Below are 72,089 nucleotides of genomic sequence, written 5' to 3' on the forward strand. Positions count from 1 at the left end.
TAATTCGATTGACGCGTTTAATTGATTACAGCCTATCCTCGATGTAATGAATTTTTATTCATGTTTTCGTTGAGAGTATCTTTTAAACAAAATTTCACCAGTATTTAACTATAATTTACTTTTTTAAATAATATATTTGAACAAGTTCATTTCTTTAATCAGAATTCTATGTTTTATGGAAATTTGTTTTGAAATTGAGCAATCATTAGCTGTTAATTAATTTTGATTTCTTGTATCTAGATTTGAGAATCTTGAAAATTTACATCTTTCAGAAACTAAACTTCTAAACTCAGCAATGCTTTTTCAATTTTTTCCATGGTTGAACAATGGGCGAATTGCTTGGTATGTGTGTGTTTGCGCGCTTGTGTGTGTATATTTTAAAATAACGTTGAAAAAAACTTGAAAATCGTTCATTAAAAAAAAAAAATGCTCGAATTTTTTGTTTAATACGTAGGTCACGGTTTTTGGAATGGTTTTTGCATTGAAAAAATTTATCACACTTGCAAATTATTTGGTTTTGTATTACTTTTCATGCAGTAATTTGGAAATGTCTTCAAAATTAATTAGTTTTGTTCTAAACAAACCTCAAAGAATCAAAATAACTTATTCCAATTGTGCTTAAAAGTTGAAAGATGTTAAACTCCCTTTTATCATTTAAAATTCTCAATTATTTTTTTTAATTTCCCACCATTTGATATTGTTCTATAATTGTTTCTTTCCACCTATTATTAATGACACTTATGTTTTTAATTTTTCATCAACTTTACGATTTATTTCGATAATCCTAGTTATTCTTGAACGAATTTGAGCGCTGATGTATATTTATAGCTATTCACAATTTCTCTATATATATATATTTGGATAAATATGTAAAATAGGTTAAAAATGAAAAAGATTTATATGTATTTATTTATTATTAATTAAGCTACTATTTGTAGCTCCACTCATTTCTACTTTGTTGTTTTATTATATTATATTTTTTCTAGATTTACGATATGATTATGAAGTAATTAAGGTTAAAAATATAATACATTTTAAGTATTAATAAATAAATCGACTGGATTTGAGCTTCGGTATATTTTTTAATTGAACTGCCTTAAAAATAATAAAATAATTCTACAGCTTAAATTCAAAGTTTGAGATCTCGATTTCTCAAAAAAAAAATTGATGAAGATTATTGAATATATTTTCATAGAAATGACATTTCTATCTTTATCGGTACGTTTTGAGATATTTTCAGAACTAAAGACAGTCCTGAAAACGTTATACTGGACCAATTTACATGGGTTTGTACCAAAACAAAGGTTAGAGGCACTGTCTGCTGTACTTGGTCAGTCTAAAATGATTGAAATGGTTAGTATATTGTCTTTAAACTGAAAGCATAGCACAAGAATATAAAATATTCTCTTGATTTTATAATAAATGTTCATAATTGAGATGTGATACCGGTCGTTCATTACTGTACATTTCTTTGAAGAGTACGGTACAAACGCTTTTGAAACTGCGCTGAGTTGGAAAAGGTTAGAGCTATCTGCTTTGTCTAATGACAGACAAGGATAGCAACACCAATGTTAGTCAGGTGCTGACTATATAACGTCAATCTCAATATGAATATTTTGATGAGGAACGTCCGTTGCTTACACTTTACAACTATTGCACGGTATGAGAAGACATTACCGTAGGTAACACAAAAAGACCATGATAGGTAAAAGAAATTTAATGAATAAGTGGCATAAAAGAAATTGAATAAATTTATCACACATCATTTGATGGGTTGTCTACAAATTTCGTTGTTTCCGATTCAAACATCAATAGCTCCAATATTCAGCATTTATCAGTACCTACCGTAGGTAGTTTATTTATCATTGATTCTGTTATAATAGTTGAAAATTTTGAAGCCTTCTCTAATAGTTTTGATGACTTGGGTTAAAATTGTAGACATTGTTCATTGATTTTTATAACCCTCCAATTTGCGGGATTAGAATTTTGTAAATAGTTATTGAAAAATTCCAGGCAAAAGTAGCGTACCGGTACTTTTGATGCATACAAGTGGCATAAGAATCAGATAATTTTTATTTATAATCATTCGTTCATTTACAGTCAGTAATATTGACCAAATCAGACTATTTAGAATTTATTTACAAATCTATTTCTCTCGCTCTCCATATATATTCAACAAATTTTGATAGTTTTGAGTTCGAAAAAATTTGAAAATAATCTGAATCTGACACATTTTTTAAATATTCCCGCCAGTCATGGTAGATGAATCATGATATTTATGACAAACAAAATGATAATATTATATCAAACTAATTCGATAATATATTACATGAGAGTCAAAAATTTTTTGAATATTATTCATAATTGAATAATATTCAATATTCTAATGGTTATTTTTCATAAAATTCAGCACTTTTGTCAATCGATTGAATGGAAATTTTCATTGGCAAAGTAGGCAACACTGAATGTACTGTCAAAATTCAGTTCGGTCGGTGTTTGTTCTCTAAAATTTTTTTGAAATCAATTAATATTCCGCAGTATTTTTCAAATTTATTGTTAAACCTTGTCTCTTATTGATGATGAAGTAGTCTCAATTTGGAAATTACTAGTACAACTAGAGAAATGACTTTGAATGGACGTAAAATCAGTTCATAAATGTGTTTGAGGTTATGTTGATAGACAGACGTTCTAAAACTAAAACAAATTAGGCCTATATCTCAGTAAATTACAAGTTTTCAGCTTCCTAAGGTATAAATAACTGCCAAAATGAACGTGATATTTGCAGTAAAATCCTATATTACCAAAATGGCTGAGGAGAGTGGACCAGGGATGAAAGTACTACTAATGGACAAACAGACGGTAAGATGTTTTTGCAGATTTCAAACCAAATTTCCTGTTTTCATCTATAAAATTTTATTCTATACATGTTGTAGAAGTCAAATGAAATTTCAAGGTAGGTTATCACACATAAATAATGTTTTCTGAGCAAACAAACGTTGAAAAACGTGTGGTCCAATAGTCCAGTTCAAAGTTTAATAGGAATCTCTCTACTCCATTTTGTTTCTCCACATTTTGTTTCTCATCTGCACGCTTGGTAATGCATAGCCAAGCGTGCACTTGCACATATATACGCATTTAATGTGATTGCACCCTTATATTCTTTTCATGTTTGCCTCTATGTATGCCATAGCCCAGTACCTCTCTCAACTCAAATTAGGAATTAATGAATCAAAATCCCATTTTTTACTATTTAAACATAGAAATATCTCCAGGATAGATCAACTTATTAATGTACAGATAAATGAAAAAAATGTTACTTTACTTTATCCGGCTCTACAGTCCTGGGTGGACTTTGTCCTCCTCAACATAGCGCCTCCATTCGTCTCTATCCTGAGCACTCCGTCGCCAGTTTGCCACGCCCAGCACCCGGAGGTCTCCAATCACGTCGTTCAGCCATCTTGTCCGTGGTCGACCTCTCTTTCTCGTCCCAAGCATTCTTTCTTCCAGGAGTCTTGATGGTACCCTCTCGTCACTCATTCTGGCTAAATGTCCAAGCCATTCAATCCTTCTGGCCTTTATGAAACGCACCATATTTCCTGCCTATCTCAACATTGAATCTGGCTCTCCACACTCCTCCGTCACATATTGGTCCCCAGATTCTTCTGTACATTTTTCTTTCAAATGACCTTAATGCTTTTTGATCTTTGTTCAAGATAGTCCATGTTTCGGCCCCATAGGTTACAACTGGTCTCACTAGCGTCATGAACATTTTCACCTTTGTTTTTCTGGAAAAAAATGTTAACCAGCCTCATTTCGTGAAACTCCAAGGTGTTGCTCTGGATCAGCATCTCTCTTGGAATTTCTATACTGATCAGCTCTGTGGGAGGATTGCATCTGGAGTCTTTGCACTCCGACAAATAAGAAGATTGAATGATACCAAACTCACAATGGCAGTCTACCACTCACTTATAATGTCACATGCCATTATTGTGTGGCGTGGGTCGTGCCAGAATTTGGAGAGGGTGTTCAAGCTCCAAAAAAAGCTGTTAGAGCGATCAAAGGTATTATGCCTTTAGAGTCCTGTAGGAACCACTTTAAAGAATTAGGCATACTAACCGTTCCCTCTATTTATATCTATGAGGTGATTATGCATGTTAGAAGAAAGACAATGACTAGAAATGCTGATTCGCATGGATACAATACTAGAAATAGAGGAGACTATGCTTCACTGTATCACAGAACAGCTCTTTTTGAGAAGAAACCTACATATATGGGCCTTAAATTTATTAGAAAGCTTCCTACTCACTTGAAAAATTGTGAAGATGTCAATGTTTTTGAGAAGGAATTGAAAAGTTTTTTGATGCTTGGAGTATTCTATACCACAGAAGAGTTTGTATGTAGAGAGGGTTCCTTTGTGTGATTCTTTTCTTCTTTTTTTTGTAATACTGTATGTATTATAAATTTTTGACAATTCCTATACTCTGATTAGAGTCTTTGGGAAGCTTTAAAAACAAACAAACAAACTATAGTTAGCCACAGTTGACGCATAATATGATTATATTTTGATTGAATGTTAATATCATTATTGACTCAGTTATTTATTTGCAGACAAGTATTGTCAGCATAGTCTACAGCCAATCAGAAATACTCCAGAAAGAAGTGTTTTTGTTTGAGAGAATTGAGTCGGGAGCCAACTTGGAGACAATGAAACATTTGAAGTGCATTGCTTTTCTAAGACCCACCAAAGAAAATGTTGCCTTGATGTCCAAAGAACTCAGGAACCCCAAGTACGGTGTGTACTACATCTACTTCAGTAACATCATTTCAAAGGCTGACATTAAGGTGAGTATTGAATCAAATCTAGTTTTATTTAATTATATAATATTAGAAACATAAAAAATTGCATTACACAGTTTATACCAGTAGTTTTGTGAACAGTAGACCTTGCGCTCAGTAAGTTACATTGACCTTCTGTTATGTTTTTTCAAAGAAATAATAAATAATTCATCAATTTAAAATGTCTAGAAAAAATCCTAAATAAACATAGAGCTTTCTGTCCTATCGTACCGTGACGTGTCGTCCCGGAATGTGAGTGTGAGCGCTGTTATCAGGTCTGATTGATTGAGTACTTTATTTATGTAGATTACAATATATACTGGCTTATACACTTATATACAATAGCTTACAATACAGCAAAATTATAGATGAATTTACATATTATAGACTAAGAAAATAATTATTGAACTGTATATGATATGAAGAAGCAATTTGTAATATGATAACTATAGATAATAATCATATTGTTATGCATCTACATAAATTGGAGGAGCTTTGGACATATAAATGTCCATTCTTCGGAAAGAATATTAAAAATATCCTCCCCGCTAACTCTCTACCAAATACGAAGACGGAGAGGTCCGATGCTCTATCCTCCACTAATCACTCCCACTACCTAGCAGCATTCTCCTTCTTTTGTGTCTGAGTGAGAGAGCTTTGTAACGCGACGCGTCAACACTCCCCTCCATCTATTGCAGGTATATTGGTTTGTGTATGTTAGAGATGTTTTCATCACAAGAACATGAAGCAAAATGACATGGCGCATCCAATTGTGCGCAGGATGTCCGTCTGTGTCTACGCTACAAACTGTGGAGGGAGAAATGGGTTTCTCCTCTTCATGTTAAAAGTAATTTATCTCGCACTTTAGTAGTTTTGTGAACAGTAGACCTCGCGCTCAGTAAGTTACTTTGACCTGTTGTTATGTTTTTTCAAAGAAATAATGAATAATTTATCAATTTAAAATGTCTAGAAAAAATCCTAAATAAACATAGAGCTTTCTGTCCTATCGTACCGTGACGTGTCGTCCCGGAATGTGAGTGTGAGCGCTGTTATCAGTTCTGGCTGCAACTGTCTACTAAAGTTGATGGAAAGATACATTTTCAAGATGTTCGATGTTTTTGAACGGGTAGTATTATAGTCAACTGTCTACTAACGTTGATGGAAAGATACAATTTTCGAGATGTTCGATGTTTTTGAACGGGTAGTATTATAGTCCACTAAACAGCTGATTTATGATGAATAATTCTATAGTCTGATTTTTACGGTAATATTGGCGTATGAAGGAGGCTCCTTTTTCCTTTAATATTATCCTTGAAATGCAAAATTTCCAAAAACCTTGTATATACGTCGACGCGCAATTTAAAAAGGAACATACGGTACCTGTCAAGTTTTATGAAAATCTACTTACTATGATATTTTACTTACTAGTAGTTCTGTGAACATAGATCTCACGCAGTATTCTCATCCACAAGTACCTGATTGAAACCAAAGACCTTAAAGATACATAGACTCACATGCAGCGCTAGTGTCGTACATGGAATTGAAATCGGCCATTGAGGGGGCACAGTAGATGTGAACAGTAGATCTCACGCAGTATTCTCATCCACAAGTACCTGATTGAAACCAGAGACCTTAAAGATACATAGACTCACATGCAGCGCTAGTGTCGTACATGGAATTGAAATCGGCCATTGAGGGGGCAACCTATAAGATTATTACATACCAATGCCTTTGTAATCTACAGTAATACAAATATAATAGATATAATATCTCGTGCTAAAATACCCCAATGGCGGCCTTCAATTTCAAGTAAGAGCTATCATTGGGAAGGCATAGGCATTGTGGGTCTATATCTCTTCAAGGTCTTTGATAGAGACTATAGACCTTATGGAAATACAGCAATAGACTGGCTTCTCCACACATCTGTGTAATCACTTGTCAGCTGATTTATGATGAATAATTCTGTAGTCTCATTTTCAGTCTAATATTGGCGTATGAAGGAGGCTCCTTTTTCCTTTAATATTATCCTTGAAATGCAAAGTTTCCAAAAAAACCTTGTATATACGTCGACGCGCAATTTAAAAAGGAACATACCTGTCAAATTTCATGAAAATCTATTACCGCGTTTCACCGTAAATGCGCAACATTTAAACATAAAGAGAAATGCCAAACCGTCGACTTGAATCTTAGACCTCACTTCGCTCGGTCAATTACAGGTCATTGAATACAATAGTGTCTGCTAGTCTGCTTAAGAAACTTCTTGTCTAAACAGGGGTGTCAATTTTAGTTCAATTTTATAGCACATTACCTCCTCCTCCTCCTCATCCTCTCTTCTTCATCCTCCTCCTCCTCTTAATCCTCCTCTTCATCCTCCACCTCCTCTTCATCCTCCTCCTACTCCTCCTCCTCTTCATCCTCCTCTTCCTTCTCCTTTTCCTCTTCATCCTCCTCCACTTAATCCTCCTTTTCATCCTCCACCTCCTCCTTTTCCTTCTTCTCTTCATCCTCCTACTAATCCTCCTCCTCTTCATCCTCCTCTTCCTTCTCCTTTTCCTCTTCATCTTCCTCTTCCTTCTCCTTCTCCTCCTCCTCCTCCTCCTCTCCTCCTCCTCCTCCCCTCCTCCTCCTCCTCTTCATCCTCATCTCCTTTTCCTCAATAATCTTCTCATAAATAACATTTTCACAATATTTTTTCGTCTGTCTCCATTCCAGGTTCTAGCCGAATCCGACGAGCTAGAAGTGGTAAGAGAGGTGCAAGAGTTTTACGGCGACTACCTGGCGGTGAGCGCTCATCTGTTCAGTTTGAATTTGGCGCCTTGCGCAGAAGCTGTGCGCAGTGGTAGCAGTGGTGCCAACCTGCGTCACTCGGACGCGCTGCAGTGGCTGCCCGATCAGCTGACTCGCACCGTACAGGGTGTGGTGGCAGTACTGTTGTCGTTGAAGAAGAATCCTTTCATCAGGTGAGCAGGAACTACATTATAATGACAATATTTGATTAACATTGGTGTTGCTATCCTTGTCTATCATTCCACAAAGCAGATAGCTCTATCCTGTTTTGTATCAAATTATGGTGTCGTGTATCAAGTTGAGATGATACTGTATCATATTGTGTTGTCGAACACTAATTGCTATAGTGAGGTCCACGTTATAAAGGCAGTATTTGATCAACATTGGTGTTGCTATCCTTGTCTATCATTCCACAAAGCAGATAGCGCTATCCTTTTCTAGCTCCTCAATGAAGCGCTATCCTTTTCTAGCTCCGGATTGTTTAAGTTAGGCATAACTCACACTTAGGCGACTGAGGTGGAGAAGAGACTGGACTCTAGTGGAGAGCATGTGTTTTGAAATGGTGACGTCGCGGAGACTAGAATCGACTGGTCTGAGTGTCACCATTTGGAAACACATGCTCTCCACTAGAGTCCAGTCTCTTCTCCACCTGAGTCGCGTAAGTGTGAGTTGAGCCTGAAACCTTAGTTCAACCTCAACCTCAGTTTAAGTTGAACCTTAGTTCGACCTTGGTTTAATTTAAACCTTAGTTCAAACTCAGTTTAATCAGAAACCTCGTTCAAACTCCACCTCGAAAACTTGTTCAACTTCAACGGTCATATTTGCCATTCATTTCTGAGATTTATTCCAGTAAAAAGTAAATTCGTATGGCTTTTGTTGGTGGGGAAGGTCCCACCGCCTGAATATATAATTTAAGCCGCCAATGGGCCCTACGACTGTCATACTTTCATACTTCAGCCGGGACCGACAGTTTAACGTGCCCATCCGATAGCATGGGAGTGATCTGGTTAAAAAACTTTTGGTAATGAGAGGGTTTGAACCCGCGATCTCTATGCTGCTAAGCAAGCACTCTATCCACTAGACCACGGATCACTCCTAAATAAATAGATTATTCCAGTAATAACTTAGTGAATGATTTCAGGTACCAAGGTTCGTCAGACCTGGCCAAAAAGCTGGCAGAGAAAGTGAGAGAGGTGCTGTCTAAAGAAGAGTCCTTGTTTAACTTTCGCCAACAAGAGGCTTCAATGCTTCTCATCTTGGATAGGAGGGATGATCCCATCACACCACTACTTAGTCAGGTAGGTTTTTAAAATAAATAAATGTTTATTTCCCAAAAAAACAAAAACTACTAAATCAATTGATAGAGAAAATAAAATAAATAAACTACAGAAAATATTAGATAGTTTACAATAATTACATACAATAGTTAGTTTCAGAAATTTCTTATAATTTGTTTTCTATATGTTTAGTGTTTGTTTTCTGTGTGGAAATTGTCCTACTCCTCTATGGCCTACCATGTTCTAGAGTAGGTAGAGTAGTGTTCTATATTAGGTTTTTAAAAGTGCCATGGTACAGTCCGAATCCTGTAGCTTTGCCTATCGGCGGAGGGCCATTAGTCTACAATACTACCCAAACAAAAACATCCATCATTTTTGGAAATCACTTTTTGTGTAGTTGAGAAGTTGATATTGTGGTAATTATTATTTGTGGATTTTTCTTAGTCTTTTTCATTCAATTTTTGGAAATGAAACTTTCCATAAGCAACAAATGCTCTTTTGTATCTTCTCAAAAGCAACGTGTTGCATCCGAAAAGGAGCTTTAATGTATCTTTCCATAAGCAACAGATGATCTTTTGTATCTTCTCAAAAGCAACGTGTTGCATCCGTAAAGACACACAAGGAGCTTTAGGGCCGGTTTCCGAGCTCGAGATTTAGCTAAGTCCTAGACTTTAAACAGCTGGAGTCAGAAAATTGGCTTTCCGAAACGGGGTGTAGTCGCAGTCATTGTCATAGTCACGGTAACTTTCCATAAGCAACAGATTCTCTTTAGTATCTTCTCAAACGCAACGTGTTGCATCCAAAAAGATACACAAGGAGCTTTAATGTATCTTTCCATAAGCAACAGATGCTCTTTTGTATCTGCTCAAAAGCAACGTGATGCATCTGAAAAGGAGCTTTATGTATCTTTCCATTGGCAACAAATGATCTTTTGTATCTTCTCAAAAGCAACATGTTGCATCCGAAAAGGAGCTTTAATGTATCTTTCCATAAGAAACAGATGCTCTTTTGTATCTTCTCAAAAGCAACATCTTGCATCCGAAAAGGAGCTTTAATGTATCTTTCCATAAGAAACAGATGCTCTTTTGTATCTTCTCAGAAGCAACGTGTTGCATCCGAAAAGGAGCTTTAATGTATCTTTCCATAAGCAACAGATAATCGTTTGTATCTTCTCAGGAGCAAAATGTTGCATCTTAAAAGATACACAAGGAGCTTTAATGTATCTTTCCACAAGCAACAGATGCACTTTTGTATCTTCTCAAAAGCAACGTGTTGCATCTGAAAAGATACTTAAGAAGCTTCAATGTATATTACCATAAGCAACAGATGCTCTTTTGTATCTTCTCAAAAGCAACGTGTTGCATCCGAAAAGATACACAAGGAGCTTTAATGTATCTTTCCATAAGCAACAGATGCTCTTTCGAATCTCCTCAAAAGCAACGTGTTGCATCCGAAAAGATACACAAGGAGCTTTTTTGAATGATGTCCTTTTAGCACAACACAGCCTATCAGCTGACATTCGTTCAACATGCTGTTTCCATTGTTGGTGATACGTTGCAACTCTCTCATTCATGAAGAATCTCTGTGTGTAGGGAGCTTCCTCCATCTAGGGATCTAGGGTCTCTGAAGCCTGTTGTTTTTGCAAAGCCTTGAATATTACCGTGGTAAACATACCTTGCCTATATGCCGTTTCAAAGTCATGGACGTAAAGCTAAGGGATGCATACTGTTCATGCAATAGTTGTAAAAGTCGCTCAACGTGGAAGCACAGCTCGCCGTATTATGATATTCCAAATTTCCAGAATGAAAGCTAGGCTACTAGGCTTAACTCCTGAATTAATCGTTTCTTTTTCTACTTTCCTTGCCCTATTACCATAGGTAAGGAAAAGATTGCTTTCCGAAAAAAATTAAGGTACCTCAGTTTCTAAATTTCCATACGTTTCAAGGTCCCCTGAGTCCAAATATAGTATATTTCGCACCTAGGGCCGAAAATGAGACTTTTCCGGCTCGAAATCGGTTATCAAGTCCGAGGACTAGAAAAGATTGAGAGCCCGAAAAACATTTTTGCCCATGGTGCGAACGCTATTTTCGCCGCATAGAGAAATACACAATATATATATATGAGAATAGTTGTTTACTAAGCACTTCCAAAAGCAAAAGTGGAAGGTGATAGCTCTAGCAAATCTGAGGTAATCTGAATATCAGGAAAATTGTCCAAGTATTTCTATTCTGATTTGTCTAAATAACCTAAAAGATGATGTTCAATTATGTGGGAGGTTGAGTTTATACTTTTTTATTTTTTCAAATGACAATAAGATGATATTATTATAAATGTAATTATTGAATAATGAACACAAATAATGAAAAGTTTTTTGATCAGCTGTTTTTTGATCACCTTTCTTAGTTCCATGTTAGCGGCTGGAAAGGGTACTCTTTCCGGCCTAGGCCGGAAAGAAACCTGTTCTAACGTCAGACGAGAGTCGTCTGCAAACAATGTCTTTCAGATCTACGTAGGGACTGGAAAACAGCTGCTTTCTGTTCAGTGTGGCGAAAAAGTGGTTTTTGGGTATTGGTCTGTGTGTATGAGTGTATGTGCGTCTGTGTACACGATATCTCATCTCCCAATTAACGGAATGACTTAAAATTTGGAACTTAAGGGTCCTTACAATATAAGGATCCGACACGAACAATTTCGATCAAATGCAATTCAAGAGTGGTAAAATGTTGTCAAAAACAGGGGTTTTCGCGATTTTCTCGAAAACGGCTCCAACAACGATTTTGATCAAATTCATACCTGAAATAGTCATTGATAAGCTCTATCAATTGCAACAAGTCCTATATCTGTAAAAATTTCAGGAGCTTCACCCCATCTATCTAGTTTGATTTTGGATTCTCAATTATCAGCCTTCATATACAATTTGAATAAAAAATTTCAAGTGGTAAAGATTGAGCATGAAAATCTCTACAATTAATGTCCAGTAACATTTTCACCTAATATTGAAAATAAGTTCGAAATTCGAGAAAATGTGATTATTCAATTGCAAACTGTTGATTCTATTAAATCATTCACTATGAAGAGATAGCAGACTTCGTGTGTCTCCAGCGTTATTGTCCTGTCACCAGCTGGCTCAGATCTTTAAATAGTAGACTTGTGATGCGCGTGAACACTAGCGTCAGGTGAACAATTTTAATAACGGCAAGGAAAGTTGTGTGAGTGCGCCACACCAGATTTTTTTTCTACACACAGTGAAGATACCAAGCCATAGTATATCAGCTCCTAAAATTACCCATAACCGTGTGTGAACACTCCTATAAGATTTTCCTGTACAATGTGTGTCCATATGTGAACACACTCATAAGAACCAATGTTAATCATTTTCAGAATCTCACTTAATCAACCTTAACCCCTTAATTAATGGCTTCTTTTTGTTTCATAGAGTGGACATTTCATAACCCCTAACTCCTGAACTAATCGTTTCTTTTCGTTTCACACAGTGGACATACCAAGCCATGGTACATGAGCTGCTAACCATCACCCATAATCGTGTGTGAACACTTTCATAAAAACCAATGTTAATCATTTTCAGAATCTCACCTAATGACCTTCAACTTCTGAACTAATCGTTTCTTTTTGTTTCACACAGTGGACATACCAAGCCATGGTACATGAGCTGCTAACCATCACCCATAACCGTGTGTGAACACTCCCATAAGATCCAACGTTAATCTTTTTCTGTCAAATGTGTGTTCATATGTGAACACACCCATAAGAACCTATGTTAATCATTTTCAGAATCTCACTTAATCAACCTTAACCCCTTTAATTAATGGTTTATTTTTGTTTTATACAGTGGACATTTCATAACCCCTAATTCCTTAACTAATCGTTTCTTTTCGTTTCACACAGTGGACATTCCAAGCCATGGTACATGAGCTGCTAACCATCACCTATAATCGTGTGTGAACACTTCCCTAATAACCAATGTTAATCATTTTTAGAATCTCACTTAATCACCCTCAACTCCTGCATTAATCGTTTCTTTTTGTTTCCAACAGTGGACATAGAAGCCATAGTACATCAGCTCCTAAAAATCACCCATAATTTTGTGTGAACACTCCCATAAGATCTAACGTTAATCTTTTTCTGTCAAATGTGTGTCCATATGTGAACTCATCCATAAGAACCTATGTTAATAATTTTCAGTATCTTACTTAATCACCCTCAACTCCTAAAATAATGGCTTCTTTTTGTTTGAAACAGTGGACATACCAAGCCATGGTACATGAGCTGCTAACCATCACCCATAACCGTGTGTCACTGGCTCACGTTCCCGGCATCTCCAAAGAACTCCATGACGTGGTCCTGTCATCTGAACAGGACGAGTTCTATGCGGCGAATCTTTGGCGAAATTATGGTGAAATAGGTAGGTAGATATTATCATAGAAAAAGATAGCATTAGAAGATATTCCATGGTTTGTAGAATTCATTTGAAGTTTGCAAGTTTTGTATCAAATTTTGGTGTTGTGTATCATGTTGAGATAAAACTGTATCATATTGTGTTGATACTGTATCTATGGTAGGTATATTATTTATTTATTTATTACAGAACAATTATTACAGACTACAGGCATTAAGCCCAAAACAGTCTTTACTACCATTTACAATCGAATAAAGTAAGTTACTAAAAGAAATAAAAATGAGAGATACAGTACATGCAATTCACAAATATATAAGAAAGATGATAAGTATGAGGAAAGCTTAAGTAATTGTAAATAATCTAAGCATAAATAATAAATACAGAATAAAACTAATCTAACTTATCCAAACTCATCTAAAACTTATCCAATAAGTTATAAAAAGAATAGGCCTACAATTGAGCATAGAAACAGGTTAAGGGAAAACATGTGCCACTGTGGGAAGAAAATTGATGAAAGCAGAGAAGAAAAGAAAAAGTTTTAACAACAACAGATATTCAAGTATAAAATTTAAGGGATTTAAACTGTATGTTTGATCAACTCTATAAAATTAATAAGAATCACGGACATCATATTAATTGAATCAATTCAGAAACTGAATTCATATTTAATTATGAATAGCCTCAATAATGCGCCTTCTAACCTCACTAACAGGGCCATGCACATCAACACCTTCACAAACGCTATTGAATAGCCTCAAAACTCTATTAAGTGGAGAGCAGAAGTTATGAAGGGTCCTTGATCTTGGTACATGAAAGGTCCTAACTCTTCTGACATTGAACGTGGGTACCTGGAAACCAATCCTAGAGAGGAGAGCGGGTGAATTAATGTAATTTTTCAAAAGTGACACCACAAACATCAATGAAAACCTGTCACGTCTAGCCCTCAAAGAGTCCATATTGAAAAGGGATCTCAAACGTCCAGAAGCAAAACCCAAGGGACAGGCTCTTCTAAATTGCATATAGAATAGGAAGCGAAGGAGCTTATTCTGTACTTGTTCGACTCTTAATGTATCCTGATGAGTAGAGGGACTCCAGACAATAGATCCGTACTCTAGGACACTTCTGACTAGCGACTGATACAGAGTTACAACAGTCTCAACATTATTGAAGCCGGTAGAGTTTCTCAGAACAAAGCCCAATAGCTTGTTCGCTCTGCCAATGATGTGATCAACATGTGCTGAAAAGGACAATGTACAACTGAATACAATACCATAGAGAAAAGATAGCATAAGAAGATATCCCATGGTTTGTAGAATTCATTCAAAGTTTGCAAGGTTTGTATCAAGTTATGGTGTTGTGTATCAAGTTGAGATGATACTGTATCATATTGTGGTGATACTGTATAATTTGTGGTGATATGCCATGGTAAAGGACCGTTATGTTGCAAATTTTACTGTTAACTGAAGCCTATAGTCCTAGTAGTTGTTTTTGGTGAAGCTATGTGACGCTGGTAGTCTCTCATACTGTGCCCTTCTCACACTCTTACACTCCCAACAACACACTAATAATAGACAGTGTATAGGGTGTCTATGTTGCAAATGTGAGTGTTAACTGAAGCCGATAGTCCTAGTAGTTGTTTTTGGTGAAGCTATGTGACGCTGGTAGTCTCTCATACTGTGCCCTTCTTACACTCTTACACTCCCAACAACACACTAATAATAGACAGTAGTCGGCTTGAGGTAACAAATTTGGCTGTGCTGTTGGGAGTGTAAGAGTGTAAGAAGGGCACAGTATGAGAGACTACCAGCGTCACATAGCTTCACCAAAAACAACTACTAGGACTATCGGCTTCAGTTAACACTCACATTTGCAACATAGACACCCTATACACTGTCTATTATTAGTGTGTTGTTGGGAGTGTAAGAGTGTAAGAAGGGCACAGTATGAGAGACTACCAGCGTCACATAACTTCACCAAAAACAACTACTAGGACTATCGGCTTCAGTTAACACTCACATTTGCAACATAGACACCCTATACACTGTCTATTATTAGTGTGTTGTTGGGAGTGTGAGAGTGTAAGAAGGGCACAGTATGAGAGACTACCAGCGTCACATAGCTTCACCAAAAACAACTACTAGGACTATCGGCTTCAGTTAACACTCACATTTGCAACATAGACACCCTATACACTGTCTATTATTAGTGTGTTGTTGGGAGTGTAAGAGTGTAAGAAGGGCACAGTATGAGAGACTACCAGCGTCACATAGCTTCACCAAAAACAACTACTAGGACTATCGGCTTCAGTTAACACTCACATTTGCAACATAGACACCCTATATACTGTCTATTATTAGTGTGTTGTTGGGAGTGTAAGAGTGTAAGAAGGGCACAGTATGAGAGACTACCAGCGTCACATAGCTTCACCAAAAACAACTACTAGGACTATCGGCTTCAGTTAACAGTAAAATTTGCAACATAACGGTCCTTTACCATGGTATATCACCACAAATTATACAGTATCACCACGATATGATACAGTATCATCTCAACTTGATACACAACACCTAAATTTAATACAAAACTTCCAAACTTCGAATGAATTTGAATGAATCAAAAACCATGGGATATCTTCTTATGGTATATCTTGTCTATGTTTATAGTGAGATAATAACATTTCTATGTCAATCTATTAAATAGCTTAATTTTTAATTTACTATTCTTGTGTAGTTCTTTGGGGAAAATGAATAATTTTCATGTTTTGTTTTTTTTATAGGACAAACAGTAAAAGCACTGATGGATGAATTCCAGCAGAGAGCGCAAAGTCAGCAAAAAGTGGAAAGTATTGCTGATATGAAGCAGTTTGTCGAAAATTATCCACAGTTCAAGGTAAATTTAAATCAAGTTGAGGCTAATTTATTGTCAAAAATTATCCATAAGATAAAAAATCTGGTTTGGCGCACTCACACAACTTTCCTTGCCGTTATGAAAATTGAACACCTACCGCTTGTGTTCACGCGCATCTCAAGTCTATATTAAGATCTGAGCCAGCTGGTGACAGGACAATAACGCTGGAGACACACGAGGTCTGCTATCTCTTCATAGTGAATAATTTAATAGAATCAACAGCTGTTTGCAATTGGATAATCACATTTTCTCGAATTTCGAGCTTATTTTCAATTTTAGGTGAAAATTTTACTGGACATCAATTGTAGAGATTCTCATGCTCAATCTTTTCCACTTGATTTTTTTTGTTTTAATTGTATCTGAAGCTTGATAATTGGGAATCTAAAATCAAACTTTGCACAGATGGGACGGAGCTCCTGAAATTTTTACAGATATTATTCAATTGCAAACTGTTGGCAACTGTTGATTCCATCAAATCTTTCACTATGAAGAGATAGCAGACCTCGTGTGTCTTCAGTGTTATTGTCCTGTCACCAGCTGGCTCAGATTTTTGACTAGTAGACTTGAGATGCGAGTAAACACTAGCATCAGGTGATCAATTTTCATAACGGCAAGGAAAGTTGTGTGAGTGCGCCACACCAGATTTTTATTAGTGGAAATTTAGCTGTTAATTAATTTCCACTAATTTTTACTTCCCTTGCCCTATTACCATAGGTAAGGAAAGTACCCCAATTTCTGAATTTCTATACGTTTCAAGGTCCCCTGAGTCCAAAAAAGTGGTTTTTGGGTATTGGTCTGTATGTGTGTGTGTGTGTGTGTGTGTGTGTGTGTGTGTGTGTGTGTGTGTGTGTGTGTGAGTGTGAGTGTATGTGCGCCTGTGTACACGATATCTTATCTCCCGATTAACGGAATGACTTGAAATTTGGAACTTAAGGTCCTTCCCCCATAATGATCCGACACGAACAATTTCGATCAAATGCAATTCAAGATGGCGGCTAAAATGGCGAAAATGTTGTCAAAAACAGATTTTCGCGATTTCTTCGAAAATGGCTCCAACGATTTTGATCAAATTTATACCTAGAAAAGTCATTGACAAGCTCTATCAACTGCAACAAGTCCCATATCTGTAAAAATTTCAGGAGTTCCGCCCCATCTATGCAAAGATTGATTTTAGATTCTCAATTATCAGGCTTCAGATACAATTTAAACAAAAAATGTCGAGTGGAAAAGATTCAGCATGAGAATATCTACAACTAATGTTCAGTAACATTTCCACCTTAAATTAAAAATAAGTTCGAAATTCGAGAAAATGTGATCATCCAATTGCTAACTGTTGATTCTATTAAATGATTCACTATGAAGAGATAGCACACCTCGTGTGTCTCCAGCGTTATTGCCCTGTCACCAGCTCGCTCAAATCTTTGAATAGTAGACTTGAGATGCGCGGGAACACTAGCGTCAGGCGGTCAATTTTCTTAACGGCAAGGAAAGTTGTGTGAGTGCGCCACATTTTTATTAGTGGCAATTTAGCTGTTAATTAATTTCCACTAATTTTATATCAGTAGATTTATTCACTTTATTTTATATACTTGGACTTATCGTGCTAATTCTGTTATTTTCAATTTCAGAAAATGTCAGGTACCGTCTCAAAGCATATAGCAGTGATAGGAGAACTATCGTCACTTGTTACCAAGAGAAATTTGTTGGAAGTATCAGAAATGGAGCAAGAACTAGCATGTCAAGATCAGCATTCGGCTCAGTTACAGGTTAGTATTCTCTTTATTTCATTCATCTATCTATATTATAATAAAGGAAAGAACTGTCTTTTACACGTAGCACAAGAACAACCACAACATGATACACTATCAACAAAATATGATACAGTATCATCTCAACTTGGCTTATACAGGTAGGGGATAGGAAATTCACGAATGACACATCATCACGTCTCAACTACTCAACTCATTAACTTGACATTTTATTTATTTGCATAAATACACTCATGGAGACAACAGGTTAAACCCTTATATGTCTCCTTGAAACATTACAACATTTTTCATTCAAAAAATTAGATTTAAAATAAACAACAAGCTGAGAAATAGAAATATATTTATTAGCCGATAAATACTTAAAATAGTACAGTGGGCCATGTCACATATAAACATCTCAATATAAAAAAAATACAGGTTACAATATACCTATAAACATCAATCAATAATTATAACATAACAATTTTCGTAATTATATAGTTAGAGAATAAAACAAGAGTAAAATAAGATAAGAACAAGATAAATTATATAACAAAAAAGGCGCCTATCTTATTGCTGAAACTACTTTCCAAGAGAAAATATGAGAGGTGGGAATATATGCACTTGAAATATCTTAGAAAGAACAACGAATCATGTGGGCACTGAAAAGAAAAAAGTCACAAAAAAAAGAAAGAAAGAAAGAAAAATGTCATACGGAAACCTGGCCACAAATATCTATTCACAGATGGAATTTAATAGAGAATGCATTTATTCAAATGCTAATTAATATATAATTATTATTTAACGAAAATCCTAAATAAATGCTGCAAATCACCCCGAAGACCTCTGCTACTGCAGACATTGACAACAGGGCTAACAGCTAGATGGAAATTCGATGAGAACTACTATCCAAAAATTAGTTGCCAGTCCGGGAATCGAACCCGGTACCCGAATCGAACCCGGCTCTGCAGTAGCAGAGGTCTTCGGGGTGATTTGTAGCATTTATTTAGGATTTTCGTTCAATAATAATTATATATTAATTAGCATTTGAATAAATGCATTCTCTATTTAATTCCATCTGTAACTAGTTGGCCGCTATGGCTTCGTATAAAATGAGCGCTGCTATCCAGAGATTGTCAGTTTGGTGTAAGGGCAAGCATTCCTGACTAGCAATTGGGAGGTACCAGGTTCGATTCCCGGGCTGGCAACTAATTTTTGGATAGAAGTTCTTATCGAATTTCCATCTAGCTGTTAACCCTGTTGTCGATGTCTGAAGTAGCAGAGGTCTTCGAGGTGATTTGCAACATTTATTTAGGATTTTCGTTCAATAATAATTACAAATATCTATCCTAAATTGAGCCCTTCAGAGTGTTGCGGAATCTACCACGAGAGCAGATCTCCCCAAAGACGTCTAGGCGCCCACAAAAGAGATTGAAAAGCCTCTGGATTCTGTTAATTGGAGAGTTATAATGACTTTCTGTTCTGGAGCGTGCATATACATTCTTATTCTGCATATACATTCTCAATTTACCGAGGATGGTTATAGGCCTATTTTAAATTCTTCAAGTTTTCAGTAGGTCAAGTAAGTTTTCAATTCGTAATGCTTCAAGTTTGTTATACTTTGAGTCAGAATGTTCATAGATAAAATAGTGATTTTTTATTCATTTTTATATCCATATCTTCTTCTATTTCTATATCTATAATATAATAAAGGAAATAATCGTTTTAAACATGTACGGGATAGGAAACTCACGAATGACGCATCATCACGTCTCAACTACTCAACTCATTAACTTGACATTTTGCATTATAGATTCTTAATCTACCGAGGATGGTTATAGGCCTATTTCGAATTCTTCAAGGGTTTAGTACGTAAAGTTTTCAGTTTATCAAGTTTTAATTAGACCCTTCTAGAGCACGGGTTACCTGCTAGTGTATAATATAATAAAGGAAAGAACTGGCTTATACAGGTAGGGGATAGGAAATTCACGAATGACGCATCATCACGTCTCAACTACTCAACTCATTAACTTCACATTTTGCATATACATTCTTAATTCACCGAGGATGGTTATAGGCCTATTTTCAATTCTTCAAGTTTTCAATATTCGTCATGCTTCCAGTTTGTTATACTTTGAGTCAGTGTGTTCATAGATAAAATAGTGTTTTTTTATTTATTTTTATATCCATATCTTCTTCTATTTCTATATCTATAATATAATAAAGGAAATAATCGTTTTAAACATGTAGGGGATAGGAAATTCACGAATGACGCATCATCACGTCTCAACTACTCAACTCATTAACTTCACATTTTGCATATACATTCTCAATTTACCGAGGATGGTTAAAGGCTTATTTTCAATTCTTCAAGATTTCAGTAGGTCAAGTTTTTAAATGGACCCCTGTGGAGCAGGAGTTACCTGCTAGTATGAAATAACTGTCTGTAGAATATCTATCTGTACAAAATCAGTACAAGTGTTCATGAGCGAGTTCTCCAGCCTGGGGGGCTCACTAGTTTTATATTTATTCATTCAATCATTCAGAGTTACACAACTTTCAGAAGAGTGTAACCTGTGGTTATTAGCCCAAAACGATTCCAATTCTACATCAGTCCAAATGTTGCTAGGTTATGCCATAGAGAAACAATAGCTTGAGTATAGCTATCCCATGGTATAGGGCGTTTATGTCGCAACTTTTACTGTTATCCCAAGCCGATGGTCACGTACTTCTTTCCCAAAAAGGTGTGTGACGCTGGTAGTCTCTCATATTGTGCCGTTCATACACTCTCACCCCAACAAAACAGTAAAAATCTACAATAATCGACAGTAATCGGCTTGAGATAACAGTAAAAGTTGCTACATAAACGCCCTATACTATGGGATATCTACTTACGCTATTGTTTCTCTATGGTTATGTGTCGCTCCGAATCTGAAATCACAATTTCTCTACCTCCATTTTTACGCGATTTAGGTTTTGGTGGATAGGCAAAAGACGGACGGTTTTATGGAAAAAGATTCCCGGCCGATACATTTCAAGTTTGACGACTTAGGCTTGAAGACCCATCCGTTTTACCGACCAGACGCAACGACTTACATGCTCCGACTTTTGCTTGAGCAAAAGACTGAAGCTAAACTTGAGCGTCTGAACCGGGCTTTATACTTCTTGTGCGTCAAGTTGAGAACCCATCGTGAAATATAGCAATATTTAAGATTGGTATTTTATTTGTTACTATAAAAACTTATTTTTCCTCCACCTCCTGTCTAAAGTGCTTTCTTCACTCCATGGAACATAATACTAAGTGTCACTTTTTCGCTCTCGGGCGGAAAAAACAGGAAAACTTCCTAGGGAGGAAAAGTGAGTCCATTTACACTTTTTCGCTCTCGGGAGGAAAAAACAGGAAAACTCCCTAGAGCGTAAAAGTGACTCCATTTAAATAACATGGGAAGCATCTCTATTTTAAAAACGTACATTTGAAACTTAGACCAGTTATAGAATAGACACGCTGGGAAGTCTAGCCTCTGAAGCCAACATCTACTGCCATATCACCATATCGTGACGTCATCATCGGATAGAAAACTTTCAGATTGTGTCTATTTCAGAAGGAAGTAAATTATTATTCATTAAAATGGTAAACTCCCGCTGCGCTCCTGCTGAAATAGACTCAATCTGCTATGGAAAACAATGTAAACAAACTTTACAGAAAAGTTTTCTATCCGATGCTGACGTCACGATTTGGTGATATGGCATTAGATGTTGGCTTCATCGACTTTCAGTGTTGATATACAATGGGCCGTGTCTATTCTATAACTGGTCTAAGATTTGAAATAGGTTAGAAGCTGGTCTAAGCTCAGATGAGGAAGCATACTATAACTGGTCTAAGATTTGAAATAGGTTAGAAGGTCTAAGTTCAGATGAGGAAGCATATAGAGTAGTCATTGAACCAACTAAATTCAATACCTCAACCAGACATTTGATCAATATATGAAATTTATGTTTGTATGCTAAAATTATTACAAAGTTGTTCATATCACTAAAATATGTATAAAATTTGTTATATTCCATGTTATTCAAAATACCAGCCAACGAATATTCCTCATTAACTAATCAAATTTGAACCGGGAACTTCATCATAGTTGTAGTTGTGGCGGCCATTGTTGTTACAACTTTTGCCGACGGATAGCGCTGTCGGCGGAGAACTGTGATTACAAGCCAACCCAGCTGTTCACTTTTTAGATTATGTTGTAACACATTGTTTGGTCACGTGCATTTTTAAAAATTATTTTATTTGCAGTTTTTATAAAAATGTAGGTGGAGGAAAAATGTTGTGTATATCACGAGTGAAAAATATTTTTCTCCCTCAGGAAAATTTTTGCCCTCGGCTTCGCCTCGGGCTTCAAACTTTTCCCTCAGGGAGAAAAAACAGTACTTTTCACTCTAGATATACAAATAACCTATTACCTCGTTTGTACTATTATGAAAAGAGATCTAGTATAAGCTTGGGCAGATTGGACTGTCTAACTGGGCCAATGGCAGGCGTTCATGCCCTTGACCAATAGCAGTACTCGCCTACTAGTATAAATTCTGCTGCTCTTGTATTTTGTTTTAGTTTATCAGAGATTGACAATGGTGTAACAACCGAAACCGGTCTTTCTAAGTATCAATAAATCTGTGGTTTTTTGACAATTTCTTAGGGCCGGTTTCCGAGCTCGGGATTTAGCTAAGTCCTAGACTTTAAACAGCTGGAGTCAGAAAATTGGCTTTCCAAAACGGGGCGTAGTCGCAGCTTTTATAACTCAGTAGTCGTAGTTTTTATTTTCTCATTTCTATAATTGGAAACGTTTTTCCTTGACGAAATTAGACATTCCTAAATAATTCAAAATAGCTGAAACTTTACACTATTTTCTCTTTATTTTAGTTTGTGTTCAATTTTCTAGCTTTTCGAAATTTATTTCAAACGTGACTATGACAATGACTGCGACTACGCCCCGTTTTGGAAAACCAATTTTCTGACTCCAGCTGTTTAAAGTGTAGAACTTAGCTAAATCCCGAGCTCGGAAACCGGCCTTAGTCTTTTTCATTCAATATGAATACCATCAACAATATCAACTTCTCAACTAGACAAAAAGTGAAAATTATACTTCTCTTTCTTTTTTAATTGTGTATTCTGTTTTGCAGCGCATTCGCCAGATAATTGGCAACGGTAAGGTGAGAGACGAGGAGGCTTGTAAGTTGGTAATGCTGTATGCACTACGTTATAGAAATCACCAGAACAACGATATAACAGGCCTAATAGATGCGCTCAAGAAACGAGGCTTGTCGGAAACTAAAACTAGTGTAAGTCAGATTTGAATTCAAATTTACTTTATCAAATTAAAAACAATCTACATAAATAAAAATCGAGCCTCAAATTTTGACATTCAATAACTTTTTCATGTGTGCACGGAATTTGATGATTTTTTTTTAGTTGTGTTCGTTATATTCAGGACCAGGTTTATGTCCTATCAAATTTTGATCCGACTTCAGGACTCTTTCCTACGGTCCTTCAAAGTTTACATGTAATCCTTATGGGAGAAGATTTGGCTACACACAGAAATAAAAATCAGCTGTTATTGACCGAGCGAAGTGAGGTCTAAGATTCAAGTCGACGGTTTAGCATTTCTCTTAATGTTTAAATTTTTAAATGTTTGAATGTTTAAATGTTTATATGTTTTTATGTTGCGCATTTACGGCGAAACGCGGTAATAGATTTTCATGAAATTTGACAGGTATGTTCCTTTTTTAATTGCGCGTCGACGTATGTACAACGTTTTTGGAAATTTTGCATTTCAAGGATAATATATAAGGAAAAAGGAGCCTCCTTCATAGGCCAATATTGGAGTGAAAATCAGACTATAGAATTTTTCATCATAAATCAGCTGACAAGTGATTACACAGATGTGTGGAGAAGCCAGTCTATTGCTGTATTTCCATTAGGTCTATAGTTTCAATCAGGTACTTGTGGATGAGAATACTGCGTGAGGTCTACTGTACACAGAACTAGTAGTAATCATTGCGTCATCTAACAGACATGAGTTAAAATTTTAATTCTTAATTAATCCGCGGCACGAACGACGTCCAAACTTGGGTCGTAGAACTCGAAATGCTGTAAATTTAGAATATGCACGGGAAAATCAGCAGCAAGGAGATATACCATTCAATTCCCAGCAAGCTGCATTCAACTATAACTAAAAATACAAACTGCTGCACAACTAACTAAGCACATAGGAAGTCCATATTGAGATAAAAATGTAAATACTGATTGTTGGATAATTTTCATAGAAATATAGTGCATCAGATTAAGCTAAGGCTAAGCACACCTGAGGAGGCGCGGCTTGGTGATACAAAGTGTTGATCTTATGGAGATTGCCTTATCACACCGTTCCACGCCATGCCCGATTCAGTGTGTGTGAGTTCTTCCATTCAAACCAATAAGCAAGAAGCACCTGGATGCAAAATGCCGCATCGCGCCTCCTCAGGTGTGCATCCAGCTAAAGTTTGCCATGAGATGCATTAACTATTTGGCGGTACGAAGTTCGCCGGGCCAGCTAGTACAATAGATATTTATTGACCGAAGCGAAGCTGAGATCTTAGTTTAGACTCGATCGGCTTTTGTCTGTTTGTTTGTTTGTACCGCAGTTACAGTCGCAGTTATTGTCCGATTTGGATGAGATTTGGTATACAAGTTCTTTGAAACAAGGCGCAGAAACGTATGTGTAACGATTTTTAAATAAATTGTGCCGCTCTAAAATGTGCTGTATTGAATGAATGGTATCGTTGGAATGCTATCGATAGAGGACAAGAGTTGTCAGCGGTAAACCTTGAGAACGTCTGAGCCGCTCCAAATCATACTGTATTTATTAATTGAAGAAAACTTCTCACTTGATTGCACCATTTTCTTCCCTTTTCAACACGATATTTCCCTGTTTCATAGATGAATAGTTTCTAGACCTACGGAACCGGCCGGAGACATCACAGCTTAGTTAGCTCTTGTTTTCGTTTTAGTAAGAGATCGGAAACCGACTTGTGAGCATAAACATTCTGCATAGGCATAACAAGCCGCCATAACATTTAATCCACTTTTCATGAAAAACATTATTAGAAACCTCCTGTCATTGTCACCAACAAACCCATCTTATTTAGAATCATTTTCCATCTCACTATCGTCTGTGAGACGATTCATCGTCTAAATTGCCTACTGCATATTCCATTTTTCTGTCAGTTGACCTATTTCTTATAATTAATTGTTAGAAAAGTTGTAACATATGTTAATATTGTAAATATGGGGACGATATGAAGGTACCTCCTTGAGAGACATTTATAAGTCCGGTGTCCCTGGAAACAATGTCTTTAGCACTTTCAATGGAGAAAATAATAGATGACATTGATGAATCTTCACAATATACTGTACTTTCTTAATGGCCCTTCTCATTAGTTTGAAAGTTGTAGGCTATTCATGAGCGAGGTCTACTGTTCGCAGAACTACTAGTGATTTATGAATAATATATAAGTAAACAATACACACAAACCTAAACCTGTACTCACTTTCCACAGATGATCCACCAAATCCTTGATTACGGTAATCTTAAGGAGAGTAAATTTATACATAAGAATAAAAATTGTTTTTTTTTAGAAAATAAGATATTATTTTTAAATAATAATCGATTGTTTTATTCTATGCCTCAAGACTTTTCCTCTAATGTATGCTGTTTTTACGATCTGTCTCTAAACCTTTACTCCCTTTCATGCTGTCCACAGATGATCCACCACATCCTTGAGTACGGTAACCTCAAGGATACCTCGACGCGAGGGGAGTTAGTTTCTCAGGAAGCTGTGGTTAAGATCACAAAACGCTTGTTCAAGGTAAATTAATCTGCGTACATCTATCCTATACTATTAAACAAGCAATTTCTGTTTATATGTTTATATTTCACCGGATCTCGAAAACGGCTCTAACGATTCTCACGAAATTCAGAACATAGTAGGTTTATAATATAAAGATTCGATTGAACTAGGTCTCATCCCTGGGAAAACTCGCTGAAGGACAGACATTAAAAGGATAATTATTATTCATCATTGGAAAAACAGCTGATATTGATTATTTCGTCGTCTGTTGATGATGGAAGTGAGTGAGCGAGTTCATGTGTGTGGGACTGTGTCAAAATTATGACTCAGCTGTTGAACTTTTGTAACCATTCAATCAGGTACTTAATGCCGGTTACAAAATAGTTATTTGTATATCTAGAGTGAAAAGTACGACTTTTTCTCCCTGTGGGAAAAAGTTTGAAGCCCGAGGCGAAGCCGAGGGCAACAATTTTTCTGAGGGAGAAAAAGTAATTTTCGCTCGTGATGTACACAACATTTTTCCTTCATCTACATTTTTTTATAGAAACTGCAAATAAAATCATTTTAATAACTTACGTATTGGTGACAATGTTTCCTAACAACATAACCTGAAATCTAAAACCTAAAAACCGGTCGGCTGATATCTATCGGCAAAAGTTGTAACAATTATATCAGCTGAGCGGCTACCAAAAATGGCTGACTCCAGATCACGCGTTTCAGATTTGAATTGCAGATTAAAAATATTTGTTGGCTGGTATTTTGAATACAATAAAATATTTTAAAAATTGTATAAATTTCCATCGCCACTAATATTAAGAATATAATATCATACAAACATATAATGTCATGAGTTGATCAAATTTCTTGTTGTGGTATTGAATTCAGTTGACTCAATGACAGACACCTCTATTACGCTTTCTCATCTGACCTTAGACCTTCTAACCTATTACAATGTGAGTTTTGAAATAGAGATGCTTCCCATGTTATTTAAATGGAATCACTTTTCCTCCCTAGGGAGTTTTTCTGTTTTTTACTACCGAGAGCGAAAAAGTGACAGTTTAGTATTATGTTTGAGGGAGTAAAGTAAGTACTTTAGACAGTAGGTGGAAGAAAATGTTATTTTCAATCCTGATTAATTCCAGTAGATCCATCTTTTTGAATTGGTCTTCTCTGATTTGGTTCACGCGAAATTTATCAGGTTTAAAATTTAACCAGCTCTTGTACAACTGGGCCTTTGTGAGGGAAATTTTTGCATTCCTCTGGGAATTAATCTCAATTTACTGTGATTAGATAGAACATTTCTGTATGAATATTATCATAATTTCTTCTTTCGTAATAATTTCTTTATGCTTTAGTACTCCAGAGCGAAGCTCGGTCCCCGATATTAATATAATAAAGGAAAGAAGTGGCTTCTACACGTAGGGGATAGGAAATTCACGAATGATGATGCATCATCACGTCTCAACTACTCTACTGATTAACTTGACCTATAACCATCCTCGGTTAATATTAAGAATCTATAAACAGAATTTCAAGTAAATCAGTTGAGTAGTTGAGATGTGATGATGCGTCAATCGTGTATTTCCTATCCCCTACCTGTATAAGCCAGTTCTTTCATTAAAAATTCACTGTCACTGTCACTGTCAATATTGAAGAACCGTTCCATAATGAAATAAAAACACACATATGTTGTCAAATTCTACACAGTTTTTTTTTTTTAAGTTTCAGCTTGAAAATGTAACCTGTGTATTCATGAAACCATTGTCCTGTATCAAATAAAACTGTGTACAATTTGAAAACATAATGGCCCATATGAATAAAACCAGAGCAAATGCTCATGAGCAAAAGCATTGAGCATAAGGTTTTGCTCATGAGCAAAAGGTAGAAGCAAAAGCATTTGCTCATTTTGATATGAATAAGCTTTACCTTATACTCTTACCTCATGCTCCTGAACTCTGGAGCAAATGCTCACGTATTTTGAAGATTTTTCATCAGCTGATTCGATTTTGTAGCCTTAATTTGTATTTATAGCTCACGGAAGCGCTAAATATGCAAACAGGGGGCACCGCTTGTGTTTGCGTCGTCTGCTCTGTTTCATGAATACAGTTTTAGGTTAGTAGAGTTTAGAATTTTGAAATAATAGCGTGAAAAAATGTCATCTCTATAATAATCTTCAGCATATTCTTATAATATCAATAGCCTTCTTATAATCGTCTACACTCTCATATTCTTAAATGCCTATTTTGTGATGGCTATCTTTATAACAGGTAGCTTTTGTATTCATTCTTTTGTAGGAATAATGGTGATATATATATCATGGTTGAATCTAAAAAGAGTTTTATAGTTCTCAGCTATTGGTTGTGATCGTATCTGGTATAATTTCCTCTTCCTCATACGAATTAGTTGAGCCATTTTACTATGAGCAAAAGGTGATAAGCTGCTCTAGACTAGACTCACCTTTTTTGAGCAAATGCTTTAGTTTATTCATACAATTTTGAGCAAAAGCTTCTACTTTTGAGCAAATGCTCAAACTATTTTTTTGATGAGCATGAGCAAAAGGTTTTGCTCACGTTTATTCATAGAAAATGAAGCAAATGCTCCATATTTTAGAAGTATGAGCAAATGCTCAACTTTATTCATATGGGCCATTGTGTGTTTGTATTTCAATTCTTTCCTTTATTGTAAGATAAGCTTGTATATAGATTTAGAAAGCGCCTGTTCAAGTTGGAATCTTTCGTGTAAATTTCTATCTTATTGCTTAAATTTGTAAGAAATCGCTTATTTGATTCATCTTCACCTTTATTCGAATTTTGTTGAGTATTTATAAAAAATGAATGAAAAAATTATTGAAAATCATTCCCCCTCTTTCTTCCAGAACACCACATCATTGTCTAATTTTTTATGTGTTATTTACATTGTTACTGTAATCGTTTTATTGCTTTTTCTCATTGTATTTTTTGTGTGTAAATTAATTTGAAAATTTAAATGGAATTTTATATTTAAGGACCTGAAAGGTGTGGAAAACGTGTACACCCAACATGTTCCAGTCCTTAAGGAGACCTTGGAGGACCTCATTAAGGGCCGATTGAAAGAGAGTTCCTTCCCTATGTTGGGAAAGAGTCCCCCTAAAAGGTAGGGATGCAAAAATACAAAAATTGTTTGTTTTTTTAGAATAATTTGTAAAAACACAGGAATTTACCTTTACTGAAACTACAGTCATAGAGAAAATATAGCATAAGAAGATATGCCATGGTTTGTAGAATTCATTCAAAGTTTAAAAGTTTTGTATCAAATTTTTGTGTTGTGTATAAAGTTGAGATGATACTGTATCATATTATGTTGATACTGTATCATTTATGGTGATATGCCAAGGTATAGTTCGTTTATGTTGCAAATGTCACTGTTAACTGAAGCCGATAGTCCTAGTAGATTTTGGTGAAGCTATGTTACGCTGGTAGTCTGGAAATCGACTTTGTGAAAATAATTAAGTACTGAAATACTTATTATATTAACCGAGCAATTTCTGTATTTATATATCTTGTTATTCATGTTTAATGGATCTCGAAAATGGCTCTAACGATTTTCACGAAATTTGGAACATATTAGGTTTATGATATCAAGATTGCGCTAGGTCTCATCCTTGGGAAAACTCGCTGAACAACATTAAAAGGATAATTCATCCTTGGCTGAAACAGCTGTGGATAGTAAAAAAGTGAGTATGTGAAAAATCAAAATATCGCATCCCCGAAATTGATAAGATGACATTAATATAGTCATCTGTGAAATACTAGTAGTTCTGTGAACAGTAGACCTCACGCAGTATTCTCATCCACAAGTACCTGATTGAAACTATAGACCTTATGGAAATACAGCAATAGACTGGCTTCTCCACACATCTGTGTAATCACTTGTCAGCTGATTTATAATGAATAATTCTATAGTCTGATTTTTACTCCGATATTGGCGTATGAAGGAGGCTCCTTTTTCCTTTTATATTATCCTTGAAATGCAAAATTTCCAAAAACCTTGTATATACGTCGACGCGCAATTAAAAAAGGAACATACCTGTCAAATTTCATGAAAATCTATTACCGTGTTTCGCCGTAAATGCTCAACATATAAACATTAAGAGAAATGCCAAACCGTCGACTTGAATCTTAGACCTCACTTCGCTCGCTCAATAAACACGATCATTTTAGAGAATTGAGTTCTGTTTATCAATAAATAAAAAATAACGAGCGAAGCGCGGTGCCCCGATATTTTTGTGAAGTGAACAACTACAAGACTCAACCTATTTGGGACTATGTGTAACCTTATCTAAATTTGGGAGAGGAATAGACAAGTTTACCTTATTCTCTCTTTTGGTAGAGAGTTAGTGGGGAGGATTTTGAATATTCTTTCCGAAGAATGGACATTGATATGTCCAAAGCTCCGCCAATTTATGTAGATGCATAACAATATAATTATTATCTATAGTTATTATATCACAAATTGCTTTTTCATATCATATACAGTTCAATAATTATTTTCTTAGTCCATATTATGTAAATTCATCTATAATGTTGCTGTATTGTAAGCTATTGTATATAAGTGTATAAGCCAGTATATATTGTAATCTACATAAATAAAGTAATCAATCAATCAATCAACCTTATCTAAATTTGGGAGAGGAATAGCACAAGGTTACCTTATTATTTTTTCTCTTCCTATCATTTTGATGATGTACTTATTGTATCAATCAATAAAGAATAATATAATAATGTATGTTCCGCATTTATGGCGAAACGAAATCGATAACTGTGATTTGTATTCTTGACATTTCAAATAATATGTGATTTTGTTTTATTTTTCGACAGGGTGCAAGACATCATTGTTCTTGTGGTAGGAGGGGTGACCTACGAGGAGTCGCTAGTAGTTCAGCAGATGAACGACAGTTCAGCCATCCCAGTGCGCATAGTTCCTCGGGGGAACCACCGTTCACAACTCACAATCGTTCCTCAGCGAAGTGATGGAGACAACTAGGGGGATGACTCCTAGTAGGGGGACCAGGATGCGTTGAGCAGGAGCAGGATGAGGAGGAAGGAGGAGGAGGGGGGAAGGAGGAGGAGGAGGAGGAGGAGGAGGAGGAGGGGTGTAGAAGGTGGTGGGGAGGAGAAGGTGGAGGAGGAGGAGAGGAGGAGGAGGAGGGAGGAGGAGGAGGAGAAGGAGGAGAAGGAGAAGGAGAAGAAGAAGAAGAAGAAGAAGAAGAAGAAGGAGGAGGAGTAGGAGGTGGAAGAGGTGGAGGAGGAGAAGGAGGAGAAGGGGAAGGAGAAGACAGGAGAAGAAGGTGAGGAGGAGGAGGAGGAGGAGGGGGGGAGAAGGTGGTGGAGTAGGAGGGGTAGAAGGTGGTGGAGAAGGAGGAGTAAGAGGAGGAGGAGAAGGAGAAGACAGGAGAAGAAGATGAGGAGGTGGAGGAGAAGGTGAGGAGGAGGAGGACGCTTAGTAGGTGGTGGAGAAGGAGGAGTAGGAGGAGGAGAAAAAGAAGAAGATAAGGAGGAGGAGGAGGAGGGGGGGAAAGGAGGAGAAGGTGGAGGTGGAAAAGGTGGTGGAGGAGAAGGAGGAGGGGGTGAAGAAGACAGGAGGAGAAGGAGAAGAAGAAGTAGAAGAAGAAAAAAACTCTATTCAATTCGGAGTTCTTTAAAGTAGAAGATTAGAATATGAGTCGTACGCGAATAATACATGGGTAATTGAATTAATTAGTAGAGACTATAATTTATGTAGAAGGAATTGAAGAAGAAGAAGAAGAAGAAGAAGAAGAAGAAGAAGAAGAAGAAGAAGAAGGAGGAGGAGGAGGAGGAGGAGGAGGAGGAGGAGGGAGGAGGAGGAGGAGGAGGAGGAGGAGGAGGAGGAGGAGGAGGAGGAGGAGGAGGAGGAGGGGAGGAGGAGGAGGAGGAGGAGAGGAGAAGGAGAAGGAGAAGGAGAGGAGAAGGAGAAGGAGAAGGAGAAGGAGAAGGAGAAGAGAAGGAGAAGGAGAAGAGAAGGAGAAGGAGAAGGAGAAGGAGAAGGAGAAGGAGAAGGAGAAGGAGAAGGAGAAGGAGAAGGAGAAGGAGAAGGAGAAGGAGAAGGAGAAGAAGAAGAAGGAGAAGAAAAAGAAGACAGTGGTTAAGTAGCGTCATAGAGAAAATAAAGCATAAGAAGATATGCCATGGTTTGTAGAATTCATTAACAGTTTGAAAGATTTGTATCAAATTTTTGTGTTTTGTATCAAGTTGAGATGATACTGTATCATATTGTGTTGATACTGTATCATTTACGGTGATATGCCATGGTAAAGCACCGTTATGTTGCAAATGTGAGTGTTAACTGAAGCCGATAGTTCTATAGTGAGGTCCACGTTATAATGGCAGTGGAGAAATATAGAACAATAGCGATGCCGATTCTCTGCATTAATTAATCATATTTCTACACTGTCAAAAACATAATTGGCACCGTTGTGGACCTAGAAAAGGATAGTATCACCGGCTTTGTCGAATGATAGACAAGGGTAGCAAAACCAAAGTTGATCAAATACTGTCATTATAACGTGGGCCTCACTATAAATCCTATAGTGAGGTCCACGTTATAATGGCAGTGGAGAAAGATAGAAGAACAACGTTGTCGATCCTCACTGTCTTGTCAATGCCTTCTATAGACGGTAGCTGATACAGGTTTATTGATGTAATATTAACTGTTCATTCTCGTTTAAAATAATCAATTATATTTTTTAATAATTTCATAATGAATTTACATAATTAAGATGAAATATTTTGTTAATCATTTATTAATTATTCTACATTGTTAAAATACGATCTGGCAACAGAGCAAAGCGAGAAAGAGATAGCGCTATCCGCTTTGTTGAATGATAGACAAGGATAGCAATACCATTGCTAATCTAACACTGCCATTATAACGTGGACCTCACCATAGCTAGTTTTCCCCTACATTGGTCTGGTTGCACAAAAGCTAGTTGAATTTTAATCATAATTAAATGCCAATAGATCCATTCAGAGAAGGCTTTCTTGAAAAGAAGGCTTCTTTGATTCGTTCTTGTGACATTTAATCACGGTTAAAATTTAACATACTTTTGTGCAACTGAGTCATAGAACTCTAATCTAATCACTATGTTATAATAATTGAGACATTCTTTTTAAAACAAATTTATATCTAATATAATTACCTATTGTTAATGCCTCTGCTGTTGCTAATATTGTAAGTAAATTATATTATAACATTTATATTACTTATATGTAAATAGTATTTTCTACATTATAAAATCTCTAGATTGTATTAAATTTGTCTATTTATTTATTGTAAATAATACACAATCCATTTATGTTAAACATGTAGAATTGTTATATTTATAAAAATTATGTGTAAAATATTCAAGAAATTGCGAACAATATGATATATACCTACCTGTAAATATATTTATGATGTAATGGAAATTTATCAATATAATACTTTTTTCTATCTTCCTTATTTCCACATCATCCTGCGTAAGAACTCTCAAAAATTTTTGAATGATTAAAATAATATTCATATACCTATTTACATAATATTTTTCTAGTAATAAATAGATAATATTCAAATCAATTAATTGTAAAGATATTGTACACTTTACTTTCAAAATGGCACAATAAGCTAAGGCTCAAAATGTATATTTTTCAATAATAAAAAAAAATCTGGTGTGGCGCACTCAAACAACTTTCCTTGCCGTTATGAAAATTGATCACCTGACGCTAGTGTAAACGCGCATCTCAAGTCAAAGATCTGAGACAGCTGGTGACAGTTCAATAACGCTGGATACACACGAGATCTGTTATGTCTTCATAGTGAATGATTTAATAGAATCAACAGTTGCCAACCGTTTGCAATTGAATAATTTATTACATTTTCTCAAATTTCAAGCTTATTTTCAATTTTAGGTGAAAATGTTACTGGACATTAATTGAGAGATTTCCATGCTCAATAATTTCCACTCGAAATTTTTCGTTTGAATTATATCTGAGATCTGATAATTGGAAATCTAAAATCAAACTTTGGATAGATGGGGCGGAGCTCCTGAAATTTTTACAGATATGAGACTTGTGGCAGTTGATATAGCTTATCAATGACTATTTTAGGTATAAATTTGATCAAAATCGTTGGAGCCATTTTCGAGAAAATCGCGAAAAACCCTGTTTTTGACAAAATTTTTGCCATTTTAGCTGCTATCTTGAATCGCATTTGATCGAAATTGTTCGTGTTGGTTAGTGTAAGGACTTTAAGTTCCAAATTTTCAAGTCATTCCGTTTATTGGGAGATGAGATATCGTGTACATAGACGCACACACACATACAAACCAATACTCAAAAACCACTTTTTTGGACTGAGGGGACCTTAAAACGTATAGAAATTGGGGTACCTTAATTTTTTTCGGAAAGCAATACTTTCCTTACCTATGGTAAAAGGGCAAGGAAAGTAACAACATGAAAGGACGCGATTCTATCACAGATTATGTGTGTATTCTGTCATAGGCGCCGACTTGTCAAAATTATTGGGGGGGCCCTAACCGGGTGGTCCGCCAACCCCCCCCCCCCAACAAATTTTTTTTTAAATTTATAAGGCCTAGAAATGCTTTATTTAACTACTGGTATAAAATATTTTTCAAAAAGTCAAATTTATGGAAGAAAAAAGCTTACTTCTTTCTATTTATTAAAAATACAGAGAGTATGAAGAATAAATTACTGTATTTAACCCAATATGTATATATACATATTGATTGGTTGGCCAATGTCCCTAAATCATGGACCAATTTTGAATTTATAAGACCTAAAACGCTGTATTTAATTATGCAGTATAAAGAATATAGGCAGAAACAAATCACATTTTACTCTTTCACACTAAAATAAAATAAAAATGAGCAAAATTAATGAACTAAAAATAGCATAAAGAATATCTAATATTACTCGAAAAGCCAAATTTTCAGAAGATAAAAAGCCTAGGTCTACTTACTTAAAATACAGAGAGTATGAAGAATAAAATAATTACTGTATTTAATTCAGTTTAACTTACATACATATCCATTGATTGGCCAATGTCCTTCTCCTTATACCATTGAAAAAGTATGCCTTCTGAGTTCATTGCTGCTTATAAACTCGTTCATCACCGTGCTCAAGTGAACTTCGTCCAGGACATCACGGTGGGCGTGAAGGACTGCTAAATTGTTCAGCCGTTTCTGTCCCATTGTTGATCTCAGATACGTCTTCAGTCGACGGAGTGCACTAAAAGAGCGTTCTGCCGTTGCCGACGAAATTGGCACTACTTGAAGAAGCTTGATCACTTTAACCACTTCTGACAGCATTTTTTTAATGGCTGGCTCTTGTGAAAGATATTTCCTTACATCACGCATTGATTTCATTTTTAAATTATTTTGCCTATTAATATCGGCTAACATGTTTAGATGTATTTGCAACCTTTCAACATCCAGGTCATTTTTAAAAAAATCTTTCGACTGTTCGAAACTTGAACCTTCTTCGTTCGCCACTAACACACTCAAAAACTCTTTTTCGACCGCAACGAGCCGCGACAAGCCCGTGGACTCAAAGCGTTCTTTGATGCAAGATCGCACCGTTTCACACACCTCGATGTAGAGAGCTTTGAAGTAGTCCTTTGGGGTGTTGAAGTTATGTGGTGAGCTGGCTCCGTCGTTTTCATATCTATTTGGAACGCGCCGTTTCCTTGGAATCACAGGCTCTTCTACTTGTGAAAATTTGTTTTTTAAGCACGACTTCCAAAACTCCTCAAAGCCATCTCGCTTATCATCTAAAATGCTAATCAATCCTTTAAACATGCCTTCCACTTCAGTTACACTTAGATGAGGGCTCTGAATGTTTTCGTTAACTTCTTCTACTACGTTCATTACATGGCAATATAAATTCAAAAATAAATAAGTCCTGAACAGTATCATAGATTCAAGAAAACCCGCACATTTATAACCTGCTTCAGTTTTGTCTGTTGAGGAAAATATCTCAAAAAACTGTAGGAGATCTTCATAGTTTTTCAAAATCCTCTGTATACTTGAAGCTCGCATTGTCCATCGGGTCGGGCAAAGTGGTCGAAGATTGGCTTGATCATTTTCACTTTCGAGGCGTATGTTTCTAAATAAATTGATTCTTTTGTTAGATTCCTTAACTGTATTTATTAGATCTTTGGCTAAGGCCATAACATCCCTCATGCATGGGAGGCAAGAAAGGCTGTCCTGCACTGCTAAGTTCAAACTATGGGCTGTACAGTGCACGTAGTGTGCCTGGGGCTGAATATCCAAAAGTAACTTTTGCAGGCCTTTAAATCTTCCTCTCATGTTTGCCGCTCCATCATAGCACTGTCCTCTCAATTTTTCAATAGGTAAATTAAGCCGCGCAAAAATGTCCTTAACAATTTTGAAAAGAGTTTGTGCTTCGGTATTAGGAGTCTCATATAAACCAATAAAGTCTTCATTGATTATTAAATCGTCACTTACAGTTCGAACACAAAATGACACTTGCTCATGAATCGATATATCACTTGTTTCGTCCACAATAATTGAAAAGTGTTCACTATTCTTGATTTTATCTAGCACTGAGCGCACAACAGATTTGCCCAATATATCAATTATCTCATTTTGAACGTCATGTGAGATCCATTTATACCCAGAACGCCCCAACCAGTCTTTTAACTCAGGAACGTCTTTTTTCCTAAGTTCTAGCAATTGCAAAAAATTTGAGTTAATATCTTCATGTCCTCTTATGGCCAAACCTTGCCGGCAAAGGTACTTAACTGTTGTAAAAATAATTTCAAGAGCCAAACGGGCTTTCTTCATGTCACTGTTCAATTGATCATTTAATTGAGCGGCTACACTTGGTTTTGCTAAAGATGAAAGTTTTAAAACTCCTTCCTTATGCACAGACGTATTTTCATGAGTACGAAATTTGTCCAATCCCTTTTTCCAGTTAGAAAAACCAACAGTAGTAAACGCATCTTCTTTCTTGGTAGTCAATTGGAGAAGGCCCTTGGCCTCTGCCTCTTTGCAGGTCTGACAAAAAACTTTATCCATTGTTGCGTCATATTGTAACCATTTATATTTAGTCACCCAAGACTTCTGGAACGATCTTCCTCCAATAGGCTTGTCATTAGGTTTTGTATTTTGCTGTGAAAAGCTCACGCCTGATGTTGAAGCAGTTGTTTCGACATTTGCCGGGGTTGCAGTGTCAATGCGAGGCTTCTTAGTGATGAATTTATCCATTATAGGCTACAAAAAAAATCACTAATGCAGAAGCCGACAAAATAAACACTTACTCTAAAAACACTACATACTGTGCACAATTCTAACAATTGCAGCCCTAACAACACGTCAACACATGAAATTAGGTTATACGCGAACGCGACCGTGTCATAACTCACTTGACAAGCAAGAAGCAACTAGCCAACTATCACAACTACACAACACAAGACAGACTAGAATGCAGTGTGTCCAGCCCGGGAAAAATTAAGTACTAATTATCAAAATATCCCTCGCAAAATGTACTACGGCTGGACACACTGCTAGAGTGAGTGCAGGAGCAGTGGCGCAATTTTTGGCATGAGTGTGCGGGGAGGGGTGGGTTGTTTGACTTACCGGGTCGTCGCCCTCTACGCCTTCTAGACAATAACAATAACAAGTAGACAATAACAATAACAGTGGTTCGCGTCGCAGCACAGTTCCAAATTCTTATAACTATCTATGACTCCCCTTACCCTCATGCTTCAACACTCATCTCTTTGGCTAAACTTACTCAGTTTTACATCGTATTAAGTTCGTAAAAGCACAACACAGTATGACATTGTGTTGAGAGTAATTGGTTTAGTACTGTTTAAAGAGTTTATAGTAGCGTATCACGCGATGCTTTAAACTTACAAGCAAAATGTAATTATCCTTCTCAACAAATTATTGGGGGGGCTCCGCCCCCTCAACTAAATTTTGGGGGGGCTCGAGCCCCTTGGGCCCCATGGAGTCGGCGCCTATGTTTGATAGGCGAATTCGCTGTAAACATTTTTCTACAACGGTATTTAAGCTAAAATATCAGGAAACTTTATAAATTTTGCTCAAATAATTTATAAAATGAGTATAAATATTAAGCTATTCAAGATAAAATTTTAGGAAACTTCATAAATTTGGTTTAAACATATTTACAAATTTTACAAATTTGAGTTTTTTATCATTTTAATTCTGAAAAAAATATTCCATGCTCAAAAAAAGGAAACGAATTATTGAGACACCTCAGTTGTTGCATTCGATTTTAGATTTGATTCGATTGCTATTAAGTTTATCAACAAATTTGTCAACTTTGTTTTAATAAATACTTTAGGCACTTTTATCATCTTAACTATTTTTTGTGCTATACTTATTATGCTAATTGGTTAATTATTTTGTAAAAACTGGTTTCTCAGGTAACATCATGGAATCCAAGGACATAGAATTGTTGACAATGCATATTGATTTATTGATGAAAGCTAATAACGTTGATGCTCTCCTAAATGAATTGCTTGATAGAAAAGTACTGTCTGAGTACATTGCTTATCAGTTGAAAATGGTAAGTTAATCAATTAATTTATTATTTCACTTCCTTGTTTCCTTTTCTCTCTTGCTTGTTTTATTTCAATTATTGTTTATTGTTCTCACCATTCAGTCTCCTTCTTAGCTCCTTCATTTTCTTCTTCTCATAGTTCAAAATCTAGAGCATAATCTTATTGAGCGTTTTTAGATTCGACAGGGCAGAAAGCTCTCTGCTGGTGGTGTGCCTTGAAAATAAGCTCAAAATTCGAGAAAATGTGATTATTCAATTGAAAACTGTTGGCAACTGTTGATTCTATTAAATGATTCTCTATGAAGAGATAGCAGAGCTCGTGTGTTTACAGCGTTATTGTCCTGTCACCAGCTGGCTCAGATCTTTGAATAGTAGACTTGAGATGCGCGAGAACACTAGCGTCAGGTGATCAATTTTCATAACGGCAAGGAAAGTTGTGTGAGTGCGCCACACCAAATTTTTTTGTATTTTGTTTATCTCTAAAAAAGTATTCTGATTATGTATATATTTTTGCTTTTTACAGATTCCAAACGAAGAGATAAGACTCAAAACTTTATTCGAGGAACTTAAAAGTCGTGGCCCGGCGGCCTTTGAGCACTTGCTAAGTTCTCTGGTAATTACTGGCAATGAAGATATTTGCGATAAACTGAACGAATTCAAAAATCCGTAAGTTTTTTCAACTTTATAAACCCTACGTTACACTTGCCTCTTTTTTCAGCAGACTTTAGGGTGATCGCATATAGTGAGATCCTCGTTGTAACGGCAGTATTTCAAATTCAAATTTATTTATCCCACACTCATAAATACAAGTACATAAATCAAACAAAGCTCAACATGACAATAAAATCCAACCAAAGTGTAATAATAATAAACGGTAGATTTGATTAACATGGTGTTGCTATCCTTGTCTATCATTCAACAAAGCAGATAGCGCTATCCTTTTCTAGCTCTGCAACGTCCCAGGTCGATTTCCAACAATATAGGAAGCTGGAGGGCTATCAATGTTTTTATGCTCCAATAGTAAGGTCACGTTATAATGGCAGAATACATGGTGTTGCTATCCTTGTCTATCATTCAACGAAGCAGATAGCACTATCCTTTTCTAGCTCTGCAACGTCCCAGGTCGATTTCCAACAATAGAGGAAGCTGGAGGGCTATCAATGTTTTTATGCTCCTATAGTAAGGTCACGTTATAATGGCAGAATACATGGTGTTGCTATCCTTGTCTATCATTCAACAAAGCTGATAGCGCTATCCTTTCCTAGCTCTGTAACGTTGTCAGATTGATTTAAACAATGCAGAAATATAATTAATTACATCAAATTAACACAATTACATCTTAATTATGAAAATTTATTTCTGAAACCATCTGCTCATCCAATATCCAGTCTTTTGTTGATGGGAAGGATTTATTATTTTCTATCCTTTTCAGAGAGTCGACAATTATTTGTTGAAACACCGCCGATTCATGTAGTTACATTACAATATTATACTAGTAGTTCTGTGAACAGTAGACCTCACGCAGTATTCTCATCCACAAGTACCTGATTGAAACTATAGACCTTATGGAAATACAGCAATAGACTGGCTTCTCCACACATCTGTGTAATCACTTGTCAGCTGATTTATGATGAATAATTCTATAGTCTGATTTTTACTCTAATATTGGCGTATGAAGGAGGCTCCTTTTTCCTTTTATATTATCCTTGAAATGCAAAATATCCATAAACCTTGTATATACGTCAACGCGCAATTAAAAAATCAAGTTTTTGGACTCATTGGGACCTTGAAACGTATAGAAAACTTGAAATTGGGGTACCTTAATTTTTTTGGAAAGCAATACTTTCCTTACCTTTGGTAGTAGGGCAAGGAAAGTAAAAAGGAACATACCTGTCAAATTTCATGAAAATCTATTACCGCGTTTCGCCGTAAATGCGCAACATTTAAACATTAAGAGAAATGCCAAACCGTCGACTTGAATCTTAGACCTCACTTCGCACGGTCAATTATCGATAATGAAATTGCATTCAATATTTATTCCGATTAATTATTCTTCATACTTTGTAAAATTCGTTGAATTATTACCTACCTAATCAGCTGTAATACTAGCTGAATAGTGAGCCAGATTAATCAGCTATAGGCCTACTGTAATTGGATGTAAATTAGTGTATAAGTCAGAATATATTGTAAAGGTGCGTACAGACTTTCGCTCTGCTCCACAACCGAACGTCACTCCAGCAGAGCGATTGATGATCGACCGGGGAGCAACAGTGGTTCGACCGGGGAACGCGAGAAGATCTAACATCTTCCGTAACGTTCATGATGGGTGCGTGGGTGGAGCGACTGTAGTTCGATGGAGGAACGAGGGCGGTACGAGGGCGGAGCGTGCTCGGTGCGGGTTGGAAGCGCGTATAAGTGTACGCAGTTTAACATACTTGAAATCTAATATCATTTTAATGTAGTGTGAAGTGAAGAACTACAAGAGTTAACCGAACTAAAGAATTGATAAAGTCAAAACTTGACAAACTGGAAGCTTGTCGAACTGAATAATTGACAAACTGGAAGCTTGTCGAACTGAATAATTGACAAACTGGAAACTTGATGAAGTGAAAAAAAAATCATTCAAAACAAGTACTTAAAGTGAACAACTTCAAGACTTAGATAACCTATTTTGGAATATGTGTAACCTTATCTAAATTTGGGAGAAGAATAGCACAAGGTTATCTCATTTTTCCTCTCCCATTTTTATGATATATATCATTTTTACTTATTATATGAATGAATGAAGATTGATGAGTGATTTCTTTATAAATAGATGAATTTTTGAACCCTTCCTTTCAAACACTGTTTTTTCTCGACAGGTTTACAATGCTACAAAAATTTGACAATTCTGTCGCAACATAAATAATGACATAATAAAGATTTGGTGAGTTTAGAGTTTGATCTTGAATGACTGTTCTGTTTTGTTCACATGTCACGGCTTTTTAGAGGTTTTCTCACAATTATATAAATAAATCACTTTCCATGGGCATTTTATTTATTTTATTTCACAGCACCTTATTTTTTAATATTTGAACTAGTTATGTTTGCTATTTTGTCTTATATATGTGTAAAATCGTATATTTGGTTGTAGGTTTACGTTTGGCTTAAAACTAGTTGAAAACTTCATCGTTGCTTGTTCACTCGTTTTAGTACCGTTGATAACTTGATCGTTGCTTGTTAACTGTTTTCAAGACCTTTGTTGTAGATACAGTACAGTCAACGAAACTAGTTGAAAATTTCAACGTTGCTTGTTAACTGTTTTTAATACGTTTGTTGTACATACAGTAGAATCAACGAAATTAGTTGAAAACTTCAACTTTGCTTGTTAACTGTTTTTAATACCTTTGTTGTAGATACAGTAGAAAAACTAAACTAGTTGAATTAACGGTTATGTTAGTATGTTTTTTCTGTTACTACGTGTATCGTTGACATGTATTGTAGTTTTTCTGTATAAGTATCATCATAGAGACTAGATAGCATAAAAAGATATCCCATGTTATAGGTCGTTTATGTTCCAAATTTCTTCTCCGATTACTGTCGACTACTGTTTTCAAGACCTTTGTTGTAGATACAGTACAGTCAACGAAACTAGTTGAAAACTTCAACGTTGCTTGTTAACTGTTTTTAATACGTTTGTTGTACATACAGTAGAATCAACGAAATTAGTTGAAAACTTCAACTTTGCTTGTTAACTGTTTTTAATACCTTTGTTGTAGATACAGTAGAAAAACTAAACTAGTTGAATTAACGGTTATGTTAGTATGTTTTTTCTGTTACTACGTGTATCGTTGACTTGTATTGTAGTTTTTCTGTATAAGTATCATCATAGAGACTAGATAGCATAAAAAGATATCCCATGTTATAGGTCGTTTATGTTCCAAATTTCTTCTCCGATTACTGTCGACTACTGTCTATTATTAGTGTGTTGTTGGGAGTGTAAGAGTGTAAGAAGGGCACAGTATGAGAGACTACCAGCATCACATAGCTTCACCAAAAACAACTACTAGGACTATCGGCTTCAGTTAACACTCACATTTTCAACATAGACACCCTATACACTGTCTATTATTAGTGTGTTATTGGGAGTGTAAGAGTGTAAGAAGGGCACAGTATGAGAGACTACCAGCGTCACATAGCTTCACCAAAAACAACTACTAGGACTATCGGCTTCAGTTAACACTCACATTTGCAACATAGACACCCTATACACTGTCTATTATTAGTGTGTTGTTGGGAGTGTAAGAGTGTAAGAAGGGCACAGTATGAGAGACTACCAGCGTCACATAGCTTCACCAAAAACAACTACTAGGACTATCGGCTTCAGTTAACACTCACATTTGCAACATAGACACCCTATACACTGTCTATTATTAGTGTGTTGTTGGGAGTGTGAGAGTGTAAGAAGGGCACAGTATGAGAGACTACCAGCGTCACATAGCTTCACCAAAAACAACTACTAGGACTATCGGCTTCAGTTAACACTCACATATGCAACATAGACACCCTATACACTGTCTATTATTAGTGTGTTGTTGGGAGTGTAAGAGTGTAAGAAGGGCACAGTATGAGAGACTACCAGCGTCACATAGCTTCACCAAAAACAACTACTAGGACTATCGGCTTCAGTTAACACTCACATTTGCAACATAGACACCCTATACACTGTCTATTATTAGTGTGTTGTTGGGAGTGCAAGAGTGTAAGAAGGGCACAGTATGAGAGACTACCAGCGTCACATAGCTTCACCAAAAACAACTACTAGGACTATCGGCTTCAGTTAACACTCACATTTGCAACATAGACACCCTATACACTGTCTATTATTAGTGTGTTGTTGGGAGTGTGAGAGTGTAAGAAGGGCACAGTATGAGAGACTACCAGCGTCACATAGCTTCACCAAAAACAACTACTAGGACTATCGGCTTCAGTTAACACTCACATATGCAAAATAGACACCCTATACACTGTCTATTATTAGTGTGTTGTTGGGAGTGTAAGAGTGTAAGAAGGGCACAGTATGAGAGACTACCAGCGTCACATAGCTTCACCAAAAACAACTACTAGGACTATCGCCTTCAGTTAACACTCACATTTGCAACATAGACACCCTATACACTGTCTATTATTAGTGTGTTATTGGGAGTGTGAGAGTGTAAGAAGGGCATAGTATGAGAGACTACCAGCGTCACATAGCTTCACCAAAAACAACTACTAGGACTATCGGCTTCAGTTAACACTCACATATGCAAAATAGACACCCTATACACTGTCTATTATTAGTGTGTTGTTGGGAGTGTAAGAGTGTAAGAAGGGCATAGTATGAGAGACTACCAGCGTCACATAGCTTCACCAATAACAACTACTAGGACTATCGGCTTCAGTTAACAGTCACATTTGCAACATAACGGTCCTTTACCATGGAATATCTTCTTATGATATCTTTAGTTTTAGTTTATGATATTATGTGTAGTTTTTAGTATTAGTATCAATGTGAATTTTTGTTGAATGTTGTGTTATGTTCTTAGAGAATCTTGATTCATCTTGTTTTAATAAAAATTGGTTTTTATCTGAAATTATCAACTTTTAAGTTCAACTTTAATGAACTTTAAGTTTAACTTTTATTAACTTTAAGTTTTCTGCTGGTTTCAGGTCTTCTGTATACTCCAAAATCAAAGTCATAAAAGCAGTGACCCCTCTTGATGTAGAAGATGTAAGTATTGGCTTTCTAGTAAAATCCACGTTTTAATAGCAGTGGAGAGAGATAGGAGAAGAGTTTTGCCGATTATCTGCCTTGCCACTGCCTTCTATAGAGGATAGCTGATACCGGTATATCATTAGTATCCACAACTTTTTCTTCTTTGGCTTCTTCTTCTCAATCATCTTCTTTTCCTCCTATCTTTCTCCACTACCATTTGGTAGAGAGTTAGTGGGAAGGATATTTTTAATATTCTTTCCAAAGAATGGACATTGGTATGTCCAAAGCTCCGCCAATTTATGTAGATGCATTACAATATTATCTTGTATAGTTATTCCAAATTGTTTTTTTTTTCATATCATTGTACAGTTCAATAATTATTTTCTTAGTTTATGTTATGTAAATTCATCTAAAACTTGCTGTATTGTAAGCAATTATATATAAGTGTATAAGCCAGTATATATTGTAATCTACATAAATAAAGTAGAATACATAAATAAAGTAATCTACGTAAATAAACTCTTCTCACTCCCTCTCAATGTGTCTTACTCTCTCTCCGTCTCCGAGTGTGTCCCTCTCTCACTCTTCCTCTTTCTCCCTTCCTACATCTCTCTCTCTCTTTTGGTAGAGAGTTAGTGGGGAGGATATTTTTAATATCCTTTCCTAAGAATGGACATTGATAAGTCCAAAGCTCCGCCAATTTATGTAGATGCATGACAATATAATTATCTACAGTTATTACAGATTGCTTTTTTCATATCATATACAGTTCAATAATTATTTTCTTAGTCTATATTATGTAAATGCATCTATAATTTTGCTGTATTGTAAGCTATTGTATATAAGTGTATAAGCCAGTATATATTGTGATCTACATAAATAAAGTAGAATACATAAATAAAGTAGAATACATAAATAAAGTAGAATACATAAATAAAGTAGAATACATAAATAAAGTACTCAATCAATCACACACTAGCATGGTCCTCACTATAGTCTAATAATTATTGAGACAATGTCATATTATTTATTTTTTTATTTAATTATGTTTTTTTTTTCGTAGGGTTCATCGATGAAATTCTACCGTATGCGGTCGTCACCCAGAGGCTACGCGCTCATAATAAACAACCACGAATTATATATATTATTATATATAATTAAATATATTATTATAATTAATAAACATTATTTTTTTTATTTAATTATGTTTTTTTTCGTAGGGTTCATCAATGAAAATCTACCGTATGCGGTCGTCACCCAGAGGCTACGCGCTCATAATAAACATCCACGAATTCTTCGAGCCAATTAAGTCATCTGATGACGAGAGAAGGCATGGCTCATACAGGGATGTGGCAAACCTCTATTCTCTCTTTTCCCAGCTAGGTTACAAAGTTAGGATGCACTACAACCTCACAAAAAAGGTTAGTTGAACGAGCGTCAGCGAGCTCTTACTTTTAAATCAAGGCCAATGTCGTCGTCACTATATGTGTAGTGCATCGCTTGTGTTTGCGTCGTCTGCTCTGTTTTCTATTTATGAATAGAGTTTTAGATTAGTTGAGTTTAGAATTTTGAAATAATAGCGTGAAAAAATGTTATCTCTATAATTATCTTCAGCATATTCTTATAATATCAATAGCCTTCTTATAATCGTCTACACTCTCATCTTCTTAAATGCCTATTTCCTATTTTGTGATGACTATCTTTATAACAGGTACAGCTATCTTTTGTATTTATTCTTTTGTAGGGATCTAAAAGATTCGATCAATCAGCTTCAAATTTTGAACACATATTCTTCGACCCTTTTTACAGATCAAGTTCGTTGGACCACAAGATTTATCGACCCTTTCATTTGATATCTATACTATTAGTTCTGTGAACAGTAGACCTCACGCAGTTATTAACCGCAGCCTCCTCTTATACTCTCCATCAGAGTAAATCCTGTCTGTATCTCGTGTCGGCGAGATATCGGTGTGAAAACGGCTAATGGCTGTTGGTGTATCAAAAATGCTAACATCAAAAGCTAATCTCCTTCAAGACATACTGGCAACAGGACAGCCCGAGTTCAAAGCAGAGAAAGGTCGAGAGACAATACTATGTTATTTTAGTTCATTAAATCAATCGTTTCTTATTTAATAGTACATAAAAATTGCATTCAATGAGGCATGCAATAAATAGTCCACACAGCAGCTGATTTCTTACCAAGTTACATTGAGATATTGAATTGCATGCGTCATGGCTTGCGATTTATAATCCACTCGACAGCTGATTTATGATGAATAATATTCTATAGTCTGATTTTTACGGTAATATTGGCGTTCGAAGAAAACTCCTTTTCCTTTTGTATTATCATTAATATGCAAAATTTTGAAAAACCTTATGTATACGTCGACGCAAAATTCAAAAAAAACACACCTGTCAAATTTCATGAAAATCTATTGCTGCGTTTCGCTGTAAATGCGCAACATATATACATTTAAACATTAAGAGAAATGCCTAACCTTCGACTTGAATCTTGGACCTCACTTCGCTCGGTCAATAAATAAAAATCTAGCCTCAAATTTTGACATTTTAATGTCAAATTTTGATGATTTTTTTAGCTGTGTTTTTTATGTTCAGGAGCAGGTTTATGGCCTATCAAATTTAAGATACGGCTTCCAAGTGGTACTATGGCTAGAATAATTGGCTCTTCCAGAGTTTATATTCAATGTTGTGCTTTACAATATTTTCGTCAGACCTATTGGCTGAATAAAACAAACTATTTAAATGTAATGGAATCTATTGTGATGAGAATTCCATTATGCTTCTAGAAATAGATATGAGAACTTTATTATTTGTCAATGGAACAAAATTTATTACAATATCATGACACATTTCAAAAGTTTCATGGTATTATTTTTTGGAAATTCAGCTTTCAGGTTACGTTATCTACCTTTCATTATTTTTACTCGCTATTATCTACGAATTACTATTTCAAGTTCCAAAACTATATTGGGAATACAGAAAAAACATGAAAGAAATTATATCGAAGTTAATAATCACAAAAATATACTTTAATAAGTAAAAGCAAGCGTTTTTACTTATAATCCCATATAAGCTCCATCGTAAAATTCAAATATTTGGAATCTTCATGGCGGCGCGGGGGAAAAAATCCCAATGGCCATACTGTGGGTAATATAGCTACTGTAGTAAATGGATTTTTTTTTCAAACATCTTTATTGCCCATAAAAACAAAATACAAAATAAAAAACTTACAAAAGAAATATTCTAGATTATAATAATATATTATGCTATTTTACAAAATAAATTAAAATTACATGGCACCACCCAGCAAGGGCAAAACCCTGACCGCTGAGTGAGAGTATCAGCTGTTTAGACAATATAAAAATTTATTTACTAATAATCAAAGCTACAAAAAATCTAAGTTAACAATAAATTACTAGTAATTATAATATTTGACTGATGTCGAAGAAAAATTTTTGTATAACCCACTTATTTATCTGTTCCATCCTCTGTCTGCCCCTATTAGAAAGATATTCTGACAATGCATTTGGCATGATATTTATTATTTTTGAGCTAAGATACCCCAATTGTCTTCGCACTATTGTCAAATCTGAATGGTTAATATTATAAATGTTATGAGATGTAACTCTCAGGTTATACATAGAAACGTTATTATTCACTGTAAATTCCTCCTTCCTCATCCATGCATAATAGAGAAGTTTCTTTATATAAATTTGACGTAGTGTCATCACTTCAAATTCGGCAAATGTTTCATACGCTCCTCCCCATACCACTAACCCATATTGCAGCACCAATTGAACATAGGCAAAGTAAATTATTTTCGAACTATCAATATTTAGTTTAAAGATGTCGTTGATATAGAGTAAAAATAAAATCGGGGACAAGACGGTACCTTGTGGTAATCCAAAGTCGTTAAGTTTTGTAGTATTTGATTTGTAACTGTTGTTATCAGATATTAATTGTGTCCGATCACTTAAATAATTCTTAAATAATTCAAGGTGGAGTCCTCTAATCCCGTATCTCTCCAATTTTTTTAGTAATTTATTGTGGGGTATGGTATCATAGGCTTTTGCCAGGTCAATCATTATAGCTAGGCATTTGTTGTTATTGGAAGACATTGCTTCAGAAACTTCATTTGTAAAGGCGGCCAGAGCATCCTCAGTATTTTTGTTACTTTGGAAGCCATATTGATCCTTATGAATTATGTTGTGATTGTTTATAAAACCCATCAATCTAGTTTTGATTGCTTTCTCCATTATTTTTGCTAGATTACTGATTAAACTTATGGGTCTATAATTCTCCGGAAGATCAACGTTACCTGACTTGAAAAGCGGTTTAATTCTGGCTGTCTTGAAGCAAATCGGGAATTCACCAGCCTCAAAACATTTATTAATGATGAAACATAAAGGTTCTGCAATCCAAGTAGATATTTTCTTTATTGTAATATTATTGATATGGTCTAGTCCGGGGCTTGCTGAATTTTTCAAATTTTTTTATAATACGTTTAATCTCATCACTCGTAACAGGATTCAGGGTAAAATGTTCGTTTATTAATGGGAAGTGGTCGTTGTAAATTTCATCAAAATTTGAATTAAATTTGATTTAAATTTGAATTTTTGTTTTTTGTCTAGGAAATACACGACAAAGTGAGCAGTTTTGCCGAGATGCCGGAGCACGCCTCTGTCGATTCAACAGTGGTTGTGGTGATGAGCCATGGAGGGAGATATCATGACACATTTCGGGCCTATGACAATCTACTAGTTCACTGCGACAAGGATGTAGTGGCGCATTTCACCAATCACAAGTGAGTCATCCACGTTGTTTCTCACATCATAGAGAAAAGATAGCAAAATCAGATTTCCCATAGTTGGAGAATTCATTCATATTGAATGAAAAAGGCTAAGAAATTGTCAAAAACCACAGATTTATTGATACTTATGCAAAATTTCCAAAAACCTTGTATATACGTCGACGCGCAATTTAAAAAGGAACATACCTGTCAAATTTCATGAAAATCTATTACCGCGTTTCGCCGTAAATGCGCAACATATAAACATTTGAACATTAAGAGAAATGCCAAACCGTCGACTTGAATCTTAGACCTCACTTCGTTCGGTCAACAAACTTTGAATGATTTTTTTTGTGTAGTTGAGAAGTTGATATTGTGATAATTATTCATATTGAATGAAAAAGGCTAAGAAATTGTCAAAAACCACAGATTTATTGATACTTATTGAAGACCGGTTTCGGTTGTTACACCATTGTCAATCTCTGATGAATAATCTCTGATAGTTCATCAGAGATTGACAATGGTGTAATAACCGAAACAGGTCTTTCTAACTATCAATAAATCTGTGTTTTTTTTGACAATTTCTTAGCCTTTTTCATTCAATATGAATAATTATCACAATATCAACTTCTCAACTACACAAAAAAAATCATTCAAAGTTTGTTGACCGAACGAAGTGAGGTCTAAGATTCAAGTCGACGGTTTGGCATTTCTCTTAATGTTTAAATGTTTATATGTTGCGCATTTATGGCGAAACGCGGTAATAGATTTTCATGAAATTTGACAGGTATGCTCCTTTTTTAATTGCGCGTCGACATATATACAAGGTTTTTGGAAATTTTGCATTTCAAGGATAATATAAAAGGAAAAAAGAGCCTCCTTCATACGCCAATATAAATTAGAGTAAAAATCAGACTATAGAATTATTCATCATAAATCAGCTGACAAGTGATTACACAGATGTGTGGAGAAGCCAGTCTATTACTGTATTTGCATAAGGTCTTTAGTTTCAATCAAAGACATTAAAGAGGTATGCATCTTTAAGCTGGGTTCACACCAAAGTTATTAACAAAATGGTTTTAACTTAATCCTTATAGATTCTATTAGATTGAACGGAAGTTGACAAACACATATGTTCATCATGTGTATGATAAGTTATGTTCAATCTAATATAATCTAAAAGGATTGAGTTATTAAAATTTTTTTAATAAATTTGGTCTAATCGCAGCTTTAAGGTCTTTGGTTTCAATATTTTGTTTTGCAGTCATGGTATTATTATGCGTGCCCATCAGTATCATTATTCTCACATTCGAAAAAACTAATTAAATAGGTGAATAAAAATAAACAAATGAACTAAATAATGCTGGAGAAACTATAATATTTTTGATTCTAAAGAATTAATTTTCATCACATAGAAAGATCATCACGGAACTGGATGAATTATATCATATGGAATACAAATTCAAACGTGAACTGAGTTTGTTAACATTTAAAACAGTTGACATCAGGTACTTGTGGATGAGAATACTGCGTGAGGTCTACTGTTCACAGAACTACTAGTAGTTTTGTTTCTAATTATGGTGTTGTGTATCAAGTTGAGATGATACTGTATCATGTTTGGTGATAGTGTATTAAGTTGAGATGATACTATATTATATTGATGTGATACTATATTGAGAGAATACTGTATCATATTATGGTGCTATGTATCAAGTTGAGATGATATTGTATCATATTGTGGTGATACTGTATCATTTATGGTGTTATCTTAGAGAAAAGATAGCATAAGCAGATATCCCATGGTTTGTAGAATTCATTCAAAGTTTGGTAGTTTTGTATCATATTATGGTGCTATGTATCAAGTTGAGATGATACTGTATCATATTGTGTTGATACTTTATCATGTGTGGTGATATGCCATGGTAAAGGACAGTATTACCACAATATGATAATATAATCTCAACTTGATACACAACACTTATGCTATCCTTTCTCTATGATAATACTCACCATAGGATACAGTATCATCTCAACTTGATACACAACACCATAACTTGATACAAACCTTGCAAACTTTGAATGAATTCTACAAACCATGGGATATCTTCTTATGCTATCTTTTCTCTATCATAATATACCTACCACATGATACAGTATCAACATAATATGATACAGTATCATCTCAACTTGTTACACAACACCATAACTTGATACAAACCTTGCAAACTTTGAATGAATTCTACAAACCATGGGATATCTTCTTATGCTATCTTTTCTCTATCATAATATACCTACCACATGATACAGTATCAACATAATATGATACAGTATCATCTCAACTTGTTACACAACACCATCATTTGATACAAACCTTGCAAACTTTGAATGAATTCTACAAACCATGGGATATCTTCTTTGTTCTATGGTACACACTGACCTGATCTTTGTTTACATGGTTTCTGATGGGAGCGTTTACACTGGGCTGATTTTTGTTTTATACGGTTTCTTATGGGGGTCTTCATACTGACTTGATTTTTGTTTTGTATGGTTTCTTATGGGAGCTTTCACACTGACTTGATTTTTGTTTTGTATGGTTTCTTATGGGAGCTTTCACACTGACTTGATTTTTGTTTTGTATGGTTTCTTATGGGAGCTTTCACACTGACTTGATTTTTTTACACGGTTTTTCAGGCTGGACCCTAACGGTAGGACATGCATGATACACATGACGTCATACGTTGTTGTGTCGTCACAACGAAAGTCTTTGAGTAAACTTTCTTGAAATTACAATTAGAAATGTTATAAATAGAATAATTACTGTGTTAATTTGTAACTCACATATTCAATTTTCCAGTTAAAATTTTAATTTGGATTTTTTTTTCTTTTATAGGTCAGAGCACCTCCATGGCAAGCCAAAAATATTCATTTTTCAAATCTGCCGTGGAAATCAAAATGACCATGGAAAACTTGTTGCAAATATTGTTCTGTCAACTACTCAAGACATAGCTGAAAAATCAACTAGTGACGCAACTGGTTCGTCAACTGTTGGCAAAACCAGCTCATCAACTGTTGTTGAACCTGGTCTATCAACTAGTTTATCAACTGTTGATGTAACTGGTTTATCAACAACTGTTGATAGAACTAGTTCTGATGCGTTTCGTTGGGCAACTGGTAATTCAACTACTTCATCAGATGGCAGAATATTCGAATTGCCAAACTACGATGAACCAGTTGATCAACTACAATCAGATGGCCGTCAACGTCAGTCAACTGTAACTGTAACCCGTGAAGCGAGGGTTAACAACATCTTCAAAATCTATTCATCTACTTTTGATTATCAGTCAATTCGCGACTGGGTTAAAGGAAGCTACTTTGTGGATATTATGTGTCAGATCTTCGCTGCAGAAGCCCACAGGTAACTATTATTATTTATTAACTATTATTTATTTATTCAAATTATTCCACTCATTTTTTCATTCAATAAATAATTATTTATTAATCTATTCTATACTGTACAGTGTGTTTCACAAAAGTTGTAATAGCAGAAGACCATAGATTCTACATTAAATTTGCAACAAACAATTTTCTTATATCGACCTTAGTTTTTGAAATACAGTATTTAGCTTTTTCCATAATTTGCATCAACTCTGTATAATTAAAAGTTGTGGGTTTCAAAGATTACAACCCAGGGGGTCACTAGTGATACTAATTCGAGAAGAATTGTATCTCTTCTTATATCTTATCTAAGCTTGAAGGTGCTTAGAGAATTAAGCGCCACAAACACTTTCCATCAGCTGATAATAATATCGAGTGACCTGGCTGGCTCAGGTCTGGTGTCAGAGTTTTCAGGTCGCAACTGATCAATTTCAGGGCCTCTGACATGACTTAACGACTGCTTTTTTTGGGCAGCCGCGACCGACGACTTAACGTGTCCATCCGAAACACGGGAATGGCCCGAGATAAATATCTTGCCCGGGCCGGGATTTGAACCCGGGCCTCTGAATCATAAATCAGCCAGCATCTGATCCACTCGTCTACCGCCACTCCCTGATAATACCCTTATTATATCTGTACGTCACTGTTTCTGTACAAATACAGATTTAATCAGCTGATGAAAAGTTAAATGCGCGTGTTGGTGCATTGCCGTCTCTATACAAGGCCATATGGCTGTTATGTGACTTCATCACTACTAGCATAGCCACCTCTAATACAAGGCCGCGGCCTACGATATTGCAACGTCGCAGTGTAGGCCTAGAATTTAATGCATGATTGGTGAAAACGATTTTTAAAAATCTGGTGTGGCGCACTCACACAACTTTCCTTGCCGTTATGAAAATTGATCACGTGACGCTAGTGTTCCCGCGCATCTCAAGTCTACTATTCAAAGATTTGAGCCAGCTGGTGACAGGGCAATAACATTGGAGACACACGAGGTCTGCTATCTCTTCATAGTGAATCATTTAATAGAATCAACAGTTGCCAACAGTTTGCAATTGGATGATCACATTTTCTCGAATTTCGAGCTTATTTTTAATTCTAGGTGAAAATGTTACTAGACATTAATTGTAGAGATTCTCATGCTCAATCTTTTCCAATTTTTTTCGAAATTTTTTGTTTAAATTGTATCTGAAGCCTGATAATTGAGAATCTAAAATCAAACTTTGCATAGATGGGGCGGAGCTCCTGAAATTTTTACAGATATGGGACTTGTGGCAGTTGATAGAGCTTATCGATGACTATTTTAGTTAGAGCTTTAATCAAAATCGTTGGAGCCGTTTTCGAGTAAATCGTGAAAAACACTGTTTTTGACAACATTTTCGCCACTTTAGCCGCCATCTTGAATCGCATTTGATCGAAATTGTTCGTGTCGGATCCTTATATTGTAAGGACCTTACGTTCACATACACTCATACACACACACACACACACACACACACACACACACACACACACACACACACAACACACACACACACACACACACACCACACACACACACACACACACACACACCACACACACACCACACACACCACACACACACACACACCACACACACACACACACACACCACACACACACACACAGACCAATACCCAAAAAACACTTTTTTGGACTCAGGGGACCTTGAAACGTATAGAAATTTAGAAATTGGGGTACCTTAATTTTTTTCGGAAAGCAATACTTTCCTTACCTATGGTAATAGGGCAAGGAAAGTAAAAAGGCCAGCTGATATTTTTCACTGATAAAGTATTAGATTGTAGGCCTACACTGCGACGTTGCAATATCGTAGACCGCGGCCTTGTATTAGAGGTGGCTATGCTAGTAGTGATGACGTCACATAACAGCCATATGGCCTTGTATAGAGATGGCAGTGTGGGGGAAGGTTTTAAAATCATGGCGCTAAACACTCTACCCTCTACTGTATCATATTGTGTTGATACTGTATCATATTGTGTTGATACTGTATCATATTGTGTTGATACTGTATCATATTGTGTTGATACTGTATCATATTGTGTTGATACTGTATCATATTGTGTTGATACTGTATCATATTGTGTTGATACTGTATCATTGTGTGGTATAATAATAAAATCGAGTGACCTGGCTGGCTGAGGTCTGGTGTCAGGTCGCAACTGATCAATTTCAAGGCCTCTGACATGACCTAACGACTGCTTTATAGGCAGCCGGGACCGACGTCTTAACTTGTTCATCCGAAACACATGAGTGGCCTGAGAAAATTATCTCGCTCTGGTTGAATACATTGAGTGTTGATACTGTATCATTGTGTGTTGATAACATAGAAGATATAGTGAGGTCAACGTTATAATGGCAGTGGAGAAAGATATGAGAAAAACGTTGCCGATCCTCTATCTTGTCAATGCCTTCTATAGACGGTAGCTGATACAGGTTTATTGATATAATATTAACTTTTTGTGTAGTTGAGAAGTTGATATTGTGGTAATTAATAATATTGAATGAAAAAGACTAAGAAATTGTCATAAAACCACAGATTTATTGATACTTAGAAAGACCGGTTTCGGAATGGTGTATTAACCAAAACCGGTATTTCTTAGTATCAATAGATCTGTGGTTTTTTGACAATTTCTTAGTCTTTTTCATTCAATAATATTAACTGTTCACTCTTGTTTAAAATAATCAATATTATATTTCATTAAGAAAGAAATTATATTTCTCAATAATTTCATAATTAAGATTGAATATTTTGTTGATTAATTATTAATTCTACATTGTTATAAGACGATAGGGCAACAGAGCAAAGCGAGAAAGAGATAGCGCTATCCGCTTTGTTGAATGATAGACAAGGACAGCAATACCATTGCTAATCAAACACTGCCATCATAACGTGGACCTCACTATAGCATCTATAGTGAGGTCCACATTATAATAGCAGTGTACGATTGACAATACTGTTGCTGTCCTTTTCTATCATACAACAAAACAGATAGCGCTATCTCTCTCTAGCTTTGCAATGTTGTCAGTTTGCCAGAATATTTTATTTTCACTTTTGACATAGACTGTACAAAAGTAACTCAGCCGCCATTTTTTTTCTTCATTCTATCAAAATACTTTGGTACACAAGTCGTATAATTGATTTAAATGTATTTTTGAAACAATGAAATTTTTTTTAGATATTACCATATGAGAAACACAAATTAAAATACCTGAAATGACATTTTAAAAGTTGCTAACTAACCATCCTAGACTTCATCCATGCCTCAGTTAGCCTACACGTTTAGGTTAGACCTACTCGTACCGGTATAAACAATATTGAAAGGTTATTTCAGAATTATTTCCATTAAAATTACTTATTTTGAAAAGGATTTCTATTTTTCTATCATTTTTAAAAGAAATTGGAATAGAATACCTACCAAATAACTTAATTTCTGTTGTTTTAAAATGCAGATTGGTGTATCACAGCTTTTTAAATTAGCCGCCATTTCAGGTTTGTATAAAAATAAAAATCTGATCTTAGTTATGGAAGCAAATTTTTGAATCAAATTATGAAAAAAAAATATTTTCTTGATTAATTTGACATTAAATTCATTATTTTATCAAGGAAATGATAATTATTATTAAATCAGGATGAATTGAGTAACAGCTGTGTACAATCAGTGGGAAAATGGAGAGACTTGGCAACGTTTTTCTCCTATCTTTCTTCACTGTAATTATAACGTGGACCTCACTATATAGATGAGTTGTCTTCTCTTTGTCTAATTCTGTTTTTCTCTCCACAGGTTGGAACTGCGTGATTTGCTGCATGAAACTGCCAACGTTGTCACCTCCATTTATGACCGTCGCTACGGCATCATGACACCGAGCATCACCTGTTCGGCAGACTTTGGCAAACTCTACTTCAATCCTGGAATTGACGATGAAACCACCTTTGTAACTCATCAAGTCTCTGACAGGAATGATGGCGACTCTAGTGGGGGAAACACTCCTGACAATGGCGACAGAATAGATGAATCAGACAGAATTAATGGCAATTGTAGAGAAGATACTGAAAGAAATGTTTCCAACAGAAATGATGACAACTGTGGAAGAGATAGTGAAAGAAATGTTTCTAACAACTCTTCTGACAATGATGACAGAATTGATTACTCTAACAGAGATTATGGTAACTCTTGTGAAAGAAACACTTCTGACAATGACGACAGAATTGATGAATCAGACAGAATTAATGGCAATTGTAGAGAAGATACTGAAAGAAATGTTTCCAACAGAAATGATGACAACTGTAGAGAAGATGGTGAGAGAAATGTTTGTAACAATGGTGATAGAATTGATGACTCCAACAGAAATCATGGCTACTGTAGAGAAGATGGTGAGAGAAATGTTTGTGATAATGGTGATAGAACTGATGACTCCAACAAAGAAATTTCTAACTATAGAGAAGATTGTGATAGAAATGTTTCTAACAATGGTAATAGAATTAATGAGACTAACAGAAATCATGGCAACTGTAGAGAAGATACTGAAATTAACTCTTCCAACAACAGTGAAGAAAACACAAGTCATTCAAGTGACGAAAATGTTCCCAATCATATTGATAGAAACAATGAAAACCCAAGTGAGTTTAGAGACATAAACAATAGCAGTTATAATGACGCAATCGTTGACAATAGCAGTTTCCCAAACAATAGTAACAGAAATACTAGAAACAATAGTGATTATGATGAAGCCATTGACACGGTTGATGAAGCTATTGATTATAGAGAAATTAACAATAGTAGGTATGATGAAAAACTTGTTGACAATACCAGTTTCCCAAACAATAGTAACACAAATACTAGAAACAATAGTGACTGTAATGAAGCCATTGACACGGTTCATGAAGCTATTGATTATAGAGACATGAACAATAGTAGGTATGATGAAAAACTTGTTGACAATACCAGTTTCCCAAACAATAGTAACAGAAATACTAGAAACAATAGTGATTATGATGAAGCCATTGACACGGTTCATGAAGCTATTGATTATAGAGACATGAACAATAGTAGGTATGATGACAAACTTGTTGACAATACCAGTTTCCCAAACAATAGTAACAGAAATACTAGTAGTGAAATTGGCAACATTTTTGAAAACATCAATATGAATTTTGTGTTTTGTGACCGCGGTAACAGGGCGATCAATAGGAATAAAACTTCTAATGGTTTTGATACTATTATAACTTCAAGTGTAGATTCTAGAAGTCTAGTTAAAGATTTTGAAAATCGAGCAGATGTAGACGAAAATGGTTCGAAAAAATGTGCAATTATCAAATCTAGTCCAGAAAATAGTGAGAATTCAGTTGAAAAACAAGCTGATAGTCGAATGAATGAACAAAATGTAGTTGCAGTTGAAAAGCAAGCTGATAACAAACAAAATGTTGTTGCAGTTGAAAAACAAGCTGACAATGAACAAAATGTTGTTGCAGTTGAAAAGCAAGCTGATAACGAACAAAATGTTGTTGCAGTTGAAAAGCAAGCTGATAACGAACAAAATGTTGTTGCAGTTGAAAAACAAGCTGATAACGAACAAAATGTTGTTGCAGTTGAAAAGCAAGCTGATAACAAACAAAATGTTGTTGCAGTTGAAAAGCAAGCTGATAACAAACAAAATGTTGTTGCAGTTGAAAAACAAGCTGATAACGAACAAAATGTGCTTGATGAAGTAGATAATAATTTTGAAAATTGTAAATCTGTGATAAATTATTGTAGTGAAAGTGAGAAATTGTGTACCGAAGTTATTAATAGTCAGAAGGAATGTGTGGCTAATTTTGAACATGATGTACAAATTGCTTCTAATGAAATTTCTGTGCTTGCTATTAATGAGGATGTGAAACAATCGTGTGAAACAAACTCCATTTTTTATGTGCCATGTGATGATAGCTCGGAGGACCAATTTTTGGTGAAGAATTTAGCGGAAACTGAGAACAAGGGTGAAGGTTGTGCTAAGAGGAAAAATTGGGCGGTTAGAAAGTATTTTAGGAAAACTGAGGGGAATGTTGATGAAAATGACAAAGAAACTGGTTGCTTTGATAAAAATAAGTGTGAATTATCATAACATGTTAATTTAAAATAGAAAATATTTATAAATAATGAAATAAATAGAAAATGTTGATACGAAGATAATGATACTAGTTGTTTTGATAAAAATATTTGTGATTTGTTATAAAATGTTTATTAAAAATAGAAATAATGTATAAATTGAACATTTTTATAAAAGACAACCACCGGGTCCGGTTGCACAAAAGCCGGTTGAACTTTAACCATGATTAATTTCATGAAACCCAATCAGAGAAGGCCTTTTAGATAAGGCGGCTTCTCTGATTGGTTCTCGTGGGTTTAATCACGATTAAAATTTAACCAGCTTCTGTGCAACCGGCACTAGCTGTTTTGATAAAAATAAGTGTAACTTATTTATCCAGTGTATGTTCTAATTTTAGAATAACATCACATTAGAATAATAACAATTATCATTGTCATGTCCAGTTGCACAAAAGCCGGTTAAATTGTTATTGTGATTAATTTCATAAGAACCAATCACAGAAGGCTTTTTGGAAAAGAAGGCTTCTCTGATTGGTTCTAGTGAAATTAGTCACAATTAAAATTTAACCGGCTTTTGTGCAACCGGGTCAAAGTATTTATGAATAAAATGAATGAATAAAAAAATGTTGATACTAGTTTAGTACTAGTAACATAGTTTAGATACATAGTAAACAAAACTAGTAACATAGAAAACAAAACTAGGTAGCTGGTTTTTTTTAAGTTTTTAAAACAAGTTTTGTTTTCTATGTATCTAAACTATGTTACTAGTTTTGTTTTCTATGTTACTAGTTTTGTTTACTATGTATCTAAACTATGTTACTAGTACTAAACTAGCTGTTTTGATAAAAATAAGAGTAGCTTATTTATCCAGTGTATTTTGGAATAATACTTATCATTGTTAGTATATCAATATTGCTAGTACATTTCATCTATTATTCTATTTTTGCTCAAAATTTAGACAAATGGAGTAAATGATAACAATTTTTACTCAATAGGCCTAAGTGATTTGATAACAAATTTTAAACACGTTTTGATAAAAATTACCAAAACTTGACGTTTCAAGGCCCGGTTGCACAAAAGCCAGTTAAATTTTAATGGTGGTTAATTTCACGAGAACCAATTAGAGAAAGTTTTTTTAAAAGACGGCTTCTCTGGTTGGTTCTCGTGGAATTAAATTATAATTTAACCGGCTTTTGTGCAACCGGCATTATATGTTTTATATTGACTGAGTGTTATGATATTTATACTAATCAATCTTAAGGTGCGTACAGATATAAGCGCCGCGAACATGAGCAATTCACTTTTAATCAGCTGACTATATATGTATTTTTACAGAAACTGTAAGATACAGATATAAAAAGCTTGGCATCAGCTGATTAAAAGTGAATTGCTCATGTTCGCGGCGCGTATATCTGTACGTACCTTTATATTTATCAATACTTGGTAACTTTCTCATTCATTTTAGAATGAGATTTACTACAATTTACTATTGTTTGTATATTTATGTATTTTTTATCATAATGATGGAGAGATATGTTCAATAAAAATATTTTTTACAAACAATATTTGCTTATTTATTATAGTAATTTGTTTACTATTCTAATAAATTATTTTAATATGGCTACTTGCTGAATGTTCAATTATAGGAATTAACGAATACCATAGAGAAACAATAGCATAGATATCCCATGGTATAGGGCGTTTATGTCGCAACTTCTACTGTTATCTCAAGCCGATAGTCCACGTAGTTCTTTCCCGTGAAGCTTTATGACGCTGGTAGTCTCTCATATTGTGCCGTTCATACACTCTTACCCGGTCAAAACAGTAAAAATCGACAGTAATCGGCTTGAGATAAAAGTAAAAGTTGCGACATAAACGCCCTATACCATGGGATATCTACCTATGCTATTGTTTTTCTATGCTAGTACCCTTGTCATATTTTTAAATTAAACAAGACTAGTTTGGACATTATGTCTTTCTCAGAAATTTGAGCCTGCTACTAAAAATTGTTTATTACTACAAATTAATTATTCATTTTAAAAAGGACACTTGAGAATGACATGAGCTGCGTTTACACCAAAGCTATTAACAAAATGTTAATAACTTAATCCTTATAGATTCTATTAGATTGAGCATAACTTATCATAGTCCAGTCACTATATACATTGGTGCATGCAATTTATATTTCAGTTCTGATTTTTTAATATATTATTTGGGTACATAAAAGAAGTCCAGAACCAATTTCTTCATGCAAAATTTCCTTGTGCTAGATACAGGGTGGCCCAAAAACCTCGTATTTTCCAGTTTTCAGCTATTTTAGCCTGAGTTTTCATGCTCTTGCCTTTTTTTAGATTATAAAATTCTGAATAAAATGAGATCATTTGGAACTCTCTGTCTCCAATGAGTACGGAGTTATGATTTTTCAAAAATGTGTGAAATTTGGAGAAATCAATTTTGATTAATTTTGGTTTTTGATCAATAATATCTTCCGATTGTTACCATTTAGATGTATAATTCAAAGTCCCTCTGGGCGTATTTTTGTGCTCTAAAATCTGAGATCAGGTAGAGCGCTCTATCTCATATATAGATTTCCAGGTACACCTGACAACAATGCTCCTTGTATTGTGAAAAACACCTAATTTTCAGCTTCAACCATCATCACCAACTATATTGTCCTCACATTGATATTTCGCACAATGACATAAGTTCATGAGATTATGTTCTATGAGAATCACCCGTTAGATTCACTTCATTTCAGTATTTTCTAGTGGAGAGGCGCGCTTAAGGACACCTCAAGGATCAAAATTTCAAACACTTATAACTTTTGACACAATGCTCAGATTTCATCGTCCTACACTTCATTCTTCTCGGCTTGTCAAGGCGGTCCAAAATAATGCATCATAAGTCAATTTCGGTCAAAAAATGGAAAATTTATTGTTGAGTGTACTCAAGCCCATATTCCAATACACAAAAAATGGCCACAACGATCCTCTGTCGTTGTCAATGAATTCTATAGACGGTAGCTGATTCAGGTTTATTGATGTAATATTAACTGTTCATTCTCGTTCAAAGTATATTTTATTAAGCAAGAAATTATATTTTTCAATAATTTCATAATGGATTTTCATAATTAAGATAAAATATTGTGTTAATTAATTATTGATTCTACATTGTTAAAAGACGATCTGGCAACAGAGCAAAGCGAGAAAGAACTATCCGCTTTGTAGAATGATAGACAAGGATAGCAATACCATTGCTAATCAAACACTGCCATTATAACGTGGACTTCACTATAGTTCTTTTTCTTCATCATCTTCTTCACTCGATCTTCTAGTCCCATTATTATCATCAGCTCTTTGATTCAAATTCACTCTATGACCTTTCTCCAATTTTATCAACAAAACTGACTAAAAATAATAACATTATTATCTTCTCAGTGTCAAAAGTCAATCTCCTCGACCTCATAAGCAAATAGAGTCCAGCTTCCTATTTTGTGATACATAGTATCAAATGGAAGCTTTCAAACAGTGCCGACTCGCGTCACAATTAGTTACACACATAATCAGACGGAACCACTCAAACTAAAACAATTTTGACGGATGTTGACGGTAATTTGTTTAACACGGCATTAAACGGAAGCTTTCACGCCGAAACACGTGTGTCAGCTTCCATACATTTCAATACTACACAAAATTGATCTTTTCTTTTATCAGAAGCAGAAGCTATAATCACACACTAATGTTTGTACATTTGTATGAAACTCTTTCAGGCCTTCATGTGTCATCAATTATGACTATTTATTAGGGATAATTCTTATCAATTTTAAATAAATTTATTGAAACATCATCGTCTCACAGTTGGTTTTGGTTTTCTATTGAAAGTAGACCAGTGAATTTATAAATTTGTCGACTAACTGCGTATTTGTTTTACAATAAATTCTTGAAGCAGCTACCGATTTTTCCAATGTTTTAAATTTGATCACCGTTAAAACTTAATCATGGATTATAAATTGATTGGAGCCTTGATCGTGATTATATCATCAGTTAACTGCATTCAGTAAGTATAGTACTGTTTCAATTTTTCATATTTACTTTGGGGCTAAGCTACTTCATAGTTATATCATAATATAGGATCACTAAAAACAATATAAAATCCTTGTAGTACCCTTTATATTATTAAAAACTTTAAAATATTTCAACCACTAGTTTTGACCCTAACTTAGGTCATTTTCAAGTTGAAATGTAGAAAATAAATAAACAAGTTGATACTATTTTTATACTTTCCTTGCCCTATCAACATAGGTAAGGAAAGTATTGCTTTCCGAAAAAAATTAAGGTACCCCAATTTCTATATTTCTATACGTTTCAAGGTCCCCTGAGTCCAAAAAAGTGGTTTTTGGGTATTGGTCTGTATGTATGTGTGTGTGTGTGTGTGTGTGTGTGTGTGTATGAGTGTATGTGCGTCTGTGTACACGATATCTCATCTCTCAATTATTAACGGAATGACTTGAAATTTGGAACTAAAGGTCCTTACAATATAAGGATCCGACACGAACAATTTCGATCAAATGCGATTCAAGATAGCGGATAAAATTGAGAAAATGTTGTCAAAAACAGTGTTTTTCGCGGTTTTCTCGAAAACGGCTCCAACGATTTTGATTAAATTTATACCTAGAATAGTCATTGATAAGCTGTATCAACTGCCACAAGTCCCATACCTGTAAAAATTCCTGGAGTTCCGCCTCATCTATGCAAAGTTTGATTTTAGATTTCTAATTATCAGTCTTCAGATAGAATTAAAACAAAAAATTTCAAGTGGAAAGGATTAAGCATAAAAATCTCTACAATTAATGGTCAGTACCTAACATTTTCACCTAAAATTTAAATTGAGTTCGAAATTCGAGAAAATGTTATTATTTCAATTGCAAACTGTTGGTAACTGTTGATTCTATTGAATCATTCACTATGATTTGGACGAAAGTTGAGCTTGAACTTCTTACAGAAGAAACATAACCTATTTTTTGGACATGTAATCAAAATTTGGGAATGGAATAGTTTTGGGCCAAGCCTGTTGTTCCTTCCCAATCATATTTATATGATTTGTTATTGTATCCACGTATAAATAGATAAATAAATAAATGAAGAGATAGCAGACTTCGTGTGTCTCCAGCGTTATTGACCTGTCACCAGCTGGCTTGGATCTTTGAATAGTAGACTTGAGATGCGCGTGAACACTAGCGTCAGGTGATCAATTTTCACAACGGCAAGGAAAGTTGTGTGAGTGCGCCACACCAGATTTTTTTGTATTTGGTTTAATTTTTATTGTTTTTTGAGGGAAAAGTCCACCTTTTCGACAAAGTCTTCAAGCCTAATGCCACACCAGATTTTTGTAGGGATAAATAGGCTAATAGTTTTTCAATTTTCCAAATAATTTATATCATTTTTCTATTCCAGAATATCTGAAACGCAAGAAAACTATGTTGGATTCCATAAACGAATAACTCGGCAGGTAAGATAATTTCACTAAAGAAATTGTTTTTTGTAAAGTAAAAGTGACCTACATGTTGATTTGGACTGTATAATATGAACTAGTCGTCAGGCTCGCTTCGCTCGTCATATCCGTCTAGCCAGGGGGCTCCGCCCCCTGGACCCCCGACTGGATCGTCCAAGAATGAGATCAGCAGGCTGCATTTTTCATTTGAGCATTTTTATCATATGTTAGGACAATCCAGTCGGGGGTCTAGACTAAACGGATATGGCGAGCGAAGCGAGCCTGACGGCTAGTAATATAATATTCCCAGTAATAGCTCTGATTGAAGTAGTAGTGCCCAATCAATTTTTCCGCGATAAATGCATTTCAATCTTCAACTTGGTGCCAACCTAACAAAGTCAACTCAACTTAATGCCAACCTGACAATATTATTAATTTAGTTGTCAGTTAACAACTGTTTCGAAGAGGTACTCTATCTAGATTATAGTTCTATGGTAACATATGATATGGAAATTTCACTTATAATTAAGAGATTGGGAGAAGAAGAATATACATGCTAAAAGACGAACTTTAAACCCTTAAAAACAACCCTTAGAGTTAAAATATTGCCAAAAGATTTCTTAGTGCGCCTCTAAAGGGCCAACTGAACATACCTACCAAATTTGAACGTTTTTGGTCCGGTAGATTTTTAGTTCTGCGAGTGAGTGAGTCAGTCAGTCAGTGAGTGCCATTTCGCTTTTATATAAATTATATAGATATTGGAAAATGGCGGCATACCGGTATAAGCATGTTGTGCCTTCTCTTCATTTATTATTTGTACACAAATGCTGGCAGTGAAGAAAGATAGGAGAACAACATTGCCGATTCTCCGCCTTGCCACAGCCTTCTATGGAATATAGCTGATACCAGTAGGCCTATATCTGATGTTATTTATATTAACTATTCGTTCTTGTTTAAAATAATCAATTTATATTTCATTCACCTATAAATTATTTTGTTTAACTCCCAAATAATAGCTTTTTGTGATTGAGTAGCTTATTGTTAATCAATTTTATTTCTACATCGTTAAAAAACTATTTGGCAACGTTGTGGAGCTTGAAAAGGATAGCGTTATCTGCTTTGCCAAATGATAGACAAGGATAGCAACACCAATGTTAATCAAATACTGCCATTATAACGTGGACCTCACTATAGAACAAGAACAGCCACAACATGATACAGTATCAACACAATATGATACAGTATCATCTCAACTTGATACACAACACCATTATTTGATACAAAACAGGATAGAGCTATCTGCTTTGTGGAATGATAGACAAGGATAGCAACACCAATGTTAATCAAATACTGCCATTATAACGTGGACCTCACTATAGAACAAGAACAGCCACAACATGATACAGTATCAACACAATATGATACAGTATCATCTCAACTTGATACACAACACCATAATTTCATACAAAACAGGATAGAGCTATCTGCTTTGTGGAATGATAGACAAGGATAGCAACACCAATGTTAATCAAATACTGCCATTATAACGTGGACCTCACTATAGAACAAGAACAGCCACAACATGATACAGTATCAACACAATATGATACAGTATCATCTCAACTTGATACACAACACCATAATTTGATACAAAACAGGATAGAGCTATCTGCTTTGTGGAATGATAGACAAGGATAGCAACACCAATGTTAATCAAATACTGCCATTATAACGTGGACCTCACTATAGAACAAGAACAGCCACAACATGATACAGTATCAACACAATATGATACAGTATCATCTCAACTTGATACACAACACCATAATTTGATACAGGATAGAGCTATCTGCTTTGTGGAATGATAGACAAGGATAGCAACACCAATGTTAATCAAATACTGCCATTATAACGTGGACCTCACTATAGCCTGGTTTTCATTAGTAGAGTTGGTGGTAGAGTTCCCTGGGCAAGTTCTAACTATCTTGTGAACTCTACCAATGGAAACGTTCATGGTAGAGTACTAGTTTTTAGTAGAGTAGAGTGAGACCACTTCTCACTCTACCACTACTATGCTAATGAAAACAGTCTCAAGCTAAAGAGTAGAGTCTGTTCAGAGTAGATTAGAGTTATAGTTTGTGTAAAATAAGTTGAGACTTGACCCTCCATCCCAAGAAATTACAGGGTTGCCAAATCGTGTAAAATTGCAATTTCTCAAATTTCCAATTAGAATAATTACCCCCGACATCCTAGTAGTGCTAGAAAAGTTTCAGGGTTGAAGCATCAAAAGGAAATTTAACTTTCATGATAAAATTGGAAACATCGCGAAAATTTGTTTTCCTTTTGAATATCACTTCTCTTAGAATCATGGGGCGTCGTAATGCGTAATAATTTTATATTAAATTAATGGGGAGAATGTCTCCCCGACAGAGTTAAATTAGCTCGGTAGAGTTAGTATGCCAGTTACTCGACCACTAATTCTACATGTGAGAACCAGCCTTATAGGAACATGATACAAGGATGAAAGACAATGATAGCAACATCATTGTCAATCAAATACTGCCATTATAACGTGGACCTCACTAAAGTTGCTTGAATCTGTTTCAGGCACCTGCCAAAAAATGTTTCGCACTCGATCGACCGCAGACCAAATACAGTGAACTGCACGAGTTTGGCACAACGTTTGCCAAAATGGTGACCGGCCTGCAGCAAGTCAAGGCCAGCTCATCAGGTGACGTCATCATGTTCGTTGGCAACACTGGTGTGGGCAAAAGCTGTCTGGTGCACTTGCTGGCAGGTGACACTGCACACTTCACAGCTGTCGAAGACAGTCCTGGCACCAACAACTTCTACATCGTCGACACAACTGGAAGCCATGTGTCCACAGCCACCATCAAATCGACGACAACCTACCCAGAAGCGATCAAGGACGCCCAGTCTGGCGTTGTCTTCTTTGACACACCTGGCTTCAGGGACACGCGCAGCGCCATCCATGAAGTGATCGCAGCCTATGGTCTCCAAGGCATCGCCAAGTCTTCCAAACGCCTCAAGTTTGCACTGCTGGTCAACTATGACTCACTGACCTTTAGCGGATCCCGTGACGATTTCGTCAACACGGTGCAGAGTTTCTTCAGTCTACTCCACAACCCTGACAAGTACAGGCTTGCCACACACCTGGTGGCCACCAAGGTCAACAATGATTACATTGTCAAAAAGGGACAGGCTCTACCAGTGTCAGATGACACCTTTGTCAGTGCCATTGTCAGGTTTTTGGAAAACGTGAAGCAAACCCTGGAGAATAACGAAAGTGAAGGCACCAACTATTTTACCAAACAGTTTTCGTCTTTGGCGAAATACTTCATAGGTGACTTGATTAATAGCCGAAGTAGAATTTCCTTATTTAAAAAGCCTGAAGAAGAAGGACCTGTGATGAATTCAGCATCAATTCGTAGATCAGTTGAGAAAATCCGTCAATCACTGTTAGACAATGATGGCTATGTCAACGCTGGTGTCAATGACTTTGGATTTGCACTCTCTGATAAGGCAAAGAACTACATCCGTGACCTGTTCGACCTGATGAACAACTACACAATGGATGTGAGTAAATCATTCACACAGTCGTTTGAACCATTCCTGGTCTCCAAATACAAGAACTCTGCTGATATCACAGATATTACAACTCGATTACAACAAATGAAACGTGATGTCAGTGTGTTGATCCATTCGGCCAATGTTTCTCATCACCCTGAAGAGTTTGCAAATGCTCTGCAGAAGTTTCTGCATGATGTAGGAGCTGACATTTGCAACAATGAAACATTCAAAGAGATTAATCTACTGAACAGCTCTTTGAGTAATCTGCAGGGTGTGACAGAAAAGAATTTCTATTCGCCTGATAAATGGGCTGCATCTCTGTATGAGATTGAGCGTATTGTGAAGAATGAACAGGATTACTATGTGATGCTTAACAATCTGTTCAACAAGGTGACAGACCATGCTGCTTTGAATGATGATTTTTATATAGGCATTGGCAATGTGTTGAGAAAGCACAACAAGAAAACCAAAGTAGTTGATAAACACAACTTTGAGCATCTAATGAGGCATTTGGCTTTGAATCAGTTTGCTGGTTTGAAAATGAATGAGGACCGGCTCAATGAGATCAACTCAATCTACTTCAAAGCAAAGGAACAGTATGAGCGCCAAACACATTTCTGCAAGAACAACACGTTGGTCATTCTGGGCAATTTTCTACAGCTGCAGACACTGGACCGCAACAAGATATGTGCAGATGTGACAACAGTTGCACTGTTGGCAACCAACCGAATCTACATTGACACCAATTTGGGTGTGGATGTCCTGGGTGGAAGAAATCTAGTGATCATTGCTCCTGAGTGGCACGTGATGGGAAAGTTTGTGATCAGTGTTGATGGTCCATCGCAAGGTGCGCCGTCACATAAAGCCCCCTATGGAGAGGTTGGTGCTGATGGTAAACCTGGACAGTCAGCAGGCAAGTTTGTTGGTGTTGCACTGCGCTACCACAACAGTGAACAGTTGACAATCACCGCAAATGGTGGCAGAGGACAGAACGGACAGGAGGGTGGTGATGGTCAAGATGGTCAAGATGGACACGATGGTACAGAGGAGAGGAAAATAGATGAAAGTAGTAATATCTATTTGATTGTCAACAAGTTCAAGAGTACTTCGCTCATCCAAGCAGAGAAAGGGTCAAGTGGCGGTGATGCAGGCGTTGGAGGGGTGGGTGGTGCAGGGGGGTTCAGCGGCAGCATAGAGATGCACAGTTTGACAGCGCAGCTTCCAGATCACAGTATCCATGAGACGGTTGATGGCACTGGGGGTGAAAATGGCAAACATGGTGTCCCTGGCAGGGGTGGTCTGCGTGGCTGTGACACTATCATAAAAAACCATGAGAGTCGGTTTCTGTTCATTCCAGTTAGCTCCAGTAAGCAGCATGAGACGGTCAATTGTGTGCGGAAGAATGCCAACGGTCAGCTGGTGTCGAATGTGGCCAAGTACAGTGAGACGCCTTCCGGTGTACCAGCGCCTCCATCTATCTGTGAACTCTATGCCAAGATGGCCGACCGGTTTGAGCCGGATATGTTCTCCAGTAAAGTTTTCGAAGAGTTCCAGCTCAACTTTAATAAGAAGTTCAATTGTAAAGTTTAATTGAGATCACATATTTCTGTTCAATTATGTTTCCATAAGTTACATTGCAATGTGTGATTGAATAATATATATCATTTATATAGTTGAAAGCAGTAAAGATATAGCACACAAGATATAATTTGACAAACATTTTCTTTCAAAATCCTAGGTCTGTTTTGTAAACAATAGTGGTCCCAGTCCAAGTTATAATGGCAGTATTTGATTAATATTGATATGTTGCTATCCTTGTCTATCATTCGAAGAAGCTTCATAACGTTGCCAGATCGATTTTCAACAATGTAGAAATTTAATTGACAAAATATTCCATCTCGATTATGAAAATTCATTATTTAAACATTGGAAATAGTATATTTCGAACCTAGAGCAGAAAATGATACTTTTCTGGCTCAAAATCGGTTTTCAAGTCAGAGGCCGTAGGCCGAGGACTAGAAAAGATTGAGAGCCGGAAAAACATTTTTGCCCTTGGTGCGAACGATATTTTTCGCCACACACAAAAATAAACAATATATATATATGAGAATAGTTGTTTACTAAGAACTTCCAAAAGCAGAAGTGGAAGGTGATAGCTCTAGCAAATCTGAGGTAATTTGAATATCAGGAAATTGTCCAAGTATTTTTATTTTTTATTCTGATTTGTCTAAATAACCTAAAAGGGTGGTGTTCAATTATGTGGGAGGTTGAGTTTATACTTTTTTATTCTTTCAAATGACAATAAGATGATATTATTATAGATGTTTTAATTATTGAATAATGAACACAAATAATGAAAAGTTTTTTGATCACCTTTCTTAGTTCCATGTTAGCGGCCGGAAAGAAACCTCTTCTGATGTCAGACGAGAGTCGTCTGCAAACAATGCCTATTAGATCTATTTAGGGACTGGAAAACAGCTGCTTTCTGTGCAGTGTGGCGAAAATATATTTTTCCCACAGTTATGTTGAGAAGTGGCCATTGCTGCACTGATTACAGAACGCAAAGAATCACTTTTCAGCTCTAGTGCGGGAAAAATTTTTCTGCACTCCAGATTTGCAACATGGCAACGCAAAATACTTAGTAGGTTATATGGAGCAACAGTGCAGCAAAATCAAAATGAAGTTGGTAACAGTGACTGCTGTGGCTGCTATAGTGAGCAGAGGTGCACCGAAGCACAACGCGCAAATTATTAGTATTAGATATTATAACCAAGGACAACATTTTTATTCAATTTTACAATAAATTAAGGTTTTTATCAATAATAAAATTACACAGAAAAACATTTGATGCATTTCAGGCAATTTTATCCATAATTACCCACTTTCCATATTCAATGGTAACTGTAGGAAAAACTTAATGTGAAATACGTGGGCAAAGTTCCTCTGCTGCACTCAAGAAACCAACGTTTCTTTCGGTGCAGCAAACTGTCACTTTGCGCACTAGTTGCACAAATAACTATTCTTGAACGACCTTTACCATGGGATATCTTCCTATGCTATATTTTCTCTATATGAAGGACTGCTTTTGTGTACTTTTAAAAAAGAGTTTCAGGTTTAAAATACTGGAATATATTATGTCAATGGATGACTCTACACTCGCGCTTTAGAGAACGGAGTGTCATTTTTGAATCGTCATTTTTCTACTTTAACAAAAGAGCTTTCATGAGCTTTTCCATAGTGGGATCCACTTTTCAAACATTCACCTCTCTTGTTATCATAGGTCATATGACAAGCATCGAAGTTTGAAGTAATATGCTGACACCTTAATGAATATCACCGTAGTAAACGCAGTACATAATATGATATCCTCAATGGAGGAGTAGGCTGGGATTTATTTTCCGCTTAACATGGCTAATAGAAGAACAAAAAATGACTACTCGAATATCTCCAGTTTTTTCAGTTTCTTTTCAAACATTGGACAAAAGCCTCTTGTTTCAGAACAGCTCACGCTTGAGCTTTCAACTAAATGATATTCCCGAGTGAGTTTTAATTTTTCAAACTACTTGATTTATAAGTTGAGCTATCTTAAAATTTATGAATTCGGGTCTGCTTTCTGTATATGAATTCAGGGCTATTTTCTCTTATTTATAAAATAGAATTATAGTAGCCTACCCTTTGAAATTAATAAAATAATATAGATTGAAAATACAAATTATAACAATTATTAGTTTCAGTGTTTACACCATCTTCAAAGAGCAGGCTACTTATATTTTATTTTATAAATAAATTTAAGCTATATACTGACTATAAATATTCTGCTGTCTTGTTTTGAACAATAATAATAATAATTGTTCGAATAAAGCTCAGATTTCATGAGAATATAAAGAAAATTGATGATATTATTAGGTCTACAATTGGCTACCTATCATAACAGATTGATAAAGATTAGACAGGCCAGCTACCGTACATGTTTTTTTCAATTGTATTATTTATAAGTATGGTTTTTTACTGTAATATACTGGACGTTTTTTAATAAGTAAGTTTAAATAGTAAAATATTTACTGTGAAAATCATTGATTTGTCCTAAAAAAAATTACGATTTTTGAGTTGTCTATAGAATTTTACCAAATTAAGGATGGAATTAGATTTCACTTGTCTTGTATAGTGCAGAAATTTTCAATACAGCATGGAACAAGTAAATTAATGCAGTGCAGCGTCTAGAAGTCTACGTACTAAATCTATATATAGGTAAAGTAATTGCAGATTTTACCATTGTAAATATATCTGTATCTCAGATAATATGAGGGTTTTTCACAAGTAGATCAATAAGTATATATTGCGCAAACTCCTGGTTACGTCATGGAAATATCATTCCAACGTGTATATTTTCAAATTTTCACGAGGTTTGGGGTTGAATTTGTGTGAATAGTGATCAAGTTT

General features: G+C 35.6%; 5 protein-coding genes across 10 annotated transcripts in view; 4 read left to right on the forward strand and 1 right to left on the reverse strand.

The window, feature by feature from the left end:
* LOC111044723 (ADP-ribosylation factor 1) overlaps window positions 1-8 on the forward strand; it is a 15,754-nt gene extending 15,746 nt beyond the window's left edge. For both annotated transcript variants that reach the window (XM_022329933.2, XM_022329932.2), the window contains exon 4: window positions 1-8. This exon is cut by the window's left edge and continues 2,545 nt beyond it. The gene's annotated coding sequence lies outside the window, so the exon portion shown is untranslated.
* Window positions 9-2,453: 2,445 nt separating this feature from the next.
* Window positions 2,454-30,939, forward strand: LOC111044724 (vacuolar protein sorting-associated protein 45). Its single transcript, XM_039440541.1, is given in 12 exon segments — window positions 2,454-2,859; window positions 4,609-4,842; window positions 7,549-7,796; window positions 8,765-8,921; window positions 13,161-13,323; window positions 16,094-16,206; window positions 17,853-17,990; window positions 23,151-23,309; window positions 25,770-25,874; window positions 28,861-28,988; window positions 30,713-30,815; window positions 30,817-30,939. Coding segments are annotated over 12 exon segments (1,740 nt in total). The 5' UTR covers window positions 2,454-2,766; the 3' UTR covers window positions 30,916-30,939.
* Window positions 30,940-34,962: 4,023 nt separating this feature from the next.
* On the reverse strand, window positions 34,963-35,775 carry LOC111057227 (zinc finger MYM-type protein 1-like). The gene has a single exon (XM_022344660.2). The coding sequence runs from the start codon at window positions 35,773-35,775 to the stop codon at window positions 34,963-34,965; it is 813 nt and encodes a 270-aa protein (XP_022200352.2).
* A 2,545-nt stretch (window positions 35,776-38,320) lies between these two features.
* Window positions 38,321-58,682, forward strand: LOC111044710 (putative uncharacterized protein DDB_G0282133). 5 transcript variants are annotated; one of them, XM_039440546.1, is made up of 8 exons: window positions 38,321-38,464; window positions 38,982-39,124; window positions 41,320-41,384; window positions 44,150-44,210; window positions 45,416-45,616; window positions 48,848-49,020; window positions 51,896-52,420; window positions 56,268-58,682. In XM_039440546.1, exons 5-8 carry the CDS (start codon window positions 45,425-45,427, stop codon window positions 58,582-58,584), a joined length of 3,207 nt encoding a protein of 1,068 aa, XP_039296480.1. In that variant the 5' UTR covers window positions 38,321-38,464; window positions 38,982-39,124; window positions 41,320-41,384; window positions 44,150-44,210; window positions 45,416-45,424; the 3' UTR covers window positions 58,585-58,682. The 5 variants fall into 5 exon arrangements, with proteins under 5 accessions (XP_039296480.1, XP_039296477.1, XP_039296478.1 ...); XM_039440543.1 differs by lacking the exon at window positions 41,320-41,384 and having other exon boundaries at window positions 38,322-38,464; window positions 56,268-57,865; window positions 57,944-58,682; XM_039440544.1 differs by lacking the exon at window positions 41,320-41,384 and having other exon boundaries at window positions 38,322-38,464; window positions 56,268-57,454; window positions 57,590-58,682.
* Window positions 58,683-62,307: 3,625 nt separating this feature from the next.
* On the forward strand, window positions 62,308-69,357 carry LOC111044725. Its single transcript, XM_022329936.2, has 3 exons — window positions 62,308-62,624; window positions 64,022-64,076; window positions 66,666-69,357. The coding sequence occupies exons 1-3, from the start codon at window positions 62,566-62,568 to the stop codon at window positions 69,237-69,239; spliced, it is 2,688 nt and encodes an 895-aa protein (XP_022185628.2). The 5' UTR covers window positions 62,308-62,565; the 3' UTR covers window positions 69,240-69,357.
* The last annotated feature ends 2,732 nt before the right edge of the window (window positions 69,358-72,089 follow it).

The sequence above is a fragment of the Nilaparvata lugens genome, chromosome 14 (assembly GCF_014356525.2).
Source record: "Nilaparvata lugens isolate BPH chromosome 14, ASM1435652v1, whole genome shotgun sequence".
Taxonomy (NCBI): Eukaryota; Metazoa; Arthropoda; class Insecta; order Hemiptera; family Delphacidae; genus Nilaparvata; species Nilaparvata lugens.

What these genes read in the sequence shown, in the direction of transcription:
- LOC111044710 (XM_039440542.1), top strand. Translation starts at nt 38,330, where the DNA reads ATGGAATCCAAGGACATAGAATTGTTGACAATGCATATTGATTTATTG. An exon ending in TTGCTTATCAGTTGAAAATG is followed by an intron (nt 38,465 to 38,981) that starts GTAAGTTAATCA and finishes TGCTTTTTACAG; the next exon opens with ATTCCAAACGAAGAGATAAG. An exon ending in ACTACAACCTCACAAAAAAG is followed by an intron (nt 45,617 to 48,847) that starts GTTAGTTGAACG and finishes TTTTTTGTCTAG; the next exon opens with GAAATACACGACAAAGTGAG.
- LOC111044725 (XM_022329936.2), top strand. Translation starts at nt 62,566, where the DNA reads ATGGATTATAAATTGATTGGAGCCTTGATCGTGATTATATCATCAGTT. An exon ending in TCATCAGTTAACTGCATTCA is followed by an intron (nt 62,625 to 64,021) that starts GTAAGTATAGTA and finishes TTTCTATTCCAG; the next exon opens with AATATCTGAAACGCAAGAAA. An exon ending in ATAAACGAATAACTCGGCAG is followed by an intron (nt 64,077 to 66,665) that starts GTAAGATAATTT and finishes AATCTGTTTCAG; the next exon opens with GCACCTGCCAAAAAATGTTT.
- LOC111057227 (XM_022344660.2), bottom strand. Translation starts at nt 35,775, where the DNA reads ATGAACGTAGTAGAAGAAGTTAACGAAAACATTCAGAGCCCTCATCTA.